The sequence below is a fragment of the Paramormyrops kingsleyae genome, chromosome 10, assembly GCF_048594095.1.
Source record: "Paramormyrops kingsleyae isolate MSU_618 chromosome 10, PKINGS_0.4, whole genome shotgun sequence".
NCBI lineage: Eukaryota > Metazoa > Chordata > Actinopteri > Osteoglossiformes > Mormyridae > Paramormyrops > Paramormyrops kingsleyae.
The window spans coordinates 29,685,359-29,756,739 of record NC_132806.1 but is presented as its reverse complement, the minus strand read 5'-3'; the positions used below and the strand labels follow the sequence as shown (position 1 = coordinate 29,756,739).

General features: G+C 43.5%; 3 protein-coding genes across 3 annotated transcripts in view; all 3 read right to left on the bottom strand.

The window, feature by feature from the left end:
- LOC111844366 (phospholipase A and acyltransferase 3-like) overlaps positions 1-4,137 on the bottom strand; it is a 4,468-nt gene extending 331 nt beyond the window's left edge. Inside the window, exons 1-3 of the mRNA XM_072717091.1 lie at positions 3,647-4,137; positions 3,257-3,522; positions 1-330 (exon numbers count right to left, since the gene is read on the bottom strand). The exon at positions 1-330 is cut by the window's left edge and continues 331 nt beyond it. Of these exons, the coding sequence (XP_072573192.1) occupies positions 226-330; positions 3,257-3,522; positions 3,647-3,779 (504 nt within the window). The 5' untranslated portion in view covers positions 3,780-4,137 and the 3' untranslated portion in view covers positions 1-225. The remainder of the gene's footprint in view (positions 331-3,256; positions 3,523-3,646) is intronic.
- A 10,118-nt stretch (positions 4,138-14,255) lies between these two features.
- On the bottom strand, positions 14,256-49,773 carry LOC140593338 (phospholipase A and acyltransferase 1-like). Its single transcript, XM_072717664.1, has 7 exons — positions 49,642-49,773; positions 33,924-34,031; positions 27,617-27,725; positions 27,221-27,480; positions 17,595-17,697; positions 17,173-17,441; positions 14,256-14,901 (listed from the first exon to the last, which is right to left on the bottom strand). Exons 2-7 carry the CDS (start codon positions 33,936-33,938, stop codon positions 14,797-14,799), a joined length of 861 nt encoding a protein of 286 aa, XP_072573765.1. The 5' UTR covers positions 33,939-34,031; positions 49,642-49,773; the 3' UTR covers positions 14,256-14,796.
- Positions 49,774-51,986: 2,213 nt separating this feature from the next.
- Positions 51,987-57,762, bottom strand: LOC140593337 (phospholipase A and acyltransferase 3-like). The gene is made up of 3 exons (XM_072717663.1): positions 54,240-57,762; positions 53,840-54,108; positions 51,987-52,659 (listed from the first exon to the last, which is right to left on the bottom strand). The coding sequence occupies exons 1-3, from the start codon at positions 54,403-54,405 to the stop codon at positions 52,537-52,539; spliced, it is 558 nt and encodes a 185-aa protein (XP_072573764.1). The 5' UTR covers positions 54,406-57,762; the 3' UTR covers positions 51,987-52,536.
- Between the last annotated feature and the right edge of the window lie 13,619 nt (positions 57,763-71,381).

Sequence of the window (71,381 nt, the reverse complement as noted above, 5' to 3'; positions counted from 1 at the left end):
CAAAACATCAGCATCCATTTGCTGGCAGTTATCAGTTTACCATTAAAATCAATTTAAGTTTGAGAAGGTTGTGAGAGTGACCCACATTTACAGATTTCCCAGTAAATACTTCAGCAGTTAGTAGTAAGGAAGCATGATGTCATTCAGGCTGGGTGGGGGCACACTTTGTTTGTGCAGGTCGGTGCTTAAGCTGACCCTCCACCTTCACTGTCGGGCTTCATCTCACTAGGAATTCCTCAGTAGAATGATCACAGTTCCAAGTGCAGTGGTAGTAGCTAAAGCCAGACACATCACAGATAATTCTATAGCCTGCTGTCTGTCAGCCCACACCTGCAGAGTCACACAGACATGCACAGAGAGCTGAGACAAAGTGGGCTTCTATAGTCTTTGGTCACAAACATTTATTTACAGCGTAAATACAGTGTAATTGCAATTTCCATACTACATTTCCTCTTCTAATATGTTGTATATAGTTTTACCCCTTAAAAATAAATAAACTAGAAAGGGGGGCCGTCAGAAACGACAGCATTGTGTTCGTCACTCCGCCCATGTAATCCGCATTCATCTCACACTCACCAACCTGTATGATTTCTACTAGCACTGGACAGATCACCTGGAAATGTGAAGGTTAATAAATATGTTTTTATTTAAATTCTTTAAGTTCTGCTGACACGTGGGTCTGAAACTACACTTTTTAATTTACAGCACATTCCACTTATATGGTAACTGCAGAATCTTTCCCCATCAATCAGGTAGTTGCTTGTGTCCTATTGTGTGTTTAAATGTCCATGTCTGAAAAGTGTATTTATATTGTTAAATTTTTTTATGCTTAAATACTTATATTCTTTTGCAATATGACCAGAATTTTCTGTTATTTGTTATTTTGTCAGGGTCAGCCCCCACTGTGGTCCTTTCGTGCCCCTTCCCCGTTTGACCAGCAGGTGGTGCTGGTCATTCCGTCCTTCACGTCAGTCCTTGTTCTCCCCTGTCTCCTGTCTGGTCTCGTGGCTTAATGTATTTAGCATGTGCTGTCTGTTTGCCCCTCGGTCCATGAGTTCCCTCTTGTTTTGTGTTCGAATCCCACCTCCTCTGTTTTTGTATTTTGCTCCCTAGTGTTTCAGTTCAGTTTGTCTAGTTGTTGTATTTGGTGATTTTGTGTGTGGTTTTTGGTTTTGTTCCTTGTGCCCTCTGCTTGTGTCTTTACCTGTTTAGATTCCCCAGTGTTAGTTTCTGTTTCCTTGGTTAGTTATTAGTTTCCCTGATAGTTTCTTTGAGTTAATTGGTTTCACCTGTGTCTTGTTTCCCTAGTCCTTGTTAATCAGCCTCACCTGCCCTGTGTTAGTCATTACCCCCATAGTATATTAGTTCCTGTCTTTGTTCTGTTCCCGGCTGGTTCATCGCGTCGTGTCATGTCTCTGATGTCTATGTCTTGGTTAGTTTGGTTAGATCTGCGTCCTGTTTTCCTTCCTGGTTTTTGTTATTTAGTTTTTGTTGATTAGCCCCTTTTTAGTTTTGACCCGTCGTGGTCCTTTGTTTTTGGTTAGTCGTTTGTAGTGTTTTCTGTTTTATTTAATAAACCCTGTTTTGTTTGCTGGAGCCGCAAGTGGGTCGTCCACCCCTTCTTCGTGTACCATGCCTCGTTCCCGTGCCGTCCGGATCCTTGACATATTTATTATTATTTATTATCTTCTGAACAATAACCTTTATACCAAATATGTATATACTGCTTTTATATTATATATGTGTACTCATTCTAATTTTTTTTTCTCCCCCACCCCCCAAATTTTAATTCTTGTAACTGTAATGTGTCGGTGTACTGCTGCTGGAACTAAATTTCCCAGAGGAACCTTCCCGAAGGATTAATAAAGTTTTCTCTCTTTCTCTCTTTCTCTCTTTCTCTCTCTGAAGTAACAATAAGAACTGCAGTTCTTATTGTGGAGGGGCTTCGGACATTAAAAAAATAAAATGTTCAATGTCCTGTACTCAGCCCTCTGAAGTCCCTTGTCTCTCGTCTCTTACGTCTTGTTCCCTGCCCGTCCCTCCCGGTGTTCCTGTCTCCCCGTCTCGTCTCGTCTCTCCACGTAGGACTGACCTATCTGGCTTTCGGACCCTTAGAACTTCCAACCCCGACTATTCTTTCTGCCTGCTGTCTTGATTTGGTTGTTTGGTATTACTGAATAAACCTCTTGGTCTCCTGCAATCCAGGTCCCGTTCCTTCCCTGAACCCAAGTCGTGACAGTAAATACATACATGCATACATACATACATTTACTGAGTTGATATTTATTATACATATATGCATGCATGTGTTTCATTTTGTTTAACAAAGTTAGGAAAGCTTTGTTTAAATTAAGTCTGATGTTGCCTTACAGATAAAAGAATGATCACAGTCTCATCCACACCGTGAGACAAAGCCTACAGTTTAAATACTGGTATCGGATCGATACTCAGTACTGGCCAATGCCCAAAGCCCTGGCATCAGTATTAGTAACAGGACAGAAAAAGTGAGATTGTGCATCTTTAATTTCAAGATATGGACATTTGTCAGGATCTGTCCCGGTCAGCCCCGTCATGTTCCTGTTTGGCCAGCAGATGTCGCTGTCCAACCCATATCACTCCAATATGCTTCTTCGTTTCCAGCCCTAATGTGTCAATCACTTACACCTGCTTCTTCTTGACTCCTTGTTATCTGTGTATATATGTACCTGCTTATGCCACCTTCCCCAGTTTGATCACTGTAGCTTTTGATGGAGATGTCAGACACTTTGGAGTTCAGTGTTGGTGCTGTAGGTCTGTCTGCCTTTGTAGTTAGTGTTCCTGCTGCCCTGAACCTTGTCTCCATGTTACGTTAGCCGCCCCCCCCCCCACCACCACCACCACCACCACCACCACCCCAGTCCTTTATTTTCAGCCTGTATGCGTTTAGGTGTCAAATAAACCTGAGGAATACATTGTTGTTCCGACAGCATCTTTTCTAGTTAAAGTATGACTTCAGTCTAGGGTAGTTACATTTTACATTCCTAAAATAGCAGAATCAGAAAGAGCTTTACAAACACACTTTATGTAGCCAGCCCTGAATTTGACTTGTTTAAAATAGGCAGTCAGCCTCACAGAGAATTTTTTCATTAAATTTGGCAGAGCACAAAACACACACGCACACACACACACACACACACACACGCACACGCACACACACACACACACACACACACTCAGCAGTGTTATTGTCTCAGAAAGCACTGAATAAGACACCCACCTGTCGGGACTCCGGCTTGCCGTACCTCAGCTCTGTCACAAAATGCTCACAGTTGCCTCGGAAGACACAGCACAGCAGCTCCTGACCGACCAGACTCCGAGCATCACCCAGTATTTCGCCGACACTCCTGGGCTTATATTTATCATCCAGAAGGTTGTTGATGCTGAACTTACTGGTCCCCACCACATGCCACAGATTGTCCATCTTCACAGTGGCCTTGTCATCCAAAGAAGGCATGCTGTTGAAGCCACCACAAGCTTCCTCGCCTGGGAGAGAGAGAAGAATGTCAAAAAGCCATGAAAACAAAATAAAATGGATAAGACATCTACAATGAAGAATGAGTAAACAGAAGTATGTAACAGCATGCAGGAGCATGGTCTGTGCTCTCACTTGCTGGGACGAGGTGGATGATGCAACCATCTCCAATGTATATGGCCCAGTGCTGGTATCCCACACGAAAAATCTCAATTAGGTCTCCGGGTTTTGGCTTAACAACATCCTGCGAAAGGGATGAGTTACTCATGCAAACAAGCACAGGAAGCACTAGGGGTGTGAATTGTTGGCTCCAAGGCAATTCAGTTCAATTATGATTATTTAGAGGACAATGACATGCATGGGAAATCTTTCATTTCTACCAGGATTCGATTCAATTAATCAATTATTTGCATGTTTCCTGATGACGAACAATGTTAACGAATAACAAACAAGATAGCAAATTATATCGGTAAAGAACAAGTGAGATTTGCCAGTGTTTCCCAAAGCCCTTAGTTATGCGACATTTGATGAACAAACTTCAAGTAGTTCTGTTTTGGCTCCTCCCAGCGTCCATGTGAGAAAAGCACAGACTGTCGTTAACAGGAACATTGATCCCTGCTGAATTGGTGCCATTTCTGTACCCAGTACATTATACAGATAAATATGCATGAAAAGCAGCTTTATACTACATGTTATTATCAAGCAAAGTGTTCTTTATAATGTCCACATTACAAATGTAAAATGCATAATGTAAAACATTAATAACTACCTAGAACACAGAAAAAATTGTTTGTTACTAGTCCCTGCTCACTAATGTTACACATGAAAGATAATGATTGAAAACCTTCAAAAATCTGTATTGTTGTGTGACAGTATTTCACAGTTATGCTTTATCTACATTTTCTGTATATTAAATCAATAATATTAGTTAAAATACACATTTTAGTCGCCTTACCCAAATACATTTCCATCCCAACAAATCTGGCACATACCACAAGTGGCATGTTCAACTGGAACTTGCATTATCTCAGCCACCTGAAGACCACAGGAAAACCAAAAGTAAGGTCTCTCACTTTGATTCCTGTATCATTAATATCATAAACTTACCATCCTTTGGGCCAAGATAACTAACAGTAGGTGCCTGTTGAGACCGTATCCTGTCTTGAATAAAAGGTATTTTTCTCTTTGAAAGGTGTTTCCCCACAATTTTTACCTGCAGATTAATACAGAAATTAGTGGGTCATCGAACTGTAGGTTCTAGGTTAATAGTGATTCAATAAAGCGACAATCTAAACCACTTAGTAATATATTAGGTTAAAGGCTTTAAAAATTACAAAAACCAATATGTTATATAATCTTATTAAACTGATTCCAAACATAGCTAAACTGAACATCTCACAGTTTGGTCTCTGATCTGATTTTAATACAATTACAACTTGCTAGATAGAGGAATAAATGTCGCTCATTCGCATCCTCCAATACTGAAAACATAAGAGAAAGAATCTTTGTCACTGCACAGAGCAGCATTAGCGACATTCCAACCAGCGTTAATAATAAGGAATACAGACATCTGCCACAAACACTCGGGTTAAATACAGTGGTGCGTAATAACGAATGCAGATACTACTTTGTGACGCTCGTGGAAAATATTGCGCCGCTTCAGTGGTTCGTCTGCTCGAGGTACAGTCAGGGACGGATTACGGACTGGGCCAGCGGGGCCGCTGCCCAGGGGCCCTTGGGGTGCAGGGGGCCCGTGGGGCCCATAGCCCAAAACAATTTGCAACGCTTTATCAACAATGTATTTTCGTTTGTCTACTTTAGAGGGCCTACATTCTTTGATCCTCTGCCTACAAGGGCCCCTGACCCTATAGGGCCCCTGATGGAAACATGGAGGGAGGGCGTTTGGCTGCCAAGGGCCCTTGAATTGTGGTGGTTGTGGGGGGAGGGAGCGGGGGGGGGGGGGGTGCAGGTGGCGGTGGTGGTGTTCTTGGGGGGGGGGGGGTCCTCGCAAACGTTTTGCCCAGGGGCCCACACAACCCATAATCCATCCCTGGGTACAGTACAGTGCCTAATGTATAGTTAACCTACTATTATTATCACAGTAAAATTATTATTATGCACTGTATTATTTTTTCTGGCTCATCTACAAATTCGCCTTAAAGACAGACTTTGGGAACGGATCTCGCTCGTTGGCTTAAACAATTTTGATGTCTAGTTCTACATTTGAAATGCCGACACACGTACAGGAGCCACCGACCACCAGTTCAAGCCGAAAGCGCATCGAAATTGTTCTGTACAAACTGGCAACCTGCGCCTGCTCACTTTTTTAGATGCCATGATCACTGTATCACTAAATGTCCTGTAGATTTAGTGCAACAAAAAAAAAAATCACACCGAACACAGAAACACAGCTTTTGCACGCCGACTTCGGTCGAGTGGTACAGAGAAACTGAGACCGATTCATGGGCATCAGCATCCCAGCAGGTCCGTCTGCCTTTGTTTCAGCCCATCAGAGACGCGCCTCGCTCCGTATAAGTTTAGCAGGTTTAGCAAGTTTTCAATTAAGTTGCAGCTAGATTTTTCTCGACCGACCTGCTCGATGTCCAAATTGGTAGATTTGAACGTATCTCGACCCATAGAAGTTTTAGCAGAAACGGTAAAGTTCCAAGATTTCGGTCGAGATACAAGGTGAAATAAAATCGACAGACCCGTTCGATGTCTAGCTGGTCGAGTTAAGATGCGTTCGAGTTCCAAGGTTCTACTGTATCTTTGATTTTGCGTCCATTTGGCAACCTGTTGAAGTTATCTGATAGACAACAATGTATGGTTTTATGTATATTTTTATTACTTTAAAACATCTGAAAGAACAAATATCCTAAGTTACGAGTCTGAGATTAATGGGTACGAAAATCAACGCATTTGTCGTTTGTCTGGTTCTAAGTGGCAAAATATCTGATTTTAATAGTAGCCTACTTATCAAAAGTATTTACTTGGTATTGGATTTATTAATTTTCTTACCTTGTCGGTGTATGGATGGGCTTGTGTGGAACAACGTATAAGCAGCGTCGGCGCTTAATGTCCTTTCTGTTTTGCGTCAAAGATTATAACATCGATACCGTAAGTTTCACGTACTTGTTAATACCGCCTCTAAGAATGTACTTGTATTACTGTCCTCATTGTATAACTTCACATACTACACGATCCAGCACTTTCGTTCCCGATGTATACAAATATGAACTATATAGTGTTGGAATTTGCATTCCCTATCATCCCCAGCACCATTTGTATTTTAGCATAATGTTATTAGCTCAGTCCTTTAATGTAATGATTATGTTTAATCCTGTGCAATCAGAATCAGTTTTTATTGGCCAAATAAGATCATACATACTGTACAAGGAATTTGATTTGGTTTTTGCTGGAGAACCACAAAAATAATATTGTAATGAACCTAAAATAGCGTTGGAGGGTGTAAGGGAGGAATAGACCACCACAAGATTTCTACTATAATTAGAACAAGTTTTATTCAATACAATTCATACAGCGACCGATCAGGTCGGATCTGGGTTCACAAAAGGGTCCGGCCCCGCTATCTTTCCAAACGGGTGTTAATCCACGTTACCACACAATAAATCCCGCACCACACCACATCCCTGTCAGGGCACGGCACACCAATAGCACTGCAATACTCAGTAATCCCCACACTTCGGGCACAGGCAAGCGTCACGGAACCGGTACCCCCTCTATGGTCCCGCCCCAACTCCTAGCGGCTACGCTGCTTACTTTAAAAAAACACAAACAAACATACACGGACAAAATTAAAACATAGCGTTCCCCCCCCCGAGGCTCAAGACCCTCCCACGGGGAAAGAACATTAATTCGCACAGGTCCACAATCGAAGACACTACGCGGCAAGGGAATTCCCCAGCCGCTACGTCACATGGGGATGCCGCGATTCACCTCCATCCAACACTCTAAACTCAGCAGCGATCATGCACTCCTAACTCCCCCGTCCTAACTCTCCTCTCCCTACCACACCGGAACCTATCCCTGTAACCCTCTATCTGGCTTCACCGCCGACAGCCCTACACGGCATACGAGCGGCACCTCCCTCCCAGAACCAATAAGTGCTCCCAGCTGGCATTCGACCGACCTTAAACGTTTAAATGTGGTTGAAATAATGTCAGTTTATAAAAAAACATTCATTCAACGTCAAAACAACGTTGAATACCAAATGGTTGAAATGGTGTTGTTAACTAACTATGGATTCAACATAGAAATATAAATAAAATTTGAGTTGTACGTCAAATCAACATTATTTTTACAACCATGCATTTGCAAAATCTAAACAAATTCCAAAGGTTATCCAGCACTGACACCTGACGTTGATTCAACGCTGACTCCACGTTAAAATGCCAGCTGGGCTGTGTCTAACACGCAATCTCTCATTCAGCGCGGCTCTCTCGAACCCTGTATTCTCCCTCTTTTAATCCCACATCCCTAACAACCCAGGTGTGGCCACTTAATTAACTTGCCATGCCAATCCCTCCCCCCTCCACACACACACACACACACACACACACACACACACACACACACACACCTATCATTACAATATCATAAACTTACCATCCTTTGGGCCAAGATAACTAACAGTAGGTGCCTGTTGAGACCGTATCCTGTCTTGAATATAAGGTATTTTTCTCTTTGAAAGTTGTTTCCCCACAATTTTTACCTGCAGATTAATACAGAAATTAGTGGGTCATCGAACTGTAGGTTCTAGGTTAATAGTGATTCAGTAAAGCGACAATCTAAACCACTTAGTAATATACTAGATTAAAGGCTTTAAAAATGACAAAAAACCAATATGTTATATAATCTTTATAGCTAAACTGAACATCTCACAGTTTGGTCTCTGATCTGATTTTAATACAATTACAACTTGCTAGATAGAGGAATAAATGTCGCTCATTTGCATCCTCCAATACTGAAAACATAAGAGAAAGAATCTTTGTTACTGCACAGAGCAGCATTAGCGACATTCCAACCAGCGTTAATAATAAGGAATGCAGACATCTGCGACAAACACTCGGGTTAAATACAGCGGTGCGTAATATCGAACGCAGATACTACTTTGTGACGCTCGTGGAAAATATTGCGCCGCTTCAGTGGTTCGTCTGCTCGAGGTACAGTACAGTGCCTAATGTAGGCTATAGTTAGCCTACTATTATTATCACAGTGAAATTATTATTATGCACTGTATTATTTTTTCCGGCTCATCTACAAATTCGCCTTAAAGACAGACTTTGGGAACGGATCTCGCTCGTTGGCTTAAACAATTTTGATGTCTAGTTCTACATTTGAAATGCCGACACACGTACAGGAGCCACCGACCACCAGTTCAAGCCGAAAGCGCATCGAAATTGTTCTGTACAAACTGGCAACCTGCGCCTGCTCACTTTTTTAGATGCCATGATCACTGTATCACTAAATGTCCTGTAGATTTAGTGCAACAACAAAAAAAATCACACCGAACACAGAAACACAGCTTTTGCACGCCGACTTCGGTCGAGTTTTACAGAGAAACTGAGACCGATTCATGGGCATCAGCATCCCAGCTGTCATGACCTGCTTGTTCGATCCTCGTGCGTGCCACGCCCCCTCATTACCTACGCGTGTTACCCCGATTGTGATCACCTGTTGCCTGTTATTTTCTGCTTGTCTTGTATTTAGTCCGCGTTCAAGTCTGTTTCCCCATGCAGGTCCGTCATTAATGTTAGTCACCGTGTAGTCCTGTCCGCCTTTCTTGGATCTTCGTCTACCTGCTTGATCATTCCCTACGTCCTGCCTGCTTGCCGGACAGCGGTCATAACAATATGCTTAAATATTTATATTCTATTTCTCATTTGCAGTATGACCAGAATTTCCCGTGATGTAGCAGAAATAACTGCAATAGATACACTGATGGTACATAAGGCACCCTGGGGGGGCTTCGGACATTAAAAACAAATGTTGGTGAGTATGATGTACAAAAAACTCATTTACATTTAATTGATGCTTTTATTCAAAGAGATTTACAGTAGAGGGACAGGCTATCATGCACATTCCCTGGGATTTGAACCCATGAGCTTGTCAGCACAGTGTGTCAGGATCTGTTCCTGCCCTGTCTGCTGTTATGCTGACAAGATGAAGAGTCTGAACTGTCCTTCTCTTTGCCATCATTATGCAGCAGCACTTCAATTTTGGTGTGATTTGTCTCAAAATTTGACCACTTCCAGTTTTCCACCCCTTCAATATCTCTGCAAAGTTTAAAATAGATCTTTAAAAGGCTTTTAGAGTTACTGTGTTCACAAGTCAGAGTGTCTTCTACAGTTGCTCATTCCTTCTTTTGCCGCCTCTCAGTGCTACTGCTTAATTTTTAGGGAAATTTTTCTGAAAATGAAACCATCCACTCATCCATCCATAAAATGTTTTTGTGAAGCAGTAATAAGATTCATCAAATACTTTTTGACATCAAAAGGTAACCTGCTTTCATCCTTCCCTTTACTGCCACTAAGCAGCATCACTTCAATTTTGCGACGATCCTTCTTAAAAGAACTCAGGTTGTAAGTAAGGTAAATGTCAGGCCCGGCAGGGTGGGACGTACCAGCTAAGTGGAATCCGCGCCTTCTTGGGCTCTATTTAAACCAGCCAGCCTCCGCGATCCTCACCAAGTATTGTAGCCTGTTCAATGCGCTGTACTGAGCCCTCTGAAGTCCCTTGTCTCTCGTCTCTTACGTCTTGTTCCCTGCCTGCCCGTCCCTCCCGGTGTTCCTGTCTCCCCGTCTCGTCTCTCCACATAGGACTGACCTATCTGGCTTTCGGAACCTTAGAACTTCCAACCCCGACTATTCTTTCTGCCTGCTGTCTTGATTTGGTTGTTTGGTATTACTGAATTTGCAAGCATGTGTTACATTTTGTTTTACAAAGTTAGGAAAGCTTTGTTTAAGTTAAGGCTGATGTTGCCTTACACATAAAAGAATGATCACAGTCTCTTCCACGCAGTGAGACAAAGCCTACAGCTTAAATACTGGTATCGGATCGATACTCAGTACTGGCCAATACCCAAAGCCCCGACGTCAGTATTAGTAACAGGACATAAAAAGTGGGATTGTGCATCTTTAATTTCGAGATATTTGTCAGGATGTGTCCCGGTCAGCCCCGTCATGTTCCTGTTTGGCCAGCAGATGTCGCTGTCCAACCCATATCACTCCAATATGCTTCATTGTTTCCAGCCCTAATGTGTCAATCACTTACACCAGCTTCTTCCTGACTCCTTGTTATATGTGTATATAGGTGCCTGCTTATGCCACCTTCCCCAGTTTGATCATTGTAGCTTTTGATGGAGATGTCAGTCACTTTGGAGTTCAGTGTTGGTGCTGTAGGTCTGTCTGACTTTATAGTTAGTGTTCCTGCTGCCCTGAACCTTGTCTCCAAGTTAAGTTTGCCCCCCGCCCAGTACTTTATAATTATAATTGATACTTTATTTATCCCCGTGGGGAAATTGTTTTTACGCATCCCTCAACTTGCTCTATAAGTTGTCCGCAAAGGGCAGCCACCTGTTGGGGCGCCCAGGGAGCTGGGGGTTAGGGGTCTTGCTCAAGGACCCACAGATGTGTTGAGGCTGGGTTTGAACCAGTGACCATCTGATTACAGGCAGACAGGCTTAGCCCACTGAGCCACACATTGCCCCCTGTTTACATATTACAGTGCCCCAGTGCTTTCGTTTTGCTCAGTTGTATACAAATATGAAACTATAGTGTGGAACGTTGCATTCCCTATCATTCCCAGCACCAGTTGTACTTGCAGGTAAAGGTCTCCTGGTATCTGCTAAACCCAAACCCACAGAACACATTACCACTGCTCCAGTGCTGGTGTACTTTACACCACTCCATCCGTCGCTTGGCATTGCGCTTGGTGATGTGAGGCTTGCATGCAGCTGCTCGGCCATGGAAGCCCATTCCATGAAGCTCCCACCACAAAGCTGTTTTGCTGGTGTTAATGCAAGAGGAAGTTTGGAACCCTGCAGTTATTCATTCACCACAGATTTGGCGACTTTTATGCTGTATGTCCCTCAGCACTTGGCAACCCCAGTCTGTTACTCTACAAGGTCTATCACTTCGTGGCTGAGATTCTGTTCCTAAATTCTTCCACTTTGCAATAATAGTAATATTTACAGCTGACCGTGGAATATCCATCAGTTTCCTGTAACCACTTGTCCTATTCAGGGTCACAGTTGGTCTGGAGCCTCTGGGTACAAAGGCAGGGAACAACCCAGGATGGGGCACCAACCCATCGCAGGGCACATTCACGCACCATTCACATATACATGCACACCTATGGGCAACTTGGTAACTCCAAATAACCTTGGCATGTTTGGACTGTGGGGGGAAACTGGAGAAGGAATTAGTTCCACAAAAGGTTCTACTTTGTAATTGTGAAATGCAACGCAGACCAAACTATTGCATTTCACAAACTTTGTAAATGCATCATTCAAACAATAGATGGCAACACATCCAGTCTTTTAAAATGATTACTTAACATTACTGCATACATTCCAAAAAAGACTGATATGTATCGTGGATTGTAATTATAACCAAAAGTATCCTGATATGACAAATTGGCATCAGCCAACATTGGTATCGGCCGGTCAGGCTTAAAATAAATCAGCAATCAGGATCAGCTAAGATAAATACAATCAGGGGATCCCTACTTTGGAACATATGTAACAATAAAACTGAAACTTGAAATTGTCAAGACCTTTCATTGGCAGTATGAGTAATGGTGTGTTCCTTTATGCTGGGTGGCTTTTCATGTGCAAGGCAGAGCTTAAAGGTAGATATGGTTTAGAGAGGGGAGAGATCACTATGGTTTTATAGGATAATTTTATCATTACTGTCGTGCTGCACTGGGGAAGAAAGAGCAGGGAGACTGATGATCGGGAAAATACGGGGTTTAATGAAACAGAATGGCATGCAAACGCAGACTGACTATACAATGACTGGACTGGGGAAACAAACGGAAACGCAGACGAAATACAGAGGACTAATGACAACAACCAGAAACAGCTGATCACACAGGGATTCCCCACGGGGTTAACGAGGGGGTGTGGCACATGGAAGGAGCGGACGATCGGGCCAGGACAATTACATCCATCCATCCATCCATCAGTCCAACTTGTATACTCGCTATGGAATATTATTTAGCATTATGTAAGACTTCAGAGAATAATCCTTCGGCCAATACTATAAAGATGTAACCTGCAAAATACTATATAACCACGTAACCGTTAGAGAATATAGTCTGATTATTGCTGCCTGATCTAGCCTCAGAGTCTCTGTAAATGTGTCTTATTTCAGCCCTGGATGTATGAATATGTGCCTTATTCGGCTCTTTTGCTTATCGTTATGTTGAAGGCCAAAGAATATAATTGGCTTTAATACAGTATGTAGCCAGCTAAGACTTTATAGACTGTTGCTGCTCAACCACAGAAACACTTGGATCTCCATCATAATGTCCTTGGCAGATTTTGGGCTCTCTGCCATGAGTATACAAAACATTGTGGAGGCCAATTTGCGTTTTCCAGAGGGTTTGACCAAAGTAATGATTGGCAGCCCAGAATTTATGGAGGTGGTGAAGTAACTGGGCCCTAAAAAGACAGGGGATAATGGTAAAGACACCAAGGGAGGGGGGGACTCTGAGCTTCTGGAGGGGGAGACACAAGGACAGCAACTGGTCTAGAAAGATACAGTTTAAGGACGCCCCCTGTGATGAATCTTGATATGAAATCTGAATAAAAATCAGTGTAAGTCACCATGGGACAGACTCCTGCAGGGTGTCCAGCCTTGGTTGTAACTTTGATGTTGCAATAAAGACTGAATCTGAAGATCTACACAAGCGGCTCCTGATTCCTGATTTGGCATAAAAGGATTAACCACGATGCTCACTTGTCCGATGCAGGATCACAGGGGTCCAGAGTTTGTCCTGGAAGTGCAACCCAGGAAAGGGAACCAACTATAGGACGAATCATACTATGAAGAAGCTGAAACAAGGAAATCACTTTTCTGAAATGCAATCCTGCCAGCCAGTGCTGCTGCTTCAAATTCGGAGTGATTTGTCTCAAAATGAAATCAGGTGTAGATATTAATCCATATAATGTTTTTGCAAAGTGGTATTAAGATCCATCAAAAATAGAGTAAATGCAGTAATAATAATAGTCAAACAGTTCATATGGACAAGACTCTAATCAACTCATCCTTCTTTTTGCTAATCAACTCATCCTTCTTTTTGCTTTTTGCTAAGTCTTGCTTCCATTTTGGTGCGATTGGTCTCAAAATTTAATCAGGTCTAGATCTTCACCCATTCAATGTGCCAACAGAGGCTGGAAAAGATCAGCCTAATTGATGAAGTCCATTTAAACAGTGGTAGCTCTCCTGGAGCAGGATTGGGCAGACCTGTTGTAGAGTATCGATTTAGTATTTATACAGAGGTACTGCTGGTATAAATATCAAAGTTAGAGTTTCACTAACGAACCAACTCCAGTGTGACATGAAATGACAGCCACAGATGTGTACCTGGTGAATCAGATACACATTGGGCACAGATAATAAGTGTTAATAAGAGACAATGTAACGTTATGAAAATGCACTATACAGATAGAACTGAATTGAAAAAATGAATTGAACCAGCCAAATCAGTTATTGCAGTTACTCTATTTTTTATTGAAGACAATAAACCACCAAGAGAAAGCAAAACATTTAGGTCATATAAAGTGAATGATCAAAGTTGCAATTTCTCCATAAGAAATTAACAGATCAGTTCCTGTAACATTACAAGACCTGTCCAAAAATCACTTTAATAAGTATTCAGTTTTTTAAAAAGTATTACATCATGTAAATTACCCTTTGTTGCAGAATATAACTTTTAAAAATCCTTGGCACAAAGCTAATTATTAGAATGTAAATGTACAAATTATTCAAGTGCTGCATGGTATCAAATAAAGCTCAGTTCACTAGTCTTATGTCAGCTTATCTGCTTGGCAAAACATCAGCATCCATTTGCTGGCAGTTATCAGTTTACCATTATGCATTAAAATCAATTTAAGTTGAGAAGGTTGTGAGAGTGACCCACATTTACAGATTTCCCAGTACATATTTCAGCAGTTAGCAGTAAGGAAGCATGATGTCATTCAGGCTGGGTGGGGGCACACTTTGTTTGTGCAGGTCTGTGCTTAAGCTGACCCTCCACCTTCACTGTAGGGCTTCATCTCGCATCCTGTTCCGCATCATTCGAAATTTAAGGAAAGCAGGTATAGCAAGCGGACCAAAAAGTATCAAGGCACGTAGGAGGTTCGCCTGCAGAGTCACACAGACATGCACAGAGAGCTTAGACAGAGTTGGCTTCTATAGTCTTTGGTCACAAACATTTCTTTACAGCATAGATACAGTTTAATTCCTCTTAGTAGCATTGCAGTGACATTCCTTTGGCATAAAAAGGAAGCATAATAAAATAAAAATGAATGTTCTTCACAGTGTATAAAAGAGATTAGCTACAATGAACAAGAACAGTATTTATAAATCATAGTATTTTTAACTCTTGAGTCTCACACTTGGACTATGCCAGTTCTGGTGAGTATTCCAGTTCTTGTCAAATAAGTGACTGTATGTTGTCTGATGGGTGAACTCACTTTCTCAATGATGGTAAATCTGGTTAATACTTCTCCTTTTTAGACATAGACAGACCTACTCAAACATATACACACACACACACACATGCACATATATACACACAGTTGAGAGCCAAGCTTCAGGTCTGATTGTACGGTAAAGCCATTTACCCAGTGACACTGGAGCACTTTGTGTTAACTTTGACTTGCATTAATGTAATTTTGTCAGCCAGATCTGTGGCTGATCTTTCATCTGCTACCACTCACTGACTGACCTGGACTACAGCTATCTGATACGATTAAATTCCCCCATTATGAATTCAGCTGAGCTGGGGGGGCGGGGTTCTCCTATAATAAATTTTATTGGATGAAAATACCTAAAGGAAGCATCCTTTTTCTGCAACCACGTATCCTATTCAGGGTCACAGAGGGAACAACCCAGGATGGGGTACCAACCCGTCACAGGACACACTCACAGAGAAAATTTAGCAATGCAAATCAACCTCAGCCTGCTTTTAGACTACGGGCAGAAACCTGAGTACCCAGAAGAATCCCCATAACAACACAGCAAGAACATGCAAACACATAACACAGTCATGGCAGAGTCTCGAACCCTGGTCCCCAAGGTGTCAAGCAGCTGTGCTAACCACGGCGCCACTATGCCACCCAAAGCATTATTATAGGCCTACTTCTCACACTTACTGTGGTCGGTTTGTAATGAAGGCAAATTCAGGACCTGACCAATAGGAACTTCCATTTCTAAAGTGGTATTGTCTATTTCTTAAACATAACCCACAAGCTTGCTACAATATGTTTATTTCCAAAGTTAAAATGCTAATATAACAACTTTTTGTTTGTTTGTGAACAGTTTTTTGCCAGTTGACTGGAGCTTGGATGTGTATAGTCAAAAACAATCTAGATAGCAGTAACTGTATATCTGTGGGCATTTTCACACTAGACGGTCTGTACCGTGCCCAGGCCCGCTTGAAGAGGGGGGGCCCACATACAATATGCATCTAGTGTGATCACTAACCATTCACAAGCACAAAGCACAGACATGACGTCAATGATGTGACTGGCACACACATGCACACATGTAAGCTATGCACGAACCAGCCCTGGAAGAAATAGATGGGGTACAGATCAGGCAGCAACAAACATTTACAGGGCTTTAGATAACGGGGGTAAGAATCTGCCTGGATGCTGGCTTTTCCTTTTTTTAAAAAAAAATTTTGGACTTCAAACTGTCAGAAATACCACAACACCACGGACGTCTTTTTACCTTGTTTATTTATATCTTTAATAAGAAGTTATGACTGCTGATCTGTCCCTCTCTTCACTGCCACTTCAGTGCTTATCGCATCCACGATTTACCAAAACAGTATGTGGCATGCTTCACTATTTGCTTGGCAAATTGGTATGTAAGTGGAATGTGCAATAAATGAATAGATGTAGTTTCAGAGTTATGTGTCACGGCTAAGACTCAGAGCATTCAGGTAAAAACACATTTGTTGGGTTTCACATTTACAGTTGATCCATCCAAAAAGTCTAGAGACTGTAGAGGTTGGGGGGTGTGGAAGGAGTAGGGATTAGACGGGTGGAGGGGATGACAGGGCTGTCCTGGGAATACATTACTGTCATTCTGACACCGTCTTTTCTAGTTAAAGGATGACTTCAGTCTCGGGTGGTTACATTTCCTATCATATACAGTAAGCCATAGTTTCCTTTCCTAAAATAGCAGAATCAAACTCTACTTGACAAGAAGAAAGAAGTTTACAAACATACCCTGTGTAGCCAGCCTTGACTCTGATTAGTTTAAAATAGCCATTCAGCCAAAAAAGGATTTTCACAAAATTTACTGAGCTTATACACTGATCTTATTTTTTTTTTTAAAAAGCAATTTGGAGCACAAACACTCAGCAGTGTTACTGTCTCAGAAAGCACTGAATAAGACACCCACCTGCATGGACTCTGGCTTGCCGTACCTCAGGAATGTCACAAAATGCTCACAGTTCTGTTGAATGAGACTGTACGGCAGCGTCTGGCCCACCAGACTCAGAGCATCACTCAGTATGGCGCTGACACTCCTGGGTTTATACTTAATATCGAGACGGTTGCTGACACGGAAATTATCGTTTCCCACCACATCCAAGAGTTTTTCCAGTTTCACAATGGCCTTGCCAAACAAGCTAGATGACATGCTGTTGGCAGATTTAACAGCTGCATCACCTGGGGGAGGGGGGGGGGGAGAGAGAGAGAGAGAGAGAGCGAGTCATGAAAACTAAATTAAACAGAAGACATGACATCTACATTGTAGAATGAGTGAGGCATAAAAGTAAACTGGAGTATTTAACAGTAGCTTTCCACGGCCCATGTTCTCACTGGTGATGTGGATGACGTAATCATCTCCAACATATATGGCCCAGTGGTCGTATCTTCCACGACAAATCTCAATTAGGTCACCAGCTTTCAGTGTCAAGCCAATCTGCAAAAGGGACAAGTTGCTCAAGCAAACAAACACAGTAATCACTAGGTTTATAAGTCATTGGCTACAAGACGATTCAATTGAATTACAGTACTATTATTTAGGGACCGATTCGATGTACGGGAAATTTGTAATTTCTACCAGGATTCAGTTTGATTAATCGATCGTGGGTGCCTTTCCTGATAACGAACAAGTTAACAAATGAAGTAGGAACAAGTGAGATATGCCAGTGTTTCCCAAAGCAAGCCCTTTGTTACTGTCAGGATCCAGCAGGTTCTCATTTGGCCAGCAGATGTCACTGGTCGTCCCATTTTCTTAATTCCCTGTCCTAGTGTGGTAATGGACTCATACTCATGGTTTGCACCCGTCCATGGTTTCAACCTCGATGTACTTGGGTTCTCCATTAGTGTTTCTTTGTTCCTGGTTGCCCACCTCACCCCGTGTTCAGATGAGCTCTGTTCCATCATTTCTCTCTACACTATTTCCCTTTGTTTTGACCCTCAGCAAATCTCACATTTGATGAACATATTTTGAAAATATATAACTGGATTCAAAACATGATGTGGCTTCCTTGCAAAAAAGAACAATGGTGAGCAGAAATAGGAAAAAGAAGAAACATTTCTCAAATTAAGAATAATAAGATCAACTAGACTTAAGTATGGGACAGATTGGTGGCCTAATGGTTAGGGAAGCACACTTGTAATTGAAAGAATCCCCAACCAGCAAGGCACCACTGAAGTACCCTGAGCAAGGTACCGTCCCCAAGCACTGCTCCCCGGGCGCTGAATTAGCTGCCCCCTGCTATGTCACGATGCCACATGTGAGTTAAATGCAGAGGACCTGTTTCATTGTTGTGTGCTGTTGTGTGTGTCAACAGTACTCACTGAATTCAGATTCAAACAGACTTATCCTGTTCATAAGGTAAAGCGTTTTCTGCAGTAGCTGCAGTTCCCTTTCCTGCCACTAAGTGGTATTGCTTCAGTTTTGGTGTGATTGTCTCAACATTTGAATTATTCCAGATCTTCACAGATACAATGTGTCTACAGTTTGAATAAAATATGTGAAATACTTTGAGTTAAGTTCTCTGCTCACAAGACAAGTGGCTTCTTCAGCCTCCATTTCCCTCCTTTGCTGTCACAAGTGCTGCTACTTTATTTTTGGGACAATTTGTCTTAAAATGAAATCAGGTGTAGATCTTAAACCAAATAATTTTTGTGATGTACATGTAGTAGTAACATCTATGACATACTTCAACTACTGGGGCTTTTTGTTTCAAAACGTGATCAGTTCCCATTGTTCTTTTATACAATGTGCCTGCAAGTTTGAAGTAGATCCGTTAAAAATGTTTTGTTATTGTCTTAATGGGATCAAGTGCTTATTTTGGCTATCATCAAGTGGCGCTGTTTTGTTTAGTGACTGTCTACTTTGAAAGTTTATTACTAAAATAGCAAAGATGTGCAGAACATTTCACACGGATGTGATTTAAAGTATTTTACGGAGATCAAATAATATTACACGATAATTATGACATTGGTGGTCCCCAGCTTATGACCCGTCTATGCCCAGAGAGATGGATAGAGGAGGACATATGAAAAGGCACTGGTGGAGGTGCGGCAAGCAGCAATGCTCTGCAGGTAAACCACCAACCTGTAACTGGTTGACAGTAGGAAAGACTGCACTGGGGGTGGCAGGCTAGTTACCTTACCACCGGTCCTTGTGGACACCCTAAGAAACTACAGAGACACATGAAGGAAAATAACCCGATGGCCCTCCGAGAGGCGGGGTGGAAGAAGGGCCAAATTAGACGGATTTTATGGTAACGATTGGAACGGACACAGGTAATGATTCCAAGAGTATGAGAAGATGCAGGTGTGGATGGCAGAAGGTGACCACTTTCAGAGGCTTAAGGATTCACCAGGGAAAAAAGAGGTGTGAAAGGAGTGACTGGCAGCAACGTTGCACTGCAAAGGCAGATCAGACAAGGGGAGCCCAAAGCCAGGGTGCTAACCACAGTGCTGAGAGTTCCCATGTTGCTGAAGAAAGGCAAATGGAGGATACAGGAGGTTCCCTGGAGGAGATTGGTCCCTCTGAGTGTGGTATAGGTAGAGATAACCACAGGATATCCACCATCTCCAGAATGGCAAGCCCCAACAACCAGGAGTCAGTTCAAAGAAAGGAGAGAAAGCCTGGACGGAGGCAACTGATCAAGTGGCCAAAAGCGAATGAGGCAGTAGTATGGCTACAGCTAGAAAAGGATCTCAGCTGCATTCTACATCATTCACTACGTGGCTGTGTTGAGACCAAGCTGAATCGGATTGGAGACATTCTGTACGAGGAGTGCAGGGGCAGGTTTGGAGTAATGGAAGGAAAGCAGAAGGTGGGGCTAAGGCAGAAGGGAAGGAGAGAGAGAGAGATCGAGCTTTTGGTGAGGAGACGGCGACAACTGAGAAAGCAGTGGAGGAAGGCGGGTGGAGAAGAGAAAGAGGGCCTGAAACCACTGTGGGAGGAGGTGAAGAGGAATCTTGCCAGCCTCCGGATGGCAGAGTGCACCCGCAAATGCAGAAGGCGGAAAGAGAAGGAGAGGAATAACTTCTTCAAAAATCCCTTCAAGCATGCGAGACAACTCCTGGAAGACAAGAGAAGTAGGAAGCTGGAGATCACAAAACCGGAGCTTGAGAGTTACATCAGGGAGCAGTACAGTGACCCAGAGAGGTTAATCCCACTGGGGTCACCAGGGTATGTTCCCCGTCCAGCCCTTCCATCCTTCCGTTCAACGAGGCTCTGCCTAAGCTCAGTGAGGTAGCGGAAGTCGTACGGAAAGCAAGAGCAGCCTCTGCCCCAGGCCCAAATGGGATACCATACAAGCTCTACAAGCACTGCCCAGGGGTTCAGAGATATCTTTGGAACCTATTGAGAGTAGCTTGGAAGAACCAAGTTATTCCATTAGAATGGCAAAGAGCAGTAACAGTCTTTATCCCAAAGGAGGCAAATGCGGCCAACATTAACCAGTTCAGAAGTATTGCACTACTGAATGTGGAAGGCAAGATTTTTTTCTCCATTCTGGCCAAGAGGTTGACCAGCTACCTCATTAGCAATGGATATATCGATACCAGCTGCCAGAAAGCAGGAGTGCCTGGCTTTCCAGGCTGTGTGGAACACTCTGCAGTTATTTGGGAGCAGATCCAAAGAGCAAAATGGGAGAAAGGCGACCTGCATGTTGTGTGGTTAGACCTTGCTAACGCATATGGTTCTGTCCCCCACCAGCTTATCAAGTACGCGTTGGATGTCTTCCACATTCCAGAGCATACCAAAATGCTGGTATCGAAGTATTTTCAAGACTTTAAGATGTGTTGTTCCCATCAGGACTTCATTACAGACTGGCAACAGCTGGAGGTGGGTATTGCGATGGAATGCTCGATCTCTCCCATCTTGTTTGTTGCAGCCTTCAAGGTTATCCTGATTGGGGCAAGGAAGGTGGTTGGAGGAGTGAAGCTGCCCTCAGGCCAGAGGCTACCACCAGTGAGAGGCTATATGGATGACATCACAACCACTCTCCATCCTGGAGCATGTTAAAATTAAAGCGTTGTCTCAGATACGGCATGGAGGCTGAACAAGATGGGAGGGCGTCACGGACAGATCCTTGTCATGGTCTGATCTGTGGAAGATCCCCCAAGCTAGACTGAGCTTCTTGGTCAGAGCCACCTATGACACCCTACCTTGTCCCAGAAACCTGCACCAGTGCTGAGGAGATCTGCCCACTTTGCAGTGCCAGCAATGTGAGCCTCCAACACATCCTATCAGGCTGTAAAGTGGCTTTGTCCCAAGGCCGCTACAGGTGGCGGCATGACCTGGTGCTGAGGAAGCTGGCAGAGGTGGCAGATTCATGCAGACAGGAGGCCAACATCAGACTTCCTACTCTTCAGAGAGATAAGATTCTGTTCAGAAGGGCTGGAGAAGCGATCATCCCCCCTCGCCAGAAAGTAACATCAAGTATTCTCTCTCCTAGCAGTGAGTGGACCATGAGGGTAGACCTGGGGAGGCAGTTTCAATTCCTCAGGGAGATCGTAGAGACGTCGCTCCGGCCAGACCTAGTCATGTGGTCAGAACCACGTAAGACCATTCTTTTAGTGGAGCTTACAGTCCCATGGGAGGAGGGTATGGAGGCTGCTAATGAACGGAAGCATTCCAAGTACATGGACCTGGTGGAGAGTTGTAAGGAGGCTGGCTGGAAAGCTATCTTGTGCCCCGTCAAAGTGGGATGTAGGGGCTTCGTTGGATCCTCAACAATGCGCCTCCTCAGAGACATGGGATGCACAGGAGTGGGGTGTCGGAGAGCCATCAAAGAGTTGACAGAAGAAGCAGAGAAGGGCAGTTTTTGGCTGTGGTTGAGGAGAAAGGATAGGGATTGGGGGTCAAATAATACCTAGGGCATCAGCAGGGGGTGGCTGGGGAAATCCCAGTATATCGCTCTGCCACCATGAGATGTACTGGGGTTAAAGGAGCGAAACATCAATGATTGGTGGTCCCCAGCTGATGACCCGTCTATGCCCAGAGAGGTGGATAGAGGAGGACATATGAAAAGGCACTGGTGGAGGTGCGACAAGCAGCAATGCTCTGCAGGTAAACCACCAACCTGTAACTGCATTACAGGTGAACTCAACCCAGAAGGTTCTCTGTTGGCCAAGGGGATGGAACCAGCAACTTTCGCATTATAAGGCAACAGCATAAACCACTGTACCATCGTGCCATTGTACTAAGCATTTGTAACATTAACGTAACTTATGCAATTAGTCTGTCTGCAATTCATTGGCAAGCCAACTCCCTGGTTGTGTTTATGGCCACAGTATTGCCTTTTTTTAACGATTACATCTTTGTATTTTTCATACAGCTCCATCAGCAGCGTTTGTTCTGCAGCGGAAAGAAACACCGCTCTCGTTTTACAGGCTTTCCGACTCATTTGGTCGATCTATGGTTCATACATTCATTTGGGCTTCTTAAATATCTCGGGTGTGCGCACTAAATGAGACTATGCAAGTCTGTCTTGAATGAGCCTTGATTGGTTAAAACTGAACTGCGTTCGTGGAACGACATGAGGCTAAGTTTAGAGATGGAGCTAGGTTGAGTCTGACTTTTTCGGGAAGGTCTGCCTTTAGCTGCTTTCATGGAATACCCCCCTGAAGAGTAAACACAGTTGTTTGACAATAAATGGCTTCAGCCAACCACTAACCATGAGTGACAGAAATGTTTTTGTGTTATCATTCATATTCTCTGAAAAATGGTTAAGAAATCATTAATTCTGCCAGGGTATGTAAACTTATGAGCACAAATGTAGGTAATGGCCGGTTACTATCAGTGTTTTTGTAAAAATTTCTCGGATGTGGTTTTACTTCTTACTCCCCTCTTACAACAAGGCACAGTTTTTGCATGGTCCCCAAAGTATCAACAGGCTTTTGGCACCGTTAAGCTGTTGTTGTGTAGTACTCCGGTGCCATTGACCCCTGGCTTTAATAAATTGTTTAAACTAGAGGTGGATGCCAGCGGTACTGGTGCTGGTGCTGTGCTTCTACAAGAAGACGAAATGGGGTTGGATCATCCACTCAGTTACTTTTCAAAGAAATTTGTAAAACACCAGCTAAATTATAGTACTGTTGAGAAAGAAGCTCTTGCTCATTTATTGGCACTCCAACATTTTGAAGTATATCTCAGTGGAAGTAGTGTCCCGATTACCGTTTATACCGATCATAACACACTTGTGTTTTTGAATCGAATGTCCTCTACAAATCAGTGCTTGTTACGTTGGTCTCTGATTGTGCAAAGTTTTAATCTGATCCGGTTCCACGTTTTCCACTTCTCACCATGAAAGCCGTGCCAAAACTGGATGAACTGGTTGTGGTCGCCTTGTTCCCGTTTCCCGCCTCTCCGGTCATGGATTATAAAAGACACCTTACCACCCCATCTGTTAGCTTTTTGCTTGTGCTCTGTCTTGGCTTTTACTGTTACGACCTGTTTTTGGCTCTCGACTCTCGCGCTTTTGGATTTCGATTCGGATTTGGTTATCCGGCTTTTGTGTTTGTTTCCCGTGTTTTGACTGCTGTCTGGTTGTCGACTATTCTTAGGATTAAGGATTGGATTTGGTTGCCCTGTGTAAATACTGTATATATGTGTGTGTGTGTGTGAGAGGGTTGTAGGGAGTGACTGCCGTTTGTTTTCTGCGTGTACGAAGTTTTGTCCCTGTTTTGGTTAGAAAGGGTTAGGTTATAATAATTGTCTTTTGTTTTATTGTTTTTTTCCGGGTTAGGGAAGTGTTCATCGATATGTGTGTAGGTAGTTCACTGGGTTTTGTTTAATGTTTTGGCCTATGTCACTCCCGAAGTTCACGTCCCCAACCCCCATATTTTCATAATACATCCCACCTTAACTATAGCCTGTGGTGTCATTCATTTTCTTTATCCTCCACACCCTTATCCTCCCTTCTCCCTCTCCCCCGTGTTCTCAATCAACGCTGCTTACGTCCCGACCCTAGACCAGGGTCTGGGTGTTAATTATTTTCTGACCTCCTTATCCTCTACCTCCCTACTCTCTGTTCCCGATCCTTATCGCTGCTTACGCCCTGTCCCTAGACCAGGATGTAACACCAGTAAATACTAAATACTAAAGTAGTTAGCAGTAAGGAAGCATGATGTCATTCAGGCTGGGTGGGGGCACACTTTTTTTGTGCAGGTCTGTGCTTGAGCTGACCTTCCACCTTTACTATCGGGCTTCATCTCACTGGTTGTTCCTCTGCTTTTTCTTCCTGCTACCAAATATAGAGACAGCAGCTGCAGCCAGCAGACCCACACCGATCGCATCAGCTCCCACTCCTACAGCCGTCTGCACGGCATCACGCACCTGCAGAGTCACACAGTCATAGTCTTTGGTGACTAACATTTATTTACAGCATAAATACAGTTTAATTGCAATTTGTATTCATCACTCTGCCCATGTAATCCGCATTCATTTCACACTCACCAACCTGTATCATTTCTACTAGCACTGGACAGATGGAAATGTGAAAATGTTTTTACTTGAATGCTTTGAGTTCTGCTGACATGTGGGTCTGAAACTACACTTTTTAATTTACTGCACATTCCACTTTTATGACAACTGCAGAATCTTTCCCCACCAATCAGGTATCTCCCAGGTGTGTCCCTTTGTGTATGTTGAAATGTCCACGTCTGAAAATTGTATTTATATTGTTTACATTTTTTATATGCTTAGATATTTAGATTCTATTTATTTTGCTTTTGCAATATGACCAGAATTTCCCGTGAAGTAACAGTAAGAACTGCAATAGATACACTGATGGTACATATGGAACCCTGGGGGGGGCTTGTTTGTGAGTATGATGTGCAAAAAACTCATTTACATTTAATTGATGCTTTTATTCAAAGAGATTTACAGTAGAGGGACAGGCTATCATGCACATTTCCTGGGATTTGAACCCATCAGCTTGTCAGCACTGCATGTCAGAATTTGTCCCAGCCCTGTCTGCTCTTTCGCAATGTGTTTGCAAAGTTTGAGAAAGATCAGGCAAATAATTATCATGCTGACAAGATGAAGAGTCTGAACTGGCCATTTCTTTGCAATAATTCTAGCTTGCTGCTTCAGTTTTGATGTGATTTGTCTCAAAATTTGACAACTTCCAGTTTTCCACCCCTCCAATGGCCCCGCAAAGTTTGAAACAAATCTTTTAAAGGCTTTTAGAGTTACTTTGTTCACAAGACCAAATGTCTTCTACAGTTGCTGTTTCCTTCTTTTGCTACTACTCAGCACTACTCAGCCACTAAGCAGCATCACTTAAATTTTGCGGCGATCCTTCTCAAAAGAACTCAGGTTGTAAGTAAGGTAAATGTCAGGCCCGGCAGGGTGGGACGTACCAGCTAAGCGGAATCCGCTCCTTCTTGGGCTCTATTTAAACCAGCCAGCCTCCGCGATCCTCACCAAGTATTGTAGCCTGTTCAATGCTCTGTACTCAGCCCTCTGAAGTCCCTTGTCTCTCGTCTCTTACGTCTTGTTCCCTGCTCGTCCTGCCTGCCCGTCCCTCCCGGTGTTCCTGTCTCCCCGTCTCGTCTCTCCACGTAGAACTGACCTATCTGGCTTTCGGATCCTTAGAACTTCCAACCCTGACTATTCTTTCTGCCTGCTGTCTTGATTTGGTTGTTTGGTATTACTGAATAAACCTCTTGGTCTCCTGCAATCCAGGTCCTGTTCCTTCCCTGAACCCAAGTCGTGACAGTAAATACATACATACATACATTTACTAAATTGATATTTGTTATACATACCTCATATGCATGTGTTACATTTTGTTTAATCAAGTTAGGAAAGCTTTGTTTAAGTGAAGTCTGATATTGCCTTAGACATAAAGAATGCAGAATCTCTTCATACACGCATAAAAGAATGAACACAGTCTCTTCCACACAGTGAAGTTTACAGCTTAAATACTGGTATCGGATCGATACTCAGTATTGGCCAATGCCCAAAGCCCTGGCATCGGTATTAGTAACAGGACAGAAAAAGTGGGATTGTGCGTCCTTAATTTCAAGATATGGACATTTGTCAGGATCTGTCCCAGTCACCCCCGTCATGTTCCTGTTTGGCCAGCAGATGTCGCTGTCCAACCCATATCACTCCAATATGCTTCATTGTTTCCAGCCCTAATGTGTCAATCACTTACACCAGCTTCTTCTTGACTCCTTGTTATCTGTGTAAATATTTGCCTGCTTATGCCACCTTCCCCAGTTTGATCATTGTAGCTTTTGATGGAGATGTCAGACACTTTGGAGTTCAGTGTTGGTGCTGTAGGTCTGTCTGCCTTTGTAGTTAGTGTTCCTGCTGCCCTGAACCTTGTATAGGCGACTGTTTTAAAACCTTTCAAGTCGCCAGGTGGCTGATCAGGGGAAAGTTAACCTGCCCAACGTGCTAGCTGACAATAATCCAAGGGCTGTTCTTTCGGTTTAATCCTTTATTCAGTATCAAATCTTCAAGCACGAAGCGTTAAACATCCTACGAGTGCGCGATTACGCAAACCCAGCCTACTTCCGTCTCCTACACCTGGTCTCCATGTTAAGTTAGCCCCCCACACTACGTATTTATGTGTCAAATAAACCTGAGGAATGCATTGTTGTTGTTCTGACAGCATTTTCTAGTTAAAGTATGACTTCAGTCTAGGGTAGTTACATTTTCTATTTAATAAACTACAGTTTACATCCCTAAAATAGCAGAATCAGAAAGAGGTCTATAAACATACCATCTGTAGCCAGCCCTGAATTTGACTTGTTTAAAATAGGCATTCAGCCTCACAAAGAATTGTTTCATTAAATTGCCAGAAGTTTGATCATATTAGATGCAAAACTATGGCTCACTGTATTATCACTGAGCTTATACACTGACCTTATAAAAAAGCCATTCAGAGCAGAAATATACACACACTCACACACAGAGCAGTGTTATTGTCTCAGAAAGCACTGAATAAGACACCCACCTGTCGGAACTCTGGCTTGCCGTACCTCAGGTCTATGACAAAATGCGCAGAGTTGTATCGGGCGACATCGTACTGCAGCTTCTGACCCACCAGACTCTGAGCATCACTCAGTATGATCCAGACACTCCTGGGCTTATACTCATAATCCAGAAGGTTGTTGATGTAGTATGTACTGCCACCCACCACATCCAACAGCCTTTCCTTCTTTACAATGCCCCTGTTAATCGAGACAGACATCATGCTGCTGAAACCTGCCCTGCCTAAGTGAGAAAAAGGGATACAGTCGTTAAATCAATTAAACAGGTGAGAGGAAGAAAAATGAGTGTAGCATGAAAATTATATGGAAGGTAAACTAAGTAACAGTAGTTTTCTCAGGAACATGGTCTGTGCTCTCACCTGGTGTGGTGAGGTGGATGACGTAACCATTTCCAATATATATGGCCCAGTGATAGATTGGCCCACGAGGAATCTCAATTAGGTCACCAGGTTTTGGCTGAACAACAACCTGCGAAAGGGATGAGTTACTCATGCAAACAAGCACAGGAAGCACTAGGGGTGTGAATTGTTGGCTCCAAGGCAATTCAGTTCAATTATGATTATTTAGGGGACAATGCAATGCATGAGAAGTCTTTCATTTCTACCAGGATTCGATTTGATTAATCGCTTATGGGCGTGTTTCCTGATGACGAACAATGTCAATGAATCACAAACAAGATAGCAAATGACATCGGTAAAGAACAAATGAGATTTGCCAGAGTTTCCCAAAGCCCTTCGTTATATGACATTTGATGATCAAACTTCAATTAGTTCTATTTTGGCTCCTCCCCAGCATCCATGTGAGAAAAGCACAGACTGTCGTTAACAGGAACATTGATACCAGGGGCCTCATGTATAACGACGTGTGTAGAATTCACACTAAAACATGGCGTACGGACAAAACTAGGAATGTGTGTAAGCAAGAAAAAATCCAGATGCATAAAACTGCGTAAGCACAGATCTACGTACATTCCCTTTATAAATCCGAATGAGCGTGAAATTTTACGTACATGAACGAGCCCACAGCCACCCCCCCGACCCTCCCATAATTATGTATATTTGCATATGTAAATCTGTATAAATGCCCGCTTTGTTCTATGTTGTTCTTAAACAACAATGGATAAACCACGAGGGAAAAAGAAGTATTTCAGCGAGTGCAAAGTGGAGGTCATGTTAACAGAAATCAAGAAAAGTGATATTATTTGGTGGTATAAGTGGCATCAGCAATAAACGAAAGTTGACGGAGTGACACAGCGTGGCGGAGTCAGTTTAAAGTGTTGGTTCCGAAATTCGCACGGTGGCTGAAATTAAAAAGAACATTAAAATCGATGTGAAAAAGCAAGTGGCCGCTCACTGTAAGTCTTAACAGCACAGGCGGAGGTAGCGGAATTCCCGGTCTCACACCCTTTGAGCAACTAGTTGCTGCGATGATTGGGGACACACTTTTATCGGGTGAGGGGGATGCCGATGTCATCGCGGGTGAATTTTTCTCGTACCATACTTGTTTGAATTACTTGAATGTTTATGAATAATACGTAGGGTGCAGATGCGGTGTTACTTTCATTTATTCTGTTTGTTTATTCTTACAGACAACAGTACAAGAGGTGCCCCCAATGCATTAATAGAGTACATTAATAGAGTGAAAGTGCTTTCTATTTACATAAGCATAAGCAAATTCGTTCTCTGAAGGTGACTTTATAGCAATGTGCGCGCAGTCGATAGCTTCGCCTACGTTGGGAAAACCAGACATCGCTGCAAATTGCGCTTTAATATTTGCCTGTTCAACCACATCCATCCATCCATCATCTACCGCTTGTCCGGGGTTCGGGTCGCTGGGGTAGCAGCTTCAGGAGAGATACCCAGACCTCCCTCTCCCCAGCTACCTCTACCAGCTCCTCGGGGAGGACGCCAAGGCATTCCCAGGCCAGCCGAGAGATATAATCCCTCCAGCGAGTCCTGGGTCTGCCCTGGGGCCTCCTCCCTTTAGGACATGCACAGAAAACCTCTCCGGGTAGCCGGCCAGGAGGCATCCGCACCAGGTGTCCAAACCACCTCAACTGGCTCCTTTCGACGTGGAGAAGCAGCGGTTCTACTATGAGGCCCTCCCGGATATCCGAACTTGTCACCCTATCCCTAAGGGAGAGCCCAGACACCCTGCGGAGAAACCTCATTTCGGCTGCCTGTATTCGCAATCTCATTCTTTCGGTCATTACCCATAGCTCATGACCATAGGTGAGGGTAGGAACGAAGATGGACCAATAGATCGAGAGCTTTGCTTTTTGGCTCAGTTCTTTCTTGGACACGACAAACTGGTTAAGCGGCTGCAAAACTGTAGACGCTGCTCCGATTCGTCTATCAAGCTCCCGATCTCGCCTACCTTCACTCGTGAACAAGACCCCGAGATACTTAAACTCCTCCACTTGAGGCAGTACGTCTTCCCTGACCTGAAGAGGGCAATCCACCAATCCATGGTCTCGGAATTGGAGGTGCTAATCTTCATCCCTGCCGCTTCGCACTCGGCTGCGAACCGCCCCAGAGTGCGCTGGAGGTCCCCAGCAGATGATGCCAACAGGACGACATCGTCTGCAAAAAGCAGCGAGGCAATCCTGAGGCCACCGAACTGGACACCCTCAACATCCTGACTGCGCATAGAAATCCTGTCCATAAATATTATAAACAGGATCGATGACAAAGGGCAGCCCTGGGGGAGCCCAACCCGCACTGGGAACATGTCCAACTTATAACCGGCAATGAGGACCAAGCTTCTGCCCCGTTCATACAGGGACCGAATCGCCCACAACAGTGGACCCCGGACCCCATACTCCCGAAGCACCCCCCACAGAGCACCTCGGGGTACCCGGTCGTAAGCCTTTTCCAAATCCACAAAACACATGCAGACTGGATAGGCAAACTCCCAGGCCCCCTCCAGTACCCTTGCAAGGGTAAAAAGCTGGTCCAGTCTTCCACGGCCCGGACGAAAACCGCATTGTTCCTCCTGAATCCGAGATTCGACTATCGATCTCACCCTCCTCTCCAGTACCCTGGAATAGACTTTCCCAGGAAGGCTGAGAAGTGTGATCCCCCTGTAGTTGGAACACACCCTCCGGTCCCCCTTCTTAAATAAGGGGACCACCACCCCGGTCTGCCAATCCAGCGGCACTGTCCCTGACCTCCACGCACTGTTGAGAAGGCGTGTCAGCCATGACAGCCCCACAACATCCAGAGCCCTCAGGTACTCCGGGCGGATCTTGTCCACCCCCGGGGCCCGGCCACCACATAGCTCTTTAACCACCCTAGCCACCTCAGCCCCAGTGATGGGCAAGACCCCCCCAGCACCCTCGGGCTCTGTGCTCTCAGATGTCTCAAAGGCAGTGTGTGTAGATGTATCTGAGGCAGGGTTGAGGAGGTCCTCAAAGTATTCCTTCCACCTCCGGGTGATGTCCCCAGGTGAGGTCAACAGCACCCCCTCTCCACTATAAATAGTAGGAACCAGGAGCTGCTTCCCCCTCCTGATATTCCGGATGGTTTGCCAGAACCTTTTTGAGGCCGACCGAAAGTCACTTTCCATGGCCTCACAAAACTCCTCCCACGCCCGGGTTTTTACTTCTGCGACCGCCCGAGCCGCGTTCCGCCTGGCCTGCCGGTACCAGTCTGCTGCCTCCGGAGACCCCTGGACTAATAATTCCCGGTAAGCCTCCTTCTTCAGCTTGACAGCCCCCCTCACCTCTGGTGTCCACCATCGGGTACGGGGGTTACTGCCATGACTGGCACCAACCACCCTGCAGCCACAACTCCGTACGGCCGCTTCCACAATGGAGGTCCGGAATAGTGTCCATTCAGACTCAATGTCCCCGACCTCCCCCGGTATGCAGTTGGAATTCTGCCGGAGGTGCGAGTTAAAGCTCCGGCGAACAGGAGCCTCTGCCAGACGCAGATGACAGTCAGAGACCTATCCCCGACCCCAAGGTGCAGGGAAACAGCCCTCTCGTTCACTGGGGTAAACTTCGTTGTTAAAGCACCGAGCTGTGGGGCCACCAGTAGCCCCACCCCAGCCTGGCGTCACTCACCCGCCGCAACTCCAGAGGAAATGAACGTCCAGCCCCTCTCCAGGAGATTGGTTCCAGAACCCACGCTATGCGTTGAGGTGAGCCCGACTATATCTAGTCGATATTTCTCAACTTCACGCACAAGCTCAGGCTCCTTCCCCACCAGAGAGGTGACATTCCATGTCCCGAGAGCCAGTTTTGTCAGCCGGGGATCGGACCGTCAGGGCCTCCCTTGGCCGCCACCCGATCCACAATGCACCGAACCCCTGACATTCCCCTTGCGGGTGGTGGGCCCACCTGGGGACAGTCCCGCGTGCCTCTTTCGGGCTATGCTCAGCCGCGCCCCACGGGCCAAGGCCCGGCCACCAGGCGCTCGCCAAGGGGCCCCTCCCCCAGGCCTGGCTCCAGGGTGTGGCCCCGATGACCCTAGTCCTGGCGAGGGAAACGGGACTTTGTTGGAATGCCTTTTTGGATTGCTCTTTGTCTGACCCCTCCCCTGGGACATTTTTGCCTTGGGAGACCCTACCTGGGGCAATTGCCCCCGACAACATAGCCCCCAGGGTCACTGAGGCACGCAAACCCCTCCACCACGATAAGGTGGCAATCACAGTGTAAGGAAATTTTATATATCTGGGTGACAAGAGAATTATGCTGTCCCATACAGCCGGCATGGCGCGACTCAGTGTTCACTGAGAAATACCCGATTGGTCCGCAAGTTCTTGCTGAAAAGCACCTGTGGCTAAGAACCCGCGAGTGGACAGAACTTGTAAAGGAACAGGTAGCCTATAGCGCAATTCCTCATCGTCTGCTTTTGTAATGCTGGCTCCAGTTTAGCACACAGCTCCAAAAGGATTGCTCTTGGAAATCTTAATCGACTTAGAAGCCAGTCATCATCATGGGCCAGAAAATCAGTATATGATCCCTGAATACGCGCTCTCTTCTAATTCTTGTCTTCCAATAACGCAAGAGCTGGTAGTTGTAATAGTTCGGTCATTTTCTGCACCGTTTTATTGTTACAAATTGATTAAAAATCAGGTGCCATACATTTGTAAACAACATACAATTAATGTCGGTGTATTTGATAAAGTTATCGTCGTGATTGTGAGTTTAAAAAGGGAAACCACAGTAGCAATGACTTGCCACTGGGTGCCGCACTTTTACAAAACCGAGCAGAAATTTGCGTACGCCATGTCTGGAGCTGCCATGAGAATGTGCGTAGCGGTACGCCAAGTTTCGTTTTTATACATCTCGACATGAGCATGGAAACGGCCGTACGCAACATTTTTGTGCGTACGCACCGTTTATACATGAGGCCCCAGGTATTTAATATTCTGCCGAATTGGTGCCACATTTCTGTACCCAGTACATTTTACAGACAAATATGCATCAAAAGAGGCTTTAAATTAGATGTTATCAATCAAAGTGTCCTCCATAATGTCCTCATTGCAAATTAAAAATACACGTAAAAATGTAAAACATAAAAATAACAAAAATAACGACCTATAACACTGAAAAAATAGTATACAAAATATAATGATTAAAAACCTTCAAAAATCTTTTTTTATATTGTTGTGTGATAGTATTTTCCATTTATGTTTTACATACATTTTCTTTATAGTAAATCAATATTTTAGTTAAAATACATAGTTTTGTCACTTTACCCAAATACATTTCCATCCCAAAAAATTTGGCACATTCCACAAGTGGCATATTCAGCTGGAACTTCAGTCACCTGAAGACCACAGGAAAACCAAAAGTAAAGTCTCTCACTTTGATTCCTGTATTTTTGATAATATTGTAAGTATTGTAATGTAGCAGGCTGGGCCACAGCCTGCATAGTAGGGGTTTAGGCTGTCCAGCCCTCCGGATGGAGAGGGTACAGCAGGATCTGGGTCCCTGTACTCTTGCAGACCGCCCCCTAGTCTGCTACATGCACCACGTGAGTAGATCGGTTAAAGCTCCAGGATTTCCCTATACACATCACAGTGTAGACCTGGAGTGTGGTACAGTTGGAGGTGGAGTGATGTTTAAATACCCACCTCGTACCCCCCTCCCACCGAGGTACTCAGCAGTAGCAGGTGAGACCCCCCTACTCCAGAGGGAGCCCAACTAATAAAGCTGGATAAACACCATATATGAGGATAAGGTAAACTGAACACACAGGCAGTTTATTCACTGTGTGATAGTTATCAAGTTATTAAATTGAAAGAACCAAAACTCACATACAAAAGGGGACTGCAATTACCGTACTGAATTTCACCAAAAACCTGACTCCCCTCTATTAATGAAGCCCCAGCCCCTGCTACCCTACTGAGCGCTCAGTGTCTAACTGTAGAGGCCTCAATTAAGGACCCCCCTTACCTCCCCTCTTACTCTGACGGGTTACTTTCCACCCTTTATATAACACATTCGTAGTAATCTTACAACAGGACACATTCATATAACACATTCATAATAACAACCTCATAACAGAAATGAACCTTATCCATTTAGAATCAGAATCAGAATCAAAAAGGCCCGATAGGACCACTTCAAGTGATTGGACGAGATTCCTGAGTACATACCTCTATTTAAATATGTGATCTAATCTTGCTTAAATATCATTAACATCATAAACTTACCATCCTTTGGGCCATGATAACTAACAGTGGTTGCCTGTTGAGACTGTCTTCTGTCTTGTATGAAAGGTATTTTTCTCTTTGAAAGCTGATTTCCTCCACAATTTTTGCCTATAAAATAATACAGAAATTAGTGGGTCATCAAACTGTAGGTTTTAGGTTAATAGCGATTCCATAAAGTAGGTTAAAAGCTTTAAAAATGACAAAAACCAATATGTTATATAATTATATTAAATTGATTCCAAACATAGCTAAACTAAACATCTCAGTTTGGTCTTATGGAATATTATTTAGCACTTCATAACATATAGAGAATGTAATCATTAGGGCTCTATTAAGAAGTTGATGTAAACTGTGTAGAGAGTGACTTTGTAACCTTTAGAGAATGCAGACCAACTACTGCAGTGCACAATGTGACAAAAAACAAGTATGAATGAGCACCTTGTGTTAGCTTAGAAGTTTTTGTATCTGTTAGCTATTTTGTTAGCCTTTGATGTATGAATACGTACTTTATTAGTGCTGCAGCTTATCACTATGTTGAAGGACAAATATATTATTAACCTTCTAGCCAGACAATATGCAACAAGCAGAAGCTGCCAGGGTTTGTGTCCTGCCCCAATCGTCCGTTCCTTCCATGTGCCACGCCCCGCTCATTAACCTCGTGTGGGATCCCCATGTGGCGGTGTGGCAGACGCTATAATAAGGCAGGTACATCTGGACAGTGGACTGTCTCTTCCCCCGCCGTTCAGGCAACCCGAACTCCCCGTCGCCCCCGCTGCGTCCGCTTCATGAAAGAAGTGGAAGGGTTGCAAACGGGGGGGCGTGTCCCAAGCCCTTCTGGGATCTCCTGCTTCGCTGTGGACACCCGTCTGCCTGCTCGTTCATCTGCGCATGATGCCCGTCTGCCTGCCCCTTCGCCTGCACACAACGTCTGTCTGCCTGCAGCTTTGTTTCTTCCTGCAGGTCCTGCTCCCTTTCCCCGTGGCCCTTACGCCACTGTGATCAACCCTGTGGTGTTCGTCATGCCCAGGTCGCCAGCCTCCAGTTTCAGCAAGCTGGCTCCCGCAGGACCTGATCCTGCTGCGCCGGTTCCGGAAATGCCCCTTCTCCTCACACCTGTCCAAGAGGCAAACCTACCGATGGGTTCACTATCCCTTGCCCCAGTCCCCACAGCCCGCGCCTTTGTGAACACATGCCTGGCCCGTAAAGGTGCCAGGGCTGGCGAGGACGGGATTCCCCAGATCCCCAAGTTTCCCATGAAGGGGGCGCCAGCTCCAACCCCCGAAACCCACGTGCCTGCACCCGAGGCTCGCCTGCTTGCGACCTCGCTTGCTCCTGAGACCCGCCCGTCTGCAGCTTCGCCGTCGCCTATGCCTGAAACCCTGGCCAGACGGTTTTTTGCCCTCCAGGGTCTATACTGGCGGGTCATGGGGGAGCCAGCGGTGCGAGACTCCCCAGGGGCGGCCATGCTCCTGCAACAGCTGCAGGAGGAGTTCGCTGCAGTCACCCCAGCGTCCCCACCTCAGCAGCTAGAAAAGGCAGAGAAGACCTTGAGGAAGCTGCTCTGCGTGAGGACGGAGCAGGCTTCCCCAACAGGGGACACTGTGTCCGCCCCTGAGACGCAACCTCCTGCTGTGTCCCCGTGGTTCCTGTGCCGGTGAGTCCTGCAGCGCCCCCTGTGGTTCCTGTGCCAGTAGTTCCTACAGCGCTCCCTGTAGTTCCTGTGCCGGCGGCGCCTGCAGTGTTCCCCGAGGTTTCTGCTCAGCTTCCTGTGGTTCCTACCTCGTGGCTCCAGGTCCTGCTCTGTCCCCCATGGCTCCAGACTCAGTGGCTTTGGCTGCGCCCCCGGAGGTTCCTGCGCCGCCACCACCCGAGGTTCCTGCAGCGCTGTCAGCACCTGAGGTCCAGGCCCCTCTGACTCCCCTGCCACAACCACCTTGGCTCCGGACCCCCCTGTTTCAGTCTCTCCGGTTCTAGCCCCCCAAATTCTCGACCTTCCGGTTCCCATCTCCCTTGTACCTGACCTTGCCCCTGTGTCCCTGGCTATCACGGCCCCAGTTCCTGTCCCCGAGGAGATCCCTGATAGCTTAACCCCCACTCCTCCCTTCTTAGTGGAGCTGGATGAGGAGCTCGAGTGGGACCCCTCGGGGATAACTCTGACTACCCCAGTGGACCCCTCTAGTGGGTCACCTCTGCCACAGCCCCCTCATCACAGCAGATCCTGGCCGGGTTCCCGTCTCTCAGTCTCCCGGAGAGGGAGGAGACACCAGGGTTGGGGTTGATTCCCTGGCCTACCGTTGCTCCCCTTGGTTCCGGCTCCATACACCTGTGGATCCCCTGCCTGCGTGTCATCAGGCACCTGCACCTGGGCAGGCGATGACTGTGCCTTCACCTGCCACTGCCACGGTGTCCCCTTCACCTCCCTCCTCACCGACTGCACCTCGTCGATCGCCTGCTGGTCCCCCATCTGACTTGCAGGTCGCCTGTGCCTGAGCCGGTTGTGGCAACGCCTCCATCTGCCGTGGCTTCGGTTCATCCTTGCCTTCCTCGTCCCCTTCAGCCCCTGTTCCAGCCTCGCGGTTGTCTGCTACTCCAGCGGCCCCCGCCTTACGCCCTCCCCGTCGCCCCTTGCCCTTGGCTCCCTTGTTCCCTGTGTCCACAGCCCATCCTGCTCCACCATTGTTCCCTTTTGGTTCTTTTGGCCCCCTGTGTTTCCTTCCTGTCCCTCTGTGTCTTCGTTCCCTGCTGGTCCCTGTGGCTGTCCCCCCTGGTGTGGTCCCTCCGTTGTCCCGTTTAGTGTTCCCCAGTCCTGTGTTTCCATCTTTGGTGTCTTTGTGTTTGTCCGCGTTCCCCGTGGTTTGTAGCTTATTGTTTGATTTGTCCTCCTTGTGCCAGTTCTGTGTGTCCATGCTGTTCCCTGTGCCGCGTTGATGTTGCTTTTGTCTCCCCAGGTGCTGTTGTGTCCCCGGTCCCCGTCACTTCGCTCCCCTTAGGCGCACCCAGAGTGTGCGCCTTTGGGGGGGGAGTCCTGTCCTGCCCCGATCATCCGCTCCTTTCGTGTGGCACGCCCCCCTTGTTAACCTCGTGTGTGATCCCCGTGTGATCAGCTGTTTCTGGTTGTTGTCATTAGTCCTCTGTATTTAGTCCGCGTTTCAGTTTGTTTCCCCAGTCCAGTCATTGTATTGTCACTGCTTGTTTGTTTGCCTGCCCTTTTGCTAAACCCCTGAAGGAAGGGATTCGCCTGAGTTCACCAAAAGTTCACGGCTGGGTATTTAAAAAAAAAAAACAAATAGAAATGGTCATGCCACAATTATGTTCAGGCGAGGAACCAAACAATAAGAGACGATTGACCAACTTATCATCTAGGGCACAGGTCGGCAATTAGCGGCCCCCGGGCCACATGTGGCCCGCAAGCAAAAACATCTGGCCCGTGAGATTGTTTGAACCAGAGCATGTGAGCGGAGAGGAGCGGAGCATGAGCGAGGAGCGGAGCGGGCGGAATTTGGTCAGAGCGCGGAGCGGGTTTTCTAATTAAGGCTGGAGCGGTCGCTTTGTCTCGCTCCAATTTCGCTCCGATACGGCTCACACTACAATTCTGAGGCGTGCCCAAATCTACCCAGACTTCATCTGTACAATTATAAAGACTGTTACACAAATTGGCCGAGATGGAATTCGCAAAGTATTTCACAAAGAAAACTGATAAATCATACAAGTGTACTATTCTTATCAAACGTTTAGATGACAAGAATGTACAGCAAGAACAACAATGTGGTGAAACTGTTTCAGTGAGTAAAGATTCACTTTGGAATCACTTTTCTCAGAAACTTGAGTGTGCTACGCGAACAAGCGGAAGCCAGAGCAAAACGCGTGCAAGTTTTATATGGTTGTAGCATATCAAGTCTATAAAGTAAATTAAAGTATAAAAGCCTATAAAGTAAATATTGGTAATCAAATAAATTCGTTTTGTCATTCAAAGTAGGTCTAATAAGATTTTTTTTAATTTCACGTAACGTAAAATTTTATTTTAGAGACGCACGTGCTGCATCAACAGAAAAAAATTGAGGAATTTAAAACGTGTCTGTATATTCTTTAGGCTATTAAACCCACTGATTCCTTTATTTTTAAGCCTATTTTTGTGTGGAATGCCATTTCCAAACCTGTCCGTTGTTGCCGATAGGTTGCTTAAAAATAAAGTACCCTGAAAATACCCTGATGTATAGGGTTATTAGTAGGGGTGTAAGGATATACTAGACGAGACGATATTTTAACAATATTTTAAGGAAAACTTCAAACAGGAAATATATTACTGGAAAGCAGCCTTTTATTTGATTATTTTGAAAGACAAAAAATGCTAAGTAATGCAGATGTATGGTGAAATGTGTTAAATAATCACCATCATCATATGCAGTAAAGAACATAACAAATATCTATAGCACCATAAAATATTTCACCACAAGCTCAAATGTCAGGCTTCTCTCCTATTTGACTTCTCAATTGAACATAAAATAGAATATAAATAAAACAATATAAATAACGTAAAACTTTCTTATGTTTAACGAATAAGTTAGTGTTGTCAACAATTGGAGAGACTAAACAACCTTTAGGGCCATAATTGACTAAAGGTATAATACAATCAGGAATTGCACCAAAAACAATGGCATCTTCTCTTGGGGGGACAGGAAAAGAAAATTCTTTCATAAATCGTTCATAAGAAAAAAGGACACCATGACTGTCTAAAAGCTGACTAACTAAAAGTATATCTCTATTAAACCAATTGTGAAAAAAAAGATTTATTTTTATATCTAATATTTTTACTGTTCCAAATAAAATAACTATGTGGAGAGAAGTTATAATTATATATAAGCGACCAACTTATAAAAGCTTGTTTATGAAAACAAGATAAAGTTAAAGGAATTTTAGAGATGTCAAAGTTACAGCGCAACAAAAAATGTAAACCTCCAACTGAATGAAATATATAATTTGGAATAAAATTCCAACAGGATGTGGGGTTGTTTAGAAATGTCTTTATCCACTTAACTTTGAGCGAATTGTTAAGAGTGGAAAAATCCACTAACTCAAAGCCCCCCATAAGCTAGCATAACACTTTTTTTAATTAGATGAGTTTTAGAATTCCAAACAAAATCAACTATAATTTTGTCTAGAGTTCTACAAATCTCCACAGAAACATCCATTGCCATTGCAGGGTAGATAACCCGAGATAATCCATCTGCTTTAGAAAGCAATACTCTACCCGTTATTGAGAGATCACGCTGTAACCATGAGTTTAATTTACGTCGGACAGAAAATATGAGGTTCAAAATTAAGCCTAGATCTCCTTTTCTGATCTTTACATATAATTATACCTAGATATTTAACTTCAGATTTGACTGGAATGTCACAAATGTCAACATCAGTAGTGTCACGCCCCGCTCCGTCCGATCCTTCTGTGTACCACGCCCACCTCGTTACCTCATGTTTTTACCTGATTGTTTCCACCTGTTGCTCGTTGAACTCTGCTTGTCCTCTGTATATTAGTCCACGTCTCCCCTTGTTCCCCAGACCGAGCATTGTATTGTCAACGTGTTTGTAGATGTCTACCTTCCCTACCATTAAACCCCGTTGCCCCGTCATTCCGACTTTCTGCTCCTCCTTACCCGCTCGCTTGCCTGCACGTCACCTGCCGAACGTGACAGAATGCTCGATCTCCGTGAAAGCACAAAGCAGCAGACCGAGCACGTTCGGCTCGGTCTGCTGCAGGATTTTGTGTATTGGCGAACCCAGCCCGAGGTCCTGGAGGACCCTACAGCCCTGGAGCTGGCTCACCAGGGCGCGGACCTCCTAACAGATGATCGCCCACCCGGACAACAATATCCGCTCCAGAAGGCGCGTAAATGCCTCCGCCGCTTGCTACTCCGGCTCACGGAAGGACGGGCGGAGCGCGTCGCTAGGGGACTGGATGACGGGTCCAAGGCGGCTCCGCTTCCTGCAGAGAGTGGCCAGAAGAAGCGGAGGAAAACCCGGAAGCGGCTAGAGGAGACTCCATCCCTCTTCCTGGGCGTCTGCTCGCTGGTCCCGGCCTAGGAGTCAGCCAGTGAACAGGGAAGCTCCCCGATTACCTGGGGAATCACCGCCTCTACGCACCTGCCCAGTTACTCCGGTGAGATGCCGCCCCCATTGGAGGCTTACCACTACAGGCCAGAGCACATCGCTGGCAAATGGATCAGCCCGGTAAGAGACGCTGTTCCCCGGGTTTCTAAAACCCTTAAAGGGGCAACGTCTAACCTACCTTTGCCTGAACTGCCTGTACCTAACCCGCCTGTGCTTACCCTACTGGAGCCGGACCTGGTGGCGGCCCCTGTTGGCTGTGACTGGGCAGCGCCTGCTCCAGCACCGCCTGCTGCTGCCTCCACTGCACTGCCCGCGGCACCTCCTGCTGGCCACGTGTCGGTGGCGCTCACAGAGACGCCCCCTGCTGGTCCCGAGTCGGTGGCACCCGCCGAGACGCCTCCTGCTGGCCGCACACCAGAAGCCGCGATACCTGCCGCTGCCTTCACTGCTCTACCTGCAGCTTCGCCTGAGGCCTCTCACATGACCCCTGAGGTGCGTGCTCTGCCTGCGGCGCCCCCTGCTGCTGCCGCTGCGACTCTGCCTGCTGCAGCGCCCCCTGCGGGCCGCACGCCTGAGGACGCCGCCACGCCTGAGGAAGCTGCTCTGCCTGCGGCGCCCCCTGCGGCTGCTGCTGCTGCTGTGCATGCTGCAGCGCTCCCTTCGGGCCGCACGCCTGCGGACGCCACCACACCCGTGGCACCCCCTGCGGACTGCACGCTGGAGGAAGCCGCCACGTCCGCGGCGCCCCTTGCTGGCCGCGTGATGGCGGCGCCCGCTGCGGCGCCCTCTGCTGGCCGCGTGATGGCGGCGCCCGCCACGGTGCCCCCTGCTGGTCAGGAATTGGTGGTGCCTGCTGCAGCTCTGCCCAAGGGCTTGGCTTCGCCTCCACCTGCAGCGGAGGGAGCCGCTCTGCCTGTGGCGCCCCCTGCTGGCCGCACGACGGAGGTGCACACCGAGGCGCCCCCTGCTGGTCGCACGCCCGAGGTACCTGCCGAGGCGCCCCCTGCACGCTCAAAGCGCCCCCTGCTGGCCGCACGCCAGAGGCACCCGCCGAGGCGCTCCCACCTGAACTGCCTGTCTCGCCTGTCCTGCCGGCACCTGAACTGCCTGTCTCGCCTGTCCTGCCGGCACCTGAACAGCCCGTTTCTCCCGTCCTGCCCGCGGCCCTGCCTGAGGCCGCCCCTCCCGTCACACCCGCGGCTCTGGCTGCCCCGCCTGCGGCCGCACCCGCGGCTCTGGCTGCCCCGCCTGCGGCCACACCCGAGGCTCTGGCTGCCCTGCCTGCGACCACGCCTGTTGCCTCATTAGAGGCCCTGACTCCCTCGCCCGGGGCCAACGCCTCCCGCCAAGGCCAACGCCCCCCAGGACCCCGCCTGTCAGTGTCCCGTAAAGGACGGGGACACAAGCGTCGGGCCCGGGTCCCGCCCGCCCTGCCCCCTGGCTCGCCCGTTCGGCCCCTGGTTGTGGCTCGGTGGCTGCCTGCGGGTCCTGCGCCTCGGGGTCGGCGGTCTCCGCCGGGTCCCCCCCTGGATCCTCGGTGCCAGTCCTCGGTCCCGCCTCCGGCTCCGTGTCGGCCGCCTCCGGGCCCCCCTGCTCCGGCTGAGCGTCGGACGGCGCCTTCACCGGCTCTGGCTGCGCCTCCGCCTGCCGCGGCTTCCCCCTCCTGCCTGCCTGCACCGGTGTTCCCTCCTGCTCCCTCCATGTCCCCTCCGTCACTCCCTCGTCCCGTTCCCTTGGCCCCTGGGTGGTCCCCTCCTGCTCCCTCCTCCCTCTCGCCTGTGGCCCCTCCGGCCGCTGCCCGTCGCCCGTCTGGGTTCCTTCGGGCTCCTCTTTGTCCTCCTCCCTTTGTTCCGTCTTCTCGTCCCTTTGTCCCGCCTCTGTTCCCTTCTGGTCCTTTTGTCCCTCCTGTCTTGTCGCCTCATCCCTCTACGTCTACTCCGTTCACTCCTCGCCCTGTTGTTCCTCCGTTCTCTGTTTCCCCGGTGTCTCCCGTTTCTGTCTGCCTGTCCGCTTTTCCTGTCCTGTGTCGTGTCTTGTCTTTCTTCCTGTCTCTTGGCCTGTTCTGTGTCTCTGTCCTGTTCCCTGTCTTTGGTTAATGGGTTTTGCTTTTGTCTTTCAGGTCCTGTTTCCTGCCCTCGTCTCGTCCGTCGCCTCCCCTCGGGCGTGCCCGGTGTGCGCGCCTTTGGGGGGGGGGGTTCTGTCACGCCCCGCTCTGTCCGATCCTTCTGTGTACCACGCCCACCTCGTTACCTCATGTTTTTACCTGATTGTTTCCACCTGTTGCTCGTTGAACTCTGCTTGTCCTCTGTATATTAGTCCACGTCTCCCCTTGTTCCCCAGATCAAGCATTGTATTGTCAACGTGTTTGTAGATGTCTACCTTCCCTACCATTAAACCCCGTTTTCCCGTCATTCCGACTTTCTGCTCCTCCTTACCCGCTCGCTTGCCTGCACGTCACCTGCCGAACGTGACAAGTAGCACCTTTTACAGATAAAAGTTCACATTTATGAATATTAAGACATAAACCAGAAGCAGAGGAAAAAAACTTAATCTTATCTAAAGCTAAAGGAATTTGGTCTTTATTTTTTAGAAAAAGAGTTGTGTCATCAGCCAGCTGGCTTATTAATACTGATTGATTTGCCACAGAGATACCTTTCAAATGACTATTTTGAATATAGATGGCTAAAAGTTGCATAGGAAGCAAAAAAAGATAAGGTGAGATAGAGGCATCCGTCAAGGTTGCCCTATCTATGTTAAACCTATGAGTGGTACCATGTTGTAACTTAATTGAAGCATTGGCGTTACTATATAAAGTTTGAATTGCATTAATAAAATTAGGGCCAAAACCAAAAATACTCAAGGACTTAAGAATAAAAGGAAATTCAATTGAATCAAAAGCTTTATAAAAGTCAAGAAAAAGCAGAAAACTGTCATCCGGGATCAGATCGGAGTTATCTAAGATATGGAGAACAAGTCTAATATTGTTTGAAATAAATCTGTTTGTCATAAAGCCTGACTGACATTCATCTATTATATCATCTAAAACACATTTTAATTTTCTTAGCAAAAATCATAGCTAGTATTTTGTAGTCATTATTTAAAAGACTTATAGGTCACCAGTTTTCCAACTGAGAGAGGTCTTTTTGAGGTTTAGGGATCAAATTTATAACACCCTGAGTCATAGAGGGTGGGAGAATACCCTTTTTAAGACTTTCTAAATAAACATTGAAGAGAAATGGTGAAAGATAATTCGAAAATACTGAGGTCAAACCATCATTTCCAGGTGACTTATTTAGTTATTTATCAATAGCCTCAGAAATATCTTTCATTTGAATAGGAACTTCACATATATTCCTGCCATTATCACTGATTTTAGAAATAAGGCCCATATCAAGGGAGTTAAAGAACAAGTCCAATTTTTGTTGAGAGTATCTGGAACGATACAGGTCTTTATAAAATTCTTCACAATAATTAGAGATTTCTTTATCATTTTTAACGACCACTCCATTTACCTTAAGGCTACTTATAGAGTTAAGATGATTTTGTTGTTTTTCTAATCTAAAGAAATAGCTGGAGTTACGTTCTCCCTCCTCCAACCACCTTCGTCTTGAACGAACAAAAGCACCCTTTGCTTTTTGTATGTACAAGTTATCTAACGAATTCTGAAGTTCAACCAAATCTGATTTCTGCCTTAACAGATAAATTCTCAAACGGAGTGCTGGAGAGGCAGACAAGTTTTTTGATAACATCAAGTTCCTTTGCTTTATATTGTTTAGCTTTTTGAGATCCAGCTTTAACTAAGATTAATCTAACAGTATATTTTAACAGCTCCCAGTTAGAACTAAAATTATCCTCTGCTTGGGCTTTGTTAAGAAAAAATTTAATCCTAGATATCACAGATCGACAAATTTCTGCATCCTCTAATAAAACAGAATTAAGTTTCCAGTATGAATTGCATATTCTTGAATGAGCAGATGGGGTATCAAAAGATAAAATGATAGATTTATGATCAGACAATGGAGAAGGCAAGATTTCAGTCTTAGTAACACGACTGGATAAAGAGTCTGATATTAACCAAAAGTCAATTCTAGACCTACAGTAAGTGCACCAGAACTGTTAGACCAAGTAAACTGTAAAGCAAGAGGATGTTTTTCTCGCCAAATGTCAATAAGGCCAAATCGGGAGATCAAACCATAAAGGCCTGATGAACTATCAGAAAGTCTAGGAGGTGATCTGTCCAAATTATTATTTATAGTTTGATTAAAGTCTCCACCCAAAAGAATAAACAAGTTAGGATATTTAGATTTAAAATATTCTAAATAAACTTCTATAGAATTAAATAACTTGAGGTTATTTTTTGCAGCGTTAAATCCATAAATGTTACCCAGGACAAAAAAAAAGATCGTTTAAGGTAACCAATAAAAAAAGAAAATGGCCTTCAGGATCAGAAATAGTCTCTACTATTTTACCCCTAAATTTGTGCTTCAAAGTTAAAACACCTGCTGAAAAATTAGAACCATATGAAGAGAATAACTCATCACCCCATTGTGATTTCCAAAACTTAAAATCACTAGACTTTGCATGCGATTCTTGTATAAAACAAAATAAGCGATTTAGCATATAAAAAGATAGCTTTACGCTTAACATCATTACGCAACCCTCTTGCATTAACTAAGCAAATAGAAAAATTTGGAAACATTGAACAATGTGACACCAGAACTAAAACAACAGGTGAGTCAGCCCATGAAATCCTATAAATAAGAAAATCCTTGTAAATAGGATAAGGAAAAAAAAAAAAAAAAGGAATTATACCTCAAAAGTACCTTGTTTCCTAAAGTTCGACAATTAAGTTTGCATTTTAAAAGTAAAACACATACTCAGTCACAAATTTAGGCAAAACAGCAAACTAACTCAGATCAGTTCACTCGGCGACCTCCATGTCCCGTAAAACAAGTTCTTTGCCATCAATATACGCCTTCGGACCAACGAAGTAAGCGCGGCGGCTTTGCTGCCGAGCTTTCTCAACAAGTGGCCAAAGTTTATTGCGCCGCTCTCGATCCTCTGGGGACAGATCCTCTGCGAACCTTAAGTGGTGTTTTGCCAGATAAGGGGAGTTCTTTGCAGCTTTTCAGAGCGCGTCGCGAAAGTGACGCATCGTGAACTGTAGAATAATGCCTCGGGGGTTTTGACCGGAGGATAGAGCATTTTCGCTTCTCACCTTTCCCAAACGGTGCACCACATCGATGAACTCATGAGATTTGCCAGCAAAGCTTGGAATGACAGCTTCACAAAGATCCAGAATTTTCTGTGATGACGTTTTCTCCTGGTTGTTCGGGCAAACCGTAAAGCCGCAAATTCCACCTCCTCTGATATCTGGAAAGATCCTGTACTTTGTATTCCAGATTCTTTTCTCCGCAGTTGTCACCCGTTTATCAACTCGCTCCATTTTCCCCTTCGCATCCTTTATTTCTTCTGTCAAAAATTCAACTGACATTTTCACTTCCTCGATGCCTTTATCAAGGATTGTCAGCTCTTTCATTAATAACGGACTTGAGAGACGCTATAATTACCGTGGCTAACGGAGACTGCAGATCTTCTTCACAGTCATCATCATGTCTGCCCTTTTTGTGCTTTGGTTCCTTCAACGGAGTTTCAGGTAGTGAAACAAGATCACCAGAGTCAGATTCAAAGTCTACCGTAACACAGGCACCGAGACTTAAAGATGAATCCATCGATTTAGATTTGCGTTTTTTATCTTTTGACATAGTTCAAAAAACTTTCCAAAAGTTCAATCACGGCACAAACAAGCAAAATGAGGATAACGGCGAGAATGAGCCGTGTTAACGAAGTTAGCAGTTAAACTTTCCACGTAAACTTCACAGACTCAAAAAATAAAGTAAAACCAAAAGATCCCCTAACCGATCAGAAAGTGTTCAGCATAAAAAATATATGGTATTAAACGAGATGCATTGAGATTTAACAACAAGTAGACAAATGTTCAAGGGCTGATTCACCCACGCTGTCATTTACGTCATAAAATATCTTAGTTATACACCGGTAAACAAAACAACAAAGTGACCAACATAATAATAGAACAGATTTACCACATAGTTATCTTTGTTTGCTAGAGTAACTACCCAGATAGCATGCAGATGTGGGCCACTTCTGGCAAATGTGTGGCACTGCTGGCCCAGTTCCGGCATCGGCGAACGGATGTATGCCAAAAGTGGCCCACTTGTGGTTAGACAAATGTGGCCCAAATGTCACAAAACAGATATGAGCCACATGTTAAATACTTTATTAAAAAATAGTAGTGAACAATGTTAACTCAAAAACATATAGTCAGGTAAAATTAATACAGTATGACTCACTATAAACACGCAAAAGTTTATTGTTGGATTAACTAATAGACAGGTTTTGATTGCTATACCCATAATCTTTATGAGTTCGTAGAACTGTTGGGGTTTACTGTGCACAATGAAACATATTAGTTCATTATAATGTTGCATAACTGTTTAAATGATGTAATGTGCTCTGTCTCTGTCCAAATAGCACACTTAATACATCTAGAAAACATTTCTTTTTCCATAAGCACAAGTGCACATTTGCCATACCTTTGCTAGAAGTGGGCCAGAACCGCAAGCCATATAACTGTTTTTTAATAAAGTATTTAACATGTGGCCCATATCTGTTTTGTGACATTTGGGCCACATTTGTCTAACCACAAGTGGGCCACTTTTGGAATACATCTGTTTGCCGGTGCCGGAACTGGGCCAGCAGTGCCACACATTTGCCAGCATCCGCATGCTATCTGGGTATGGCTTGGGTATGGCCCACTTCTGGCAAATGTATGGCAAATGTGCACTTGTGCTTATGGAAAAAGAAATGTTTTCTAGATGTATTAAGTGTGCTATTTGGACAGAGACAGAGCACATTACATCATTTAAACAGTTATGCAACATTATAATGAACTAATATGTTTCATTGTACTAGCTGCATTATTTTAGGGCCAACAGGCACTTAACATTGTTTTTACATAGTAGCTCACTGCATCAAATAAATTGTAATAGGTCCAATAAAATTATTATAATGGAATCTATAAGGAAGGGTGGTTGGTTGGTTGTTTTAATTAAATTGGCCTGTCAACAAATGAACTGTACAATGATTTTTGAAGCATCTCAATACCTCTGGTAAAGTATTTCCTTTTTATGCAACTGGGAATGGGACTACTTCCAGCAAAATACTTTCCCAGTGGTAGGTGTCAGTTGCAAGCGCGCTGCTCGTTACTGATTGGTCGCTGAAAGTTACAGTTGGAGGTGGGCGGGGAAAATAGAAACCGCGGGCAAGTATTTTTTGTGGAGAAAACATTTCTGAAACGGTTTATTGAATGCGGTAAGTATTGTTCATCATAATTATATTTATTCATTTTAACACAGAAACTTGTGTTTCGCTTAAGTTTAGTGTTTTTAAAATGTACATACGTGAACAAAGATTTTAGGAGATGTAAAAAAACGAGTTTAAAATCCGCGCCAGTATGAATAGGTTTTTCCCCCGTCTCTAATTCGACCAGGCTCGTCCCTACAAAATGTTGTCCCGCTTATTTGCTAGCCATTTAGCCTGTCAACTTAGGTAGGTGTACGTAGTTTTGGAATGATTTTTTTTCCGTTGATGACTATTATTGCAAGTCTAATGTTCCCAAGTTGCCCACATGGACATACCGAGGTAAAGTCAGTGTATAATATTCAACAATCATTTGACTTTCAAATCCTATACGCACTTCAAACATTAGTGGGTAATAAATTAGATGTATCGATTGTGAAGGAGACGACTATCCCAGCTGACTCATAAGTCTCCGAGAGCTGTTAACACTAAACAGAATATTTTGAATTATATCTGAGTAAGTCGATAGTATGAATTTGTGTCCTTTCCACCATGGCGCTGTCATTTATGGATGGGTATTGCAGCGGACTTGATATTGCAAGATTAGGAAAATATATTTAAGCAGGTTCTGCTGCCGCTGAATAAGTGGCGGAATTTCTTCAGTATGTTGGCGGGCCCTGTATCGAGCATTTATCCGGGATCAGACACAGCCAAACACCTTGAGCAGATCGGCGTTAGTCCCATCTACTAACCTTGAAGACCCGCAGTGACCGATTAAATTAATTCATGATCTGCTGCGCACTTCGTTTCTGCATTTCATGAATTAATGAGTGCGTTCGACTTCATACAGCCGTTTACAGCGCTGGCTTAAAGTAATGCATCAAGGTTATATTATTTTTGTCCGACTTAAGACGGCCGTTTAATTGTTAATTAAACACTGGCGTATCTGAAAGATAATGGCCTAATATTACAATTTGGTTTCATTTTAGGTGCTGTCCGACGCAATAGGTTGACTGCTAATGCAACTGACCAGGAAAGTGAGGCCTGCATTAAGAGATGACTTCACTTGGCGATGGACAGGGAAGGAGGGAGAAAACGGAGACTGGAAAGATACAACTGTCAATAATTCTTAAAAGCTTTGTAGTGAACAAAGCTTGAATATAGTGTTCAAGGCTTGAATTTATATTGAGTTGCCTGACATTTTTGTTTTTTTGAGTTTGAATTGCCAGTTCAACAATGGAAATTCAATGTGTTGTATCTCAATGCTAATATTTGTTAATGCAATTGTTTAAAATAAAAATCCTTGAAGACATTGGACTTTTGTTATTTTTAAACGCATTTGAAGCCTGATCAGGGACTGTATGCAGTTCCTGTTGAAAAGTAGCCCTTATGAGGTTAACATCTGTGAGGTTCATAAACCAGTAGTGGGCCACAATAGGGCCAGATCTCAGACAGAGCCTGGCCACTTGTGGCTAACATAAGGCCCAGCTCTGGCCCAGATGTTAACCTGATGCGGCAACCGAGAGCAGTCCACTCAATCGCCGTCATTCCATGCAGTATGTGGGACAGATCTCAGACAGAGCCTGGCTACTTGTGGCTAACATAAGGCCCAGCTCTGGCCCAGATGTTAACCTGATGCGGCAACCGAGAGCGGTCCGCTCAATCGCCGTCATTCCATGCGGTATGTGGGCCAGATGAAAGTGCGTGATGTGGGCCACATCCGGGCCAGAAAGATTTTGCTATCTGGGTCGGTTTCTTTGGAAACCGTACAATACTACTCGCGTAAAATGTCTTTTAATTCAATAAATCCTTTGTTGTATACGCTCAGTTTATCACACTGGGGTTACAATTAGTAAAGAACAGGACTGAAGACACGGAGTGACATGGGGGATCGTTGCTTCTCTTTAATGAATTAAATGTAGGAACGCCTGAACCAGCGCATATTAGCAAAACGCGCGCAACCAACAAAAGGGGTGAGGTATAGCATCTTATAAGAGACAAATTTAAGCAGTCAATATACAACATCCTTCAAGGTTTTTTTCTTTAACTAATGAAACCTTTTAAGGGATTCTGTGCAGCATCCTTAAATATAAATCTCTTAGCTAAGGTAAAATTAAACCTTTCATGTCATACTTAAGGGGAAAACCTAAGATATTTTATACAACCAGCCCCTTACAGTACCTAACTATTTAAATATTTGGTTGATATCGAATTTATTTATTAATTTTCCTACCTGGTCGGTGCGTGGATGGGCTTGTGCAGCAGAATTAGTGCGTGGATTAATATAACGTCGGAACTGTAACTTTCTGTTAGTCAGTACGGTAGCATGACTTTGCACTTAGCCATCTCTCAGATTTCACTTCCCATGCCGGCCCCTAGAGGATGGGCTTCCCATTTGAGTCTGGTTCCTCCCAGGGTTTCTTCCTTCTAGGGAGTTTTTCCTTTCCACTGTCGCCCCTGGCTTACTCACTGGGGGCTTTGGGTGGGGATGCTGTAAAGCGCTTTGAGACAATGTAATGTTGTGATAATGCGCTATACAAAAATAAGTTTGTTGTTTGTTGTTGTACATTCGGTATTATGTAAAATATACAAAAGAGTCCCTAGCCTGTTTAAATTAAATATTAAAAACTGGCCAATTTGCAAAGTGACAAATATTTTTCCAGACAAATATACTGTATTTAGAGGTCAGCTAATCCGCTACCAAAAAAGTTACCTTTGGTAATTGGTGGTTTGCTATGTAGGAAGACTGGTAATTGGATTGTGCACAAGAATATACGGGGCAGCGTGTGGCTCAGTGGGCTAAGCCGTGCGCCTGTAATCACTCTTCAAGCACGTCTGCGGGTCCTTCAGCAAGACCCTCAGTCCCCAGCTCCCTGGGCGCCGCTACAGGTGGCTGCCCTTCGCGGACAGCTTGCTCTACAAAGAGTAAGTTGAGGGAGGCGAAAAAAGGGGATTAATAAAAGTGTCAATTATTATTAATATGGGAAAGTTGCAGATTGCATATCTATATAACATGTCCTGATCAACTGAATGAATTGTGGAAATACACAAAGAAGGCTATTGAATCAGTTTTGTCTGTTAGTGTTTGAATTCCTAGTGTTTGGTTAATTATCAATGGCTATAAATGTGTTCCCTGTTCCTCAGCGCAAGTGTGACCTTTGTTGTGCTCATAAGTTTACATACCCTGGCAGAGTTTATGATTTCTTAACCATTTTTCAGAGAATAATGGTTAATACTCATGGTTAGTGGTTGGCTGAAGCCATTTATTGTTAAACAACTGTGTTTACTCTTTAAATCATAATGACAACAGAAAATACCCAAATGACCCCGATCAGAATACCCTGGGGCCTGTACTACGAAGCGGGGTAAAAGTATGTCCCATAAATCAAGCAAAATAAAGTGCAATAAGGTAAAAATAAAAACTTTGGATGGATGTAGATTAACATGGTGAATAATTTTTATTTTGAATCAAGTCTTCTCCAGACAAATACAAAAGTGTAACAAAAAGTATGTCCATAGCTGTCATGACCTGCTCATATGACCCTCTCGTGTGCTAGAGGCTTCTTAATTGGTCCAGCTCCCCCATTCACTTTTATACCCTTTCTTAAGTTTAGTAGAAATAAACTGGAGGCTAACTAGGCGACTCGGTAGCTTGCAGCAGCTGGTGCGGTTGAACGCGTCATATTTTTTATGCCATACGATCTACCCACACTACCTTTGCGATCGACCAGTAGATCGCGATCGACGTATTGGGCACCCCTGGTATAGACCATGTATACATCGGAGTGGATCATGAAAACAATACTAGAACAGGCCAGAAAATAAAAATGCATGTATCGATATTTATGCTGTCACATCGATGCATTGGATCGTTTGCCGTTGAATCGATATATCGATACAAATCGATACACCCCTAGTATTAAGATCCATCAAAAATAGGGTAAATGCAGTAATAATACAGTCATCCAGTTCATATGGACAAGACTCTAATCAACTCATCCTTCATATTGCTGGTGCCAAGTCTTGCTTCCATTTTGGTGCGATTGGTCTCAAAATTTAATCAGGTCCAGATCTTCACCCATTCAATGTGCCAAAAAAGTCTGGAAAACAGGCCTAATTTTTGAGTTATCAAGCTGACAAGACCAAGCCTCTGAGCCGGCCTTCCCTTTGCCATCACTATGTGGCGCTGCTTCAATTCTGGTGTTATCAAAGCAATATAATTCTTCGATGGGAATGTTTGAGTATCGATTTAGTATTTATACAGAGGTACTGCTGGGATCAATATCAAGGTTAGAGTTTCACTAACGAACCAACTCCAGTGTCACATGAAACGACGGCCACAGATGTGCACCTGGTGAATTGGATTACAGCGAGAAAATCACACAAAGCTGACCTATTACAGTATATTTTTGGAAAGGTAGGGAGAGTGTGTAGGGGGTTATAGAGATTGCAGAGGTTGGGGGGGGGATTAGATGAGGGGAATTTCAAAGAAATTGACAATAAAGTGTTAATAAGAGACAATATAGCATTATGAAAATGCATGATACAGATAGGACTGAATTGAAAGATTGAATTGAATCAGTTATTGCAGTTACTTTATTTTTTATTGAAAATAATAGAACACCAAGAGAAAACATTCAGGTCATATAAAGTGAATGATCAAAGTTTCAATTTCTCCATAAGAAATTAACAGATTAGTTCCAAAAATCACTTAATAATAAATATTCAGTTTTTTAAAAAAGTATCACATCATGTAAATTGCCCTTTATTGCAGAGTATAACTTTTAAAAATCTTTGGCACAAAGCTAATGATTAGAATGTAAATGTACAAATTATTCAAGTGCTGCATGGTATCAAATAAAGCTCAGTCCACTAGTCTCATGTCAGCTTATCTGCTTGGCAAAACATCAGCATCCATTTGCTGGCAGTTATCAGTTTACCATTGTGCATTAAAATCAATTTAAGTTGAGAAGGTTTTGAGAGTGACCCACATTTACAGATTTCCCAGTAAATATTTCAGCAGTTAGCAGTAAGGAAGCAGGATGTCATTCAGGCTGGGTGGGGGCACACTTTGTTTGTGCAGGTCTGTGCTTAAGCTGACCCTCCACCTTCACTGTCGGGCTTCATCTCACTGGCTGTTCCTCCGCTCTTTCCTCCCGCTACCAAATATAGCGACAGCAGCTGCAGCCAGCAGACCCACACCGATCGCAGCAGCTCCCACTCCCACAGCCGTCTGCACGGCATCACGCACCTGCAGAGTCACACAGACATGCACAGAGAGCTGAGTCGGCTTCTAGTCTTGGTCACAAACATTTCTTTACAGCATAGATACAGTTAATTGCATTTAGCATTCTAAACTTCCAATATGTTGTATGTAGTATAAACAAACAAACAATATTTATTTAATAACTTCTGATGCAACTCTAAATCGAATACAGATCTGTTGGGAACGATACAGTTCATCAAACTGAAAGGCGCAGAAAAATGTTTAGCATTCAGTTGATGGACATGTCACTCAAACTTAAGGTGTGTTTTGAACTGCAAGTTCCTAAACTACATTCACATTATAGATGAGAGGCTCCTGCTTGCACAGTCCCAGCACTGCTTCCTGTCTGAAGCTTATGCTGGGGGTGGCTTCATTAGCTTCTAAAGCTCCTGCACATCAGCCCTACATCTACGGGAAATTTGTTCTCAGCACTTAACAGCAAATAACAGAAATCTGAATTACGAATCTTCCCACTACAATGCATCCCTGACCAGAATAAGCATTTAAAAGGTGGGTGTTCTGATTACCTGTGGGCAGCAGAGGCTGTTAGTTAGTGCAATCATTACATTTCCTATTCTATAAGTCACCATATGCTTTCCTAAAATAGCAGAATCAAACTCAACCTGACAAGAACAAAGACAAACCAACCACATCCTCTGCAATAAGCCTGGACTTGGACTAGTTTACAGAAAGGATTTTCATGAAGTTTGCCAGAAGTTTGATTATTTTGAATGCAAAATCTGTACCACACCCAGCCGAACAGTGAGTTCATCTTCTTTTGTTCCCTGAATAGCATGAATTTGCCAGAGGAACAAAAAAAATTCACCAAAACATGCCATTTTTACTGGGTCTCAAAAGTTTGCCACCTGCATCTCTCCTCTGAATAGCTGGTTCCATTTAATCCAACAGATTCTTGTGTATATACTCAAATTAGGTGACTGAACAGGTAACTCAAAATATAGAACAATATCCAGTGAACTAAATTCACTGTTCCCAGAATGACTCCCAGGCAATCCAAGCCTTAAGAATCACTCAGCATTTTCCTGGTGAAAATAAATCAATGAACAAAAAGTGACTTTAAAAAAAAAAAAAAAAAAAAAACCACACACACACACACACAAAGAGTAGTGTTATTGTCTCAGAAAGCACTGAATAAGACACCCACCTGTCGGGACTCCGGCTTGCCGTACCTCAGCTCTGTCACAAAATGCTCACAGTTGCCTCGGAAGACACAGTATGGCAGCTCCTGACCCACCCGACTCCGAGCATCCTTCAGTATTTCGCCGACACTCCTGGGCTCATATTTATCATCCAGAAGGTTTTTGATGCTGAACTTACTGGTCCCCACCACATGCCACAGATTGTCCATCTTCACAATGGCCTTGTCATACAAAACAGACATCATGCTGTAGGCACCACCACAAGCTTCCTCACCTGGGAGAGAGTGAGTGAGAAGAATGACGAAAAGCCACGAAAACAAATAAAAAAATGGATAACGACATCTACAATGAAGAATGAGTAAACAGAAGTATGTAACAGCAGCTTTCACAGGCCCATGTTCTCACTTGGGGGGGCGAGGTGGACGACGTAATCATCTCCAACATACATGGCCCAATGGCTGTACGTCCCACGAAAAATCTCAATTAGGTCACCAGGTTTCGGCTTCTCATCATACTGAAAAAAAGACAAGTCACTCAAACAAACACACAGAGTAATCATGCATCCATCCATCCATCCATCTATCCCAGTCAGGGACACAGTGGGGTCTGCATTCTATCCCAGGCAGCACAGATTACAAGACAGCCGATCAACCTGGAAGGGGTACTAGCCCACTGCTGGAGATATACACACGCACACACAAACAGCCTGTTAATTTTACTAGGTTTCAAACATGTACATTGACATGTCACATTCCCTGATGTGCCGAAGAGCATCTCTGAGGGTGAGCTAGTGGCAGATATACTAAAATAATCCCAAGCTAGTTTGCTCAGTGTTGGATAAATGACCTGTAGGTGATTCCACCAAGCCAAAGGGTTTCCCTCGCTGTCAATGGTGGGTAATAACAATAGCTCTTCGTAAACCAAATTTTCCTCACTCAACTCTCCTTCCTCAGCAAGAATAGCTAGCATGATTGCTGATGGCTGATTGGGACTTCATCTGATTGGCCAAATGGTGTGGAAGCATGGCCCATGTATCCAGGGCTGTATCTGATTGGTCAAAAGTATTTTTAGTTCCATTTTTTAGTTGTAATTTTAATACTTTTTTCCCAATTTTGTTTCGCTTCAGTTTTAGCAGTTTTTCCGCCATTTTAATTTCAGTTTCAGAGCTTCATAGTTTAGTTTTAGAAGCCCTCGGTAGGTTTTGCCTACCATGTGTGTATAGGAGGCAGCGTTTGGCAATCAATCGCAGAGCCCAGATGCTAAATGAATACCCATTGTCCTAGAGCAGGGGAGCCCGACCTATTTTAACTCAAGATCTGCTTTTCAGATCAGACAGCAACAAAAACCCCCCTCAGCATGGAAGATGAAGCCCTATGTTTGGATTCAACAGATGTCTGTAAATCTTTACGTAGGGTTAACACATAGAAAGCTACAGGTCCTGACAACATCCCAGGATATGTACTTAGAGAATGTGCTGACCAACTGATGCACGTCCTAGCAGATATATACAACATCTCCCTAAAACAAGCCATCGTACCTCAATGCTTCAAGACAACAACCATCAAACCACTGCCAAAAAAATCATCAGCTTCATCATTAACTCTTAATGACTTCCGCTTGACATTTTTCTTTTGTTGCAAAAAAAAGATAACCTCACCTTGTGGGAAAATTTCATGTAAAACGATTTCAGACACCCCTAATGTGGACCGTACCATTTTAACCACCTCGGCGCTAGAAGCAGCTTAGCTAGTCGGTTGCGTCATTCACAGAGTGACCTGTTCATTGTGTTCATCTGTCATGGTACTGTTTGTCGTGCATTGGTAAATGTAAGTAGCCAGCAGAAATCTAGCCTGTTGAAAATGTGTCATTTTACAACCTTTATTTATTCGTTTAAGTGTTTCATCTACTAATGCAAGCTAACGTCTTTATAAGTTGAATTACTTACCATTGTCCTTCTGAGGCCTGCTCAGTCAATGTTAGTTACGTTAACTAGTAAGATAAGCTAAGTTCTCTATTTAAACCAGGCTTATTTGGTGAGGTAAAATCGATCATGGTCATTTTCCAAGGAGATGAACTCCCTATGTTTCCATTCTCATTTTATCATGAATAAATTGTGCTATTCTGAAATTAATTCGCCATTTAGCCTGTGTAGTTTGTTATTAGGCCAATGTTAATGCACAAGAAGGTCTAACGTTATGCTCTGAAGAAACATTACTGTAAGTGAAACCTATAGGGGCAACGCAAAAAAACTAGCTAGCAAATAAGCCCTATTATTTGAATTTTAGTGGCATTGATTCTGCATTCCACAATTTCATATTTATGGACATTTTTAAAAGCTTCATCTGGTAACCCAGATACTGGTTTGTTAAACATAGATTAGATTTTATTCACAGACACATTATGATGAAAATGAAAGATGGAGACATCAGACACTTGGTGGTAAAAGAAGAGTAAGTAGGAAATGTTAGTGTTAAGAGCTACAGAACATTACACCAAAAGTATAGGTGCAGTTTTGCAAACTTAATGTGTATGAAGGAAAGTGGTGGTCAGCAGAAGGCAGGAGAGGCACAGGAGCAGGGAGATGACAGGATGAGGACAGTGTGCAGGACCAAGGGGTGAGTTAGAAATTAGGCTGTACTTTAAGATCTACTGTATCATCAAGACAGATATTAGCATAATAGGCAAATATTTATTTCCGAAGGCTGTTGGAGCTGGGGGGGCTGAGAGGGCAGGAATAACACCAGACTGCTGGACAGGGGCGGACTGGGACTAAGAAACAGCCCTGGACTTTCTCCCAAATAGGCCCACCAGCTGGACATGTACAAACAGCCACTAGCAGGGTTCTCATAATAATATACTACATAAAATATTCACGCCAAGTAACATGTCAACCAGTGGTGATGATTGGGGCTGTATTTATTAAAGTAACCTAAGTCTTCAAATACAAATACGTACAAAGAACAGCAATATACCAACCTAATGACATCTAAAACATAATCAAGACTACAGAAACCTGAAATGACACAAAAAGATCATGAAACACTAGGCTATTTGCAAGAGTATCTGTACAAACTGTACAATAGAGTGTGAGATTCTCCTCACAGTATGTGAGCCATTTGCGGTTGGTTCCATCTTTACAATTGAACACTCTTTGTAGAGACAGGTTTTTGGGCTTCTGCTGAGGGTGCCAACTAAAAAATATTTCCAGGCTGTGACTATCTGACTTGGGGCGTTTAAAATATTGTGACATTGATCCCTCATCCTGGCACTTTCCTGCACTCTCCCTGTCATCTTTTGAGCTGCAACTATCTTCAACCTGAATAAATAAATGATTGAAAAGATAAGTTATAGGGTATTATTGATTGTATCTCCAAGATTTCTTCAGAATTTCTGTGTCACTTTGTGTAAAAGAATTAGCCTGGCTTAACTCATTTTATATAATGTCATTTTACACTTTGGTTTTATATTAAGCCAGACAAATAAACCTACTAACAAATTCATTACTAATTACTAGATAAATTACTATAATACTAATCAAGATTTAGACAAACCCCAGGTTTGTATGTTAAGTGTCAGTTCCACAATAGCCCACCACAGAAAGACAGAAACAAATTGCACTTAAATGGAAAACAATGAGATTTTCCCTCCCCAAATTTTTGGTTTAACATAGAGCTTTATTTAGCCCTCTTTCCCACTTGCTAGCATGTCACGAGTGTTAGGAGTGGATGGTTTGTTTTCCAGTTTCTTTCAATACCATGGTCTTCTGTCTAGCTGCAGAGATGACCTTACTACTGACAAGATAAAATCACAGCCATCTCGCAATTAATTTTTAGAGCGTCTATTTTTTATATAAAATATATTTTTCATCATCATGCAAGTCCAGTTAATAGATGCTGACTGGATGACTATAAGAATAAATGTAGAATAGGCCTGTTGTTTTATGTTGAGGCCACTTACCAGTACCTCTTCCTCCCATGAAATTTCCACTGCTGTCTGTCCCTCGTGACCAGTCTGTGGATGCTCAACAGGTTCAACTTTCACCTGGTCTTCAACACTCTTGCTGGGTGATTTAGCGTTTTGATCTACATTACTGCTGCTGCTGGCAGTTAAACTGCAGCCAATTTTGACGCATCATTTTCGAGAGACTTGGCTTTCTTTTCTTTTAACTTTTTCCATCCTCCTTTCTCCGTACGTTTTCGGCTTGCCATCATTCCCGCAGCTGCAACTTATGATTCACTCTTTCTTGTTGGCTTTTGCTGATGGATTTCACCGGACAAATGATCGTATTAGCGCCATCTGCTGTTAGCTGATTTCCCATTTAAGAGGAAAGGCAGGCCGACGGCCGTGGATCAGACGGCCGTTCTGGACTTTTCCAGAACGCACAGATTGCCAGTCCGCCCCTGATTGTTAGTTTTAGTAAATCGGCGGCCATCGATCGTTATTCACAGGATATACTTTATTTTTCATCAGAACCGGCCGTCTGCTCATTAGTGAATAGCGGTCTTTATCTGATAGCTGTTTTGGCCAAAGAGTGGGGTCTTCATTCATAGTGGCAGTGTTGTCATGGCTCATCTCCATCTCTTTTTACCGCTACGGAAAGGTATACCGGTGATTTCAGCGCCAGCATTTTCACCTTCCTCTGCGTCTGAGACTTAAGGAGGGGCGGCTACTAGAGGCGCACATGCAGCCAAGTCCGCGGTTAATACTTGATTTCATGTATGTCACTGTGACCACCTGGGCCAGGGTGTGAACGACTGTGAAACCGTCTGCTTAGAGTTGAAAGAACAGCATTGTAAGTGAGGGATACATTATGCCTAAGGCCACCTCCTCTGTTTAATGAGGGTCGTTCAATCTTGCAGTAAACTGCTTCTCTCACACCTCGCTTGAACCAGTCAGCCTCCCGGTCGAGAATCTTAGTGTCCTGGTCTTCAAAGGAGTGGCCCTTGTCTTTCAGATGTAGGTGAACTGCTGAGTCTTGTCCTGATGGGCTGGCTCTTCTGTGTCATGCCATGTGTTTATGGAGCTGCTGTTTGGTTTCTCCTATGTATAGATCTGTACATTCCTCACGGCACTGAACTGCGTATACTACGTTACTCTGTTTGTATCTGGGTGTTTTGTCCTTGGGATGGACCAGTTTCTGTCTCAGAGTGTTGCCTGGTTTGAAATGTACAGGGATGCCGTGTTTGTTGGAAATCCTCCTGAGCTTTTCAGCCACCCCTGCAACATAAGGGATGATAACGCTCTAACGTTTGTTCTCTTCCCTCTCAGTTGTAGCCGTGCTCTTATTCACTCTTCTCATAAATTTGAAGAAAGCCCAGTTAGGATATCCACATGTTTTGAGGAACTCCTTTATATGCTCGTGTTCCTTCTCCTTTCCCTCTGTTCTAGTGGGAATATTTTTTGCCCGATGGTGTAGGGTTCTGATTACTCCCAGTTTGTGTTCCAGCAGTTGGTGAGAGTCAAAGAGCAAACACTGGTCAGTACGTGTGGGTTTCCTGTACACTTCAGTGTTGAGGCTCCTGTCCTCCTCCATGTGTACCGCACAGTCCAAGAAGGTCAAGCTGTTGCCTGTGACATCTTCTCGAGTGAATTTGATGTTAATGTCCACAGCGTTGATGTGTATGGTGAAATTGTCCACTTCCTGTGTTTTTATTTTGACCCAGGTATCATCCACGTACCTGAACCAGTGGCTGATCATCCACATACCTGAACCAGTGGCTGGGTATATGAGCTCAGGGCTTCTTCCATGTAGAGATTGGCCACAATAGGGGACACAGGTGAACCCATGGCATACATTTTTGGGTTTTTTTTGAGGAGTTCAAACAAAACATACATGTTATACAAAACAAGAAAGCACAGAAGACATGTAAGATTATTAGAGACTTTAAAGTTCTGTATTTTTTCCTTGTTTTTCTTTGATGCATCTGTGTATGTAGCGCTGGTTTTTTGTGTGCAATATATGGACTATGTTCCTTGTACCTCATTTATTTTATCAATAAAAGTGATTTTGGGGAAAAAATGAAATTCAGCTGCCATCCTGGTACGGGCCGGTAGTATTGTGTAGCAATCAAACAAGGAGGAGCAGAACGTACTTTGTCCGACGGAGCGCTTCATTTTTCCCCAGCTCACAACCACCCTCCTCTTCCTTCCACTCCATAATCAGCGGTTGTTCTCTTATTCCTTTTTATGCCATCTACAGGACAAGCAGTAGAACTGCAACTTAATTCAAACGACAACAGGTAGCCTCTCCTCCATATTAATGTATGTCTGTCTATAGAACCAAAGGTTTATCCACAATTAAAATCACCAGAAATCACCTAAATTTCAATAGATTTTCAAGAGGTTTGGTTTTAACGAATGTCAGACATGTATTCATGATACAGAATACTAAAATTTCGTATTTACGATCTAATGTAGATAGTGAATGGTACTTCTATTCCAAATGAACTTACTATTTTTCTAAGGATATTATATATCCTTTCTGCATGTAAAATGGCTACCATGGTGGAGTTTTATTTAGAATTTTTTAAATAAATGTTAATTCATTTTAAATGTATAGGGTTAATAGGCGTCTTCCATCTGTGACCTGAAATACTGGTCAGAACCTCGTCACAAGATGGGAGCGGAGTTTACGCGTGCTGACAAGCCCAATGCGGCATCTATGTAAAAATTAAGTCAAAGAAACATAAATAACCCACTGCGGGTAGGTGATGTTTGGAAACCACTATAACGTTCAACATTTTTTTATTGTTCAAGAAATCAACACGTCATTTTACCTGTTTTGCTTGAATGGCATCTTTCATTTACGTCATAAAATATCTTATAGTTATACACCGGTAACCAAAACAACATAATACTGTAATAGAAGATTTACCACATAGGTATCTTTGTTTGCTAGAGTAACTATCTATATAGACCGATTCTAAAAACATTGCGAAATACACCTCCGGTCTTTCTGGAAACCGTACAATATACTACTTGCGTAAAATGTCTTTTAATGCAGTAAATCCTTTAAGGTTTTTTTCTTTAAGTAAGGAAACCTTTTAAGGGATTCTGTGCAGCATCCTTAAATATAAATCTCTTAGCTAAGGAGAAATTAAACCTTTCATGTCATACTTAAGCGGAAAACCTAAGATGTTTTATACAACCAGCCCCTTACAGTACCTATAACTATTACAACATTTGGTTGGTATCGAATTTATTCATTAATTAACTTAAATAAATTCGTGGTTGCGCGTGTTCAGCAGAACGTATAAGCACCGTTTGTCCGTGGATTAATATATAACCTCGATCAGAACTGTAACTTTCGATCACTTTCTGTTATTCATTCTTTCGGTACTTTCCGTATTATGTAAAATATACAAAAGAGTCCCTATAGCTTGTTAGGAGGTATAATGTCACATACGAATGGTATATGGATCGAATATTATGTAACACGTAGAGAATGTAATCATTAGCATCATATATATATATTATAAAATACTGTTTACACTATATTAACTAATAATTTTTTTGTATAAACAAAGTTGAGTCACAAATACTTATTAAAATAACATTAATTGTTACTAATGAGTGTGTGTGTGTATATATATATATATATATATATATATATATATATATATATATATACACACACACACACACACACACACACACATATATATATGCCTGCCTTTGTGCTGTTTCTTTGTCGGTCATCGTATGTGTTGGATTGTGTATCCCTGTATTCCTTGTCAGCACCCCTCGATGTAAACACCAATTTCCCGGTTTGTTACATGGTTCATGTTCTCCTGCCTTTCTGAATGAGTCGTGTACCACTTACTCGTTGTCACTGACCGATTGTTAGGTTCTTGTATTAAGTTGGAACAATTTTACATTGCGTTATGATACGGATGATACGTATAGCGTGTATCTGCGCATTGATGTGACAGGTGAAAACTTCGATCGCGTTGCGGAACCTGAAAATATTAACCTACTTCAAAGATATTTTGCACGTTTAATAACGAGGTCCAGTGACAAATTTTCCGCACTATTGGGAATTGCTTTTGGAAATTTTGTTTTTTTCACCCCACCCTAATACTCACCGGCCCATTGCGGATAAGATTGGTCACCGCTGCTATAGGTGAGATGTGATGGACTTTGGATTGAACTTTTTATCTGTTTACACTTGACTTTATGAAAGTAAGTCATTCTGTTTTGTATAATGTCAGGATTCCAAGGAGGGGTTGGGCAGCCAGTTGACCTTGGACCCCCAGAGGCCATTTTTCTCTGTACTTTGGAGTTTTTGGTTCCTCTCCTTAAGGATGCAATGACCAATCAGCTGATGGCCGGAAATAAGCAATTTTCATTCTAATTGGTGCTAACCAGCACTTGGCCAATCAGTTTAAATACGACTGATATTATGGGGTGCGTTTCTCGAACAACGACGGAAGTTAGCATTAACGATGCATCGTACTATGGTAGTTCAAACTAACCAACATCCGACCAACGACTGTTTCTCGAAACCGTCGTACCACAGTTGTTCGAACCACGTTAGTTAGTTAGGACTTATGTAGTTGGAACTACAGTGGTTCCAGCGCTGATTGGTCAGACTCACGGCTAACCTACCGTAGTTTAAACCACAATGGTTCCAGCGCTGATTGGTCAGACTCACGGCAAGTCGTGCGCAACAACTAACAACGCACTTTCACAGCCGGTCGCGTACAAACACTCGCGAACTGTGTAAAATATATAATAATCACACACACACACATGTATATTTATTTGTGACATCAATTTCTGTCAGTCACATAACACCAATAAAATGAAAATTAGCAATCGCGGAAAAATAATGCGACGCTCCTTGGAGTGATAAACATTATAACTTTTATTCCGACGTTGTCGCTTACAGAATATTGTTATACTGGCTGACTGGAATACACAGGTGTGTGTAATAACCAAACATTACAGACGTAATTTCCCGAGAACAAAGGCATGGATTCGTATCTGGCCGCTGTAGTGTCATTCTGCTAACATTACCCACCCCTGTGCTAATTAATACTTTGCAGTCTGAGATTTGCTCACTACAGACAGTTACCGTACTTATGACCAGAGACCCACACAACAATTACGTTTCAAACTACATTTTCAGACAACTTCACATTATATGTGATCGTAGAGCTAAATTATTTCTTATTAGGTATTAAAGATTATTAAATTTCTTACTTACACGGTGACTATACCCTTATTGCACTGTATTTTCCACCATCGCTGACGAATTTACATATAACTACGCTTCTAACTACAGCTCGTGAGCTGTAGTTCGAACTACACAACTTAACGACAGTGTTTGCGAACGTTCGTTCGAACTATGGTTTCGAGAAACACCTGCGTCGTTCAACGATACATCGCACCACGTAAGTCCGCAGTATCGTTACCTATGTAGTTCGAACTATGGTTTCGAGAAACACCTGCGTCGTACTTACATAGTTTGAACCACGCAAGTTGCTAACGTAGGTAGCAACGATGGTTTCGAGAAACGCACCCCACGTTAGTTAGTTAGGACTTATGTAGTTGGAACTACAGTGGTTCCAGCGCTGATTGGTCAGACTCACGGCAAGTCATGCGCAACAAATAACAATGCACTTTCACAGCCGGTCGCGTACAAACACTCGCGAACTGTGTAAAATATATAATAATCACACACACACACACACATATATATTTATTTGTGACATCAATTTCTGTCAGTCACACAACGCCAATAAAATGAAAATTAGCAATCGCGGAAAAATAATGCGACGCTCCTTGGAGTGATAAACAGAATAACTTTTATTCCGACGTTGTTGCTTACAGAATATTGTTATACTGGCTGACTGGAATACACAGGTGTGTGTAATAACCAAACATTACAGACATTCCCCGAGTACAGAGGCATGGATTCGTATCTGACCGCTGTAGTGTCATTCTACTGTTCCATTATGGAAAGGGCCGGTGTGTTGGCATGTTTTTTTTGGGATAACCGTTGGATCAGTTGCTCAAACCCAGTTGTGCGACCTCTTCAGTCGATCGGTCCTCTACGTTTTGCTCTAAGCACGGAGTTGCAGTGAAAAGCTGCATGCTCTTTCTGGATAAAATTAGCCACCCCTGTGCTAATTAATACTTTGCAGTCTGAGATTTGTCCCTATTGCTCACTACAGACAGTTACCGTACTTATGACCAGAGACCCACACAACAATTACGTTTCAAACTACATTTTCAGACACCTTCACATTATATGTGATCGTAGAGCTAAATTATTTCTTATTAGGTATTAAAGATTATTAAATTTCTTACTTACACGGTGACTATACCCTTATTAAACTGCATTTTCCACCATCGCTGACGAATGTAGTTCGAACTACACAACTTAACGACAGTGTTTGCGAACGTTCGTTCGAACTATGGTTTCGAGAAACACCTGCGTCGTTTAACGATACATCGCACCACGTAAGTCCGCAGTATCGTTACCTATGTAGTTTGAACTATGGTTTCGAGAAACACCTGCGTCGTACTTACATAGTTTGAACCACGCAAGTTGCTAACGTAGGTAGCAACGATGGTTTCGAGAAACGCACCCATGAGCTGATCAAGTAGTTTACCAACTAACGTTTCACAGGTAGGTCTATTGTAAGAATCATGATACAACACTCCATTTACATTTGCATATTTACATTTTTTCAGCAGACACTTCTGTCCATAGCAAGATACAAGTGAGGCACTACTCAGACTACTCAGAAAATTGGAATCAGCCAAGATTGGTATTGGCCGGTCAGGCTTAAAATAAATTAGCAATTAGGATCAGCCAAGATAAATACAATCAGAGCATCTCTACTTTGGAACATGTGACAATAAAACAGAAACTTGACTATGTCATGTGGGGTAATGATGTGATGCCTTACACTATGTGGCTTTTCATGTTCAAGGCAGAGCTTAAAGGCAGGTATGTTGGAGAGAGGAGAGACCACTATGGTTTTATATTATGACTTTATCGTTCCATCCATCATCCATTCATGCATCTTGTATACCCGCTTGTCTTATGCAGGATCACAGGGGTCCAGAGTTTGTCCTGGAAGTGCAACCCAGGAAAGGGAACCAACTATAGGACGAATCATACTATGAAGAAGTTGAAACAAGGAAACCACTTTTCTGAAATGCAATCCTGCCAGCCAGTGCTGCTGCTTCAAATTCGGAGTGATTTGTCTCAAAATGAAATCAGGTGTAGATATTAATCCATATAATGTTTTTGCGAAGTGGTATTAAGTAGGGGTGTAAATCTCAGCTTTCCTCACGATACGATACAGTATCGATTCCTTAAGCCAACGGTTCAATTTTTTTTGATACCTCAGAAATTCCCACAATACGATGCGATACGATATGATTCGATTCAGTTCGATACTGGGGATAGTAGTCGAAATGATGAAATTTCACACAATCCTTTACATTTCAATGAATTAAAAAAGGCAAATATAATTAGCATTTTATCATATTTTATTGGGAACTGTAAACAAAATCTAGTGTTGTCAAGTATGTCCCATAAATCAAGCAAAATAAAATGCAATAAGGTAAAAATAAAAACATTGGATGGATGTAGATTAACATGGTGAATAATTTTTATTTTGAATCAAGTCTTCTCCAGACAAATACAAAAGTGTAACAAAAAGTATGTCCATAACTGTCATGACCTGCTCATATGACCCTCTCGTGTGCTAGAGGCTTCTTAATTGGTCCAGCTCCCCCATTCATTTTTATACCCTTTCTTAAGGTTAGAAGAAATAAACTGGAGGCTAACTAGGCGACTCGGTAGCTTGCAGCAGCTGGCGTGGTTGAACGCGTCATCCATCCTCTATTGATGTAATGATCAAATTTTATGCCATGCGATCTGCCCACACTACCTTGGCGATCGACCAGTAGATCGCGATCGACGTATTGGGCACCCCTGGTATAGACCATGTATACGTCGGAGTGGATCATGAAAACAATACTGGAACAGGCCAGAAAATAAAAACGCATGTATCGATATTTATGCTGTCACATCGATGCATTGGATCGTTTGCCGTTGAATCGATATATCGCTACAAATCGATACACCCCTAGTATTAAGATCCATCAAAAATAGGGTAAATGCAGTAATAATAATACAGTCATCCAGTTCATATGGACAAGATTCTAATCAACTCATCCTTCTTTTTGCTGGTGCCAAGTCTTGCTTCCATTTTGGTGCGATTGGTCTCAAAATTTAATCAGGTCCAGATCTTCACCCATTCAATGTGCCAAAAAAGTCTGGAAAACAGGCCTAATTTTTGAGTTATCAAGCTGACAAGACCAAGCCTCTGAGCCGGGCCTTCTCTTTGCTATCACTATGTGGCGCTGCTTCCATTCTGGTGTTATCAAAGCAATATAATTCTTCGATGGGAATGTTTTAGAGTATCGATTTAGTATTTATACAGAGGTACTGCTGGGATCAATATCAAGGTTAGAGTTTCACTAACGAACCAACTCCAGTGTCACATGAAATGACAGCCACAGATGTGCATCTGGTGAATTGGATTACAGCGAGAAAATCACACAAAGCTGACCTATTACAGTATATTTTTGGAAAGGTAGGGGGAGTGTGTAGGGGGCTATAGAGATTGCAGAGGTTGGGGGGGGGGATTAGATGAGGGGAATTTCAAAGAAATTGACAATAAAGTGTTAAAAAGAGACAATATAGCATTATGAAAATGCACGATACAGATATAACTGAATTGAAAGATTGAATTGAACCAGCCAAATCAGTTATTGCAGTTACTTTATTTTTTATTGAAAATAATAAAACACCAAGAGAAAACATTCAGGTCATATAAAGTGAATGATCAAAGTTTCAGTTTCTCCATAAGAAATTAACAGATTAGTTCTAAAAATCACTTATAATCACTTTAATAAATATTCAGTTTTTTAAAAAGTATTACATGATGTAAATTACCCTTTATTGCAGAATATAACTTTTAAAAATCTTTGGCACAAAGCTAATGATTAGAATGTAAATGTACAAATTATTCAAGTGCTGCATGGTATCAAATAAAGCTCAGTTCACTAGTCTCATGTCAGCTTATCTGCTTGGCAAAACATCAGCATCCATTTGCTGGCAGTTATCAGTTTACCATTAAAATCAATTTAAGTTGAGAAGGTTTTGAGAGTGACCCACATTTACAGATTTCCCAGTAAATACTTCAGCAGTTAGCAGTAAGGAAGCATGATGTCATTCAGGCTGGGTGGGGGCACACTTTGTTTGTGCAGGTCGGTGCTTAAGCTGACCCTCCACCTGTCGGGCTTCATCTCACTAGGAAGTCCTCAGTATACTGATCACAGTTCCAAGTACAGTGGTAGTAGCTAAAGCCAGAAGACACATCACAGATAATTCTATAGCCTCCTGTCTGTCAGCCCACACCTGCAGAGTCACACAGACATGCACAGAGAGCTGAGACAAAGTGGGCTTCTATAGTCTTTGGTCACAAACATTTATTTACAGCGTAAATACAGTGTAATTGCAATTTCCATACTACTCTCCCTCTTCTAATATGTTGTATATAGTTTTACCCATTAAAAATAAATAAACTAGAAAGGGAGGCCATCAGAAATGACAGCATTGTGTTCGTCACTCCACCCATGTAATCTGCATTCATTTCACACTCAACCTGGGGTGCGTTTCTCGAAACCATCGTTGCTACCTACGTTAGCAACTTGCGTGGTTCAAACTATGTAAGTACGACGCAGGTGTTTCTCGAAACCATAGTTCGAACTACATAGGTAACGATACTGCGGACTTACGTGGTGCGATGTATCGTTGAACGACGCAGGTGTTTCTCGAAACCATAGTTCGAACGAACGTTCGCAAACACTGTCGTTAAGTTGTGTAGTTCGAACTACAGCTCACGAGCTGTAGTTAGAAGCGTAGTTATATGTAAATTCGTCAGCGATGGTGGAAAATACAGTGCAATAAGGGTATAGTCACCGTGTAAGTAAGAAATTTAATAATCTTTAATACCTAATAAGAAATAATTTAGCTCTACGATCACATATAATGTGAAGTTGTCTGAAAATGTAGTTTGAAACGTAATTGTTGTGTGGGTCTCTGGTCATAAGTACGGTAACTGTCTGTAGTGAGCAAATCTCAGACTGCAAAGTATTAATTAGCACAGGGGTGGGTAATGTTAGCAGAATGACACTACAGCGGCCAGATACGAATCCATGCCTTTGTTCTCGGGAAATTACGTCTGTAATGTTTGGTTATTACACACACCTGTGTATTCCAGTCAGCCAGTATAACAATATTCTGTAAGCGACAACGTCGGAATAAAAGTTATTCTGTTTATCACTTCAAGGAGCGTCGCATTATTTTTCCGCGATTGCTAATTTTCATTTTATTGGCGTTATGTGACTGACAGAAATTGATGTCACAAATAAATATACATGTGTGTGTGTGTGATTATTATATATTTTACACAGTTCGCGAGTGTTTGTACGCGACCGGCTGTGAAAGTGCGTTGTTAGTTGTTGCCCACGACTTGCCGTGAGTCTGACCAATCAGCGCTGGAACCATTGTGGTTTAAACTACGGTAGGTTAGCCGTGAGTCTGACCAATCAGCGCTGGAACCACTGTAGTTCCAACTACATAAGTCCTAACTAACTAACGTGGTTCGAACAACTGTGGTACGACGGTTTCGAGAAACAGTCGTTGGTCGGATGTTGGTTAGTTTGAACTACCATAGTACGATGCATCGTTAATGCTAACTTCCGTCGTTGTTCGAGAAACGCACCCCTGTATGATTTCTACTAGCACTGGACAGATCACCTGGAAATATGAACGTTAATAAACATGTTTTTATTTAAATTCTTTAAGTTCTGCTGACACGTGGGTCTGAAACTACACTTTTTAATTTACAGCACATTCCACTTATATGGTAACTGCAGAATCTTTCCCCATCAATCAGGTAGTTGCTTGTGTCCTATTGTGTGTTTAAATGTCCATGTCTGAAAAGTGTATTTATATTGTTTAATTTTTTTATGCTTAAATACTTATATTCTTTTGCAATATGACCAGACTTTTCTGTTATTTGTTATTTATTATTATTTATTATCTTCTGAACAATAACCTTTATACCAAATATGTATATACTGCTTGTATATTATATATGTGTACTCATTCTATTTTTTTTTCTCCCCCACCCCCCAAATTTTAATTCTTGTAACTGTAATGTGTCGGTGTACTGCTGCTGGAACTAAATTTCCCAGAGGAACCTTCCCGAAGGATTAATAAAGTTTTCTTTCTTTCTCTCTTTCTTTCTCTCTTTCTTTCTCTCTTTCTCTCTTTCTTTCTCTCTCTCTTTCTCTCTCTCTTTCTCTCTTTCTTTCTTTCTCTCTTTCTCTCTCTCTCTCTCTCTCTCTCTCTTTCTTTCTTTCTCTCTTTCTTTCTTTCTTTCTCTTTCTTTCTTTCTATCTCTGAAGTAACAATAAGAACTGCAGTTCTTATTGTGGAGGGGCTTCGTACATTAAAAAAATAAAATGTTCAATGTCCTGTACTGAGCCCTCTGAAGTCCCTTGTCTCTCGTCTCTTACGTCTTGTTCCCTGCCCGTCCTGCCTGCCCGTCCCTCCCGGTGTTCCTGTCTCCCCGTCTCGTCTCTCCACATAGAACTGACCTATCTGGCTTTCGGACCCTTAGAACTTCTAACCCCGACTATTCTTTCTGCCTGCTGTCTTGATTTGGTTGTTTGGTATTACTGAATAAACCTCTTGGTCTCCTGCAATCCAGGTCCCGTTCCTTCCCTGAACCCAAGTCGTGACAGTAAATACATACGTACATACATACATACATACATACATACATACATACATACATACATTTACTGAATTGATATTTATCATACATATATGCATGCATGTGTTACATTTTGTTTAACAAAGTTAGGAAAGCTTTGTTTAAATTAAGTCTGATGTTGCCTTACAGATAAAAGAATGATCACAGTCTCTTCCACACCGTGAGACAAAGCCTACAGCTTAAATACTGGTATCGGATCGATACTCAGTACTGGCCAATACCCAAAGCCCTGGCATCAGTATTAGTAACAGAACAGAAAAAGTGAGATTGTGCATCTTTAATTTCAAGATATGGACATTTGTCAGGATCTGTCCCGGTCAGCCCCGTCATGTTCCTGTTTGGCCAGCAGATGTCGCTGTCCAACCCATATCACTCCAATATGCTTCTTCGTTTCCAGCCCTAATGTGTCAATCACTTACACCTGCTTCTTCTTGACTCCTTGTTATCTGTGTATATATGTACCTGCTTATGCCACCTTCCCCAGTTTGATCACTGTAGCTTTTGATGGAGATGTCAGATACTTTGGAGTTCAGTGTTGGTGCTGTAGGTCTGTCTGCCTTTATAGTTAGTGTTCCTGCTGCCCTGAACCTTGTCTCCATGTTACGTTAGCCGCCGCCCCCCCCCCACCACCACCACCCCAGTCCTTTATTTTCAGCCTGTATGCGTTTAGGTGTCAAATAAACCTGAGGAATACATTGTTGTTCCGACAGCATCTTTTCTAGTTAAAGTATGACTTCAGTCTAGGGTAGTTACATTTTACATTCCTAAAATAGCAGAATCAGAAAGAGCTTTACAAACACACTTTATGTAGCCAGCCCTGAATTTGACTTGTTTAAAATAGGCAGTCAGCCTCACAGAGAATTTTTTCATTAAATTTGGCAGAGCACAAAACACACACTCACACACACACACACACACTCACAGAGCAGTGTTATTGTCTCAGAAAGCACTGAATAAGACACCCACCTGTCGGGACTCCGGCTTGCCGTACCTCAGGTCTGTCACAAAATGCTCACAGTTGCCTCGGAAGACACAGCACGGCAGCTCCTGACCCACCCAACTCCGAGCATCCTTCAGTATTTCTCCGACACTCCTGGGCTTATATTTATTATCCAGAAGGTTGTTGATCCTGAACTTACTGGACCCCACCACATGCCACAGATTGTCCATCTTCACAATGGCCTTGACATCCAAAGAAGGCATGCTGTTGAAGCCACCACACGCTTCCTCGTCTGGGAGAGAGAGAGAAGAATGACAAAATAAATTGGATAACAAGACATCTACAAGAAAGAATGAGTAAACTGAAGTATGTAACAGCATGCAGGAGCATGGTCAGTGCTCTCACTTGGTGGGACAAGGTGGATGACGTGACCATCTCCAACGTACATGGCCCAGTGCTGGTATCCCACACGAAAAATCTGAATTAGGTCACCGGGTCTCGGCTGAACATCATCCTGCAAAAGGGATAAGTTACTCATGCAAACAAGCACAGGAAGCACTAGGGGTGTGAATTGTTGGCTCCAAGGCAATTCAGTTCAATTATGATTATTTAGGGGACAATGCAATGCATGGTAAATCTATCATTTCTATCAGGAAACAATTTGATTAATCAATTACGGGTGTGTTTCCTGATGACGAACAATGTAAACGAATAACAAACAAGATAGCAAAT

Excerpts from the sequence above, each read along its gene's own strand:
- LOC140593337 (XM_072717663.1), bottom strand. The coding sequence starts at position 54,405 with ATGGATGGATGCATGATTACTCTGTGTGTTTGTTTGAGTGACTTGTCT. Across the intron at positions 54,109-54,239 it reads CGTCCACCTCGCCCCCCCAA|GTGAGGAAGCTTGTGGTGGT; the intron begins GTGAGAACATGG and ends ACTCTCTCCCAG. Across the intron at positions 52,660-53,839 it reads GCAAGCCGGAGTCCCGACAG|GTGCGTGATGCCGTGCAGAC; the intron begins GTGGGTGTCTTA and ends GTGACTCTGCAG.
- LOC140593338 (XM_072717664.1), bottom strand. Across the intron at positions 17,442-17,594 it reads TTACGTCATCCACATCACCA|GTGATGCAGCTGTTAAATCT; the intron begins GTGAGAACATGG and ends CCCCTCCCCCAG. Across the intron at positions 14,902-17,172 it reads GCAAGCCAGAGTCCATGCAG|GCGAACCTCCTACGTGCCTT; the intron begins GTGGGTGTCTTA and ends GTGACTCTGCAG.